The sequence below is a fragment of the Lucilia sericata genome, unplaced genomic scaffold (assembly GCF_015586225.1).
Source record: "Lucilia sericata isolate MDLA Ls3-8-SP2 unplaced genomic scaffold, ASM1558622v1 Contig000583F_arrow, whole genome shotgun sequence".
Lineage (NCBI taxonomy): Eukaryota > Metazoa > Arthropoda > Insecta > Diptera > Calliphoridae > Lucilia > Lucilia sericata.
This window is the reverse complement of record NW_023994590.1, coordinates 68,561-129,508: the sequence shown is the minus strand read 5'-3', so window position 1 is coordinate 129,508 and position 60,948 is coordinate 68,561. Positions and strand designations below refer to the sequence as shown.

The 60,948-nt window shown below is 31.3% G+C and overlaps 3 protein-coding genes across 3 annotated transcripts; 1 reads left to right on the top strand and 2 right to left on the bottom strand.

Moving 5' to 3' along the window:
* Positions 1-10,033: 10,033 nt before the first annotated feature.
* On the bottom strand, positions 10,034-19,910 carry LOC119606423. The gene is given in 14 exon segments (XM_037959936.1): positions 10,034-10,235; positions 10,296-10,422; positions 10,425-10,515; positions 10,587-10,730; positions 13,858-14,127; positions 14,184-14,537; positions 14,598-14,813; positions 14,880-15,016; positions 18,201-18,375; positions 18,435-18,615; positions 18,677-19,033; positions 19,108-19,219; positions 19,278-19,716; positions 19,771-19,910. Coding segments are annotated over 14 exon segments (2,745 nt in total). The 5' UTR covers positions 19,813-19,910; the 3' UTR covers positions 10,034-10,135.
* A 285-nt stretch (positions 19,911-20,195) lies between these two features.
* Positions 20,196-20,836, top strand: LOC119606425. The gene is made up of 2 exons (XM_037959938.1): positions 20,196-20,343; positions 20,406-20,836. Exons 1-2 carry the CDS (start codon positions 20,299-20,301, stop codon positions 20,691-20,693), a joined length of 333 nt encoding a protein of 110 aa, XP_037815866.1. The 5' UTR covers positions 20,196-20,298; the 3' UTR covers positions 20,694-20,836.
* A 557-nt stretch (positions 20,837-21,393) lies between these two features.
* Positions 21,394-28,449, bottom strand: LOC119606422 (leucine-zipper-like transcriptional regulator 1 homolog). The gene is made up of 9 exons (XM_037959935.1): positions 27,514-28,449; positions 27,139-27,447; positions 26,957-27,071; positions 26,303-26,466; positions 25,410-26,234; positions 25,174-25,349; positions 24,929-25,107; positions 21,764-22,127; positions 21,394-21,704 (listed from the first exon to the last, which is right to left on the bottom strand). Exons 1-9 carry the CDS (start codon positions 28,125-28,127, stop codon positions 21,628-21,630), a joined length of 2,823 nt encoding a protein of 940 aa, XP_037815863.1. The 5' UTR covers positions 28,128-28,449; the 3' UTR covers positions 21,394-21,627.
* Positions 28,450-60,948: the final 32,499 nt, after the last annotated feature.

Here is a 60,948-nt window from a genome sequence, read left to right as displayed (position 1 = left end):
TTCTATAGAAGTTTGAGGAACCTCAAACTGTTCTATAGAAGTTTGAGGAACCTCAAACTGTTCTATAGAAGTTTGAGGAACCTCAAACTGTTCTATAGAAGTTTGAGGAACCTCAAACTGCTCTATAGAAGTTTGAGGAACCTCAAACTGTTCTATAGAAGTTTGAGGAACCTCAAACTGTTCTATAGAAGTTTGAGGAACCTCAAACTGTTCTATAGAAGTTTGAGGAACCTCAAACTGTTCTATAGAAGTTTGAGGAACCTTAAACTGTTCTATAGAAGTTTGAGGAACCTCAAACTGTTCTATAGAAGTTTGAGGAACCTCAAACTGTTCTATAGAAGTTTGAGGAACCTCAAACTGTTCTATAGAAGTTTGAGGAACCTCAAACTGTTCTATAGAAGTTTGAGGTACCTCAAACTGTTTTATAGAAGTTTGAGGAACCTCAAACTGTTCTATAGAAGTTTGAGGAACCTCAAACTGTTCTATAGAAGTTTGAGGAACCTCAAACTGTTTTATAGAAGTTTGAGGAACCTCAAACTGTTCTATAGAAGTTTGAGGAACCTCAAACTGTTCTATAGAAGTTTGAGGAACCTCAAACTGTTCTATAGAAGTTTGAGGAACCTCAAACTGTTCTATAGAAGTTTGAGGAACCTCAAACTGTTCTATAGAAGTTTGAGGAACCTCAAACTGGTCTATAGAAGTTTGAGGAACCTCAAACTGGTCTATAGAAGTTTGAGGAACCTCAAACTGTTCTATAGAAGTTTGAGGAACCTCAAACTGTTCTATAGAAGTTTGAGGAACCTCAAACTGTTCTATAGAAGTTTGAGGAACCTCAAACTGTTCTATAGAAGTTTGAGGAACCTCAAACTGTTCTATAGAAGTTTGAGGAACCTCAAACTGTTCTATAGAAGTTTGAGGAACCTCAAACTGTTCTATAGAAGTTTGAGGAACCTCAAACTGCTCTATAGAAGTTTGAGGAACCTCAAACTGTTCTATAGAAGTTTGAGGAACCTCAAACTGTTCTATAGAAGTTTGAGGGACCTCAAACTGTTCTATAGAAGTTTGAGGAACCTCAAACTGTTCTATAGAAGTTTGAGGAACCTCAAACTGTTCTATAGAAGTTTGAGGAACCTCAAACTGTTCTATAGAAGTTTGAGGAACCTCAAACTGTTCTATAGAAGTTTGAGGAACCTCAAACTGTTCTATAGAAGTTTGAGGAACCTCAAACTGTTCTATAGAAGTTTGAGGAACCTCAAACTGTTCTATAGAAGTTTGAGGAACCTCAAACTGTTCTATAGAAGTTTGAGGAACCTCAAACTCTTCTATAGAAGTTTGAGGAACCTCAAACTGTTCTATAGAAGTTTGAGGAACCTCAAACTGTTCTATAGAAGTTTGAGGAACCTCAAACTGTTCTATAGAAGTTTGAGAAACCTCAAACTGTTCTATAGAAGTTTGAGGAACCTCAAACTGTTCTATAGAAGTTTGAGGAACCTCAAACTGTTCTATAGAAGTTTGAGGAACCTCAAACTGTTCTATAGAAGTTTGAGGAACCTCAAACTGTTCTATAGAAGTTTGAGGAACCTCAAACTGTTCTATAGAAGTTTGAGGAACCTCAAACTGTTCTATAGAAGTTTGAGGAACCTCAAACTGTTCTATAGAAGTTTGAGGAACCTCATACTGTTCTATAGAAGTTTGTGGAACCTCAAACTGTTCTATAGAAGTTTGAGGAACCTCAAACTGTTCCATAGAAGTTTGAGGAACCTCAAACTGTTCTATAGAAGTTTGAGGAACCTCAAACTGTTCTATAGAAGTTTGAAGAAACTCAAAATGTTCTATAGAAGTTTGAGGAACCTCAAACTGTTCTATAGAAGTTTGAGCGACCTCAAACTGTACTATAGAAGTTTGAGGTAGCTCAAACTGTTCTATAGAAGTTTGAGGAACCTCAAACTGTTCTATAGAAGTTTGAGGAACCTCAAACTGTTCTATAGAAGTTTGAGGAACCTCAGACTGTTCTATAGAGGTTTGAGGAACCTCAAACTGTTCTATAGAAGTTTGAGGAACCTCAAACTGTTCTATAGAAGTTTGAGGAACCTCAAACTGTTCTATAGAAGTTTGGGGAACCTCAATCTGTTCTTTAGAAGTTTGAAGAGGTTCAAACTGTTCTTTAGAAGTTTGAAGAGGTTCAAACTGTTCTGTAGAAGTTTGAGGAACCTCATACTGTTCTATAGAAGTTTCAGAAACCTTAAACTCTTCTATACAATAGTCGATCGTCTAAAGAATCTCTAATGTTTCGAAGATATGTAGTCCAATGGTCACCCTATTTTTACAATGCAACATTATTTATTCAGTTTTCTTCGTAATTTACACCTACAACTAATAAAAGTTTTTTTTTTTATAATAATAACATTACAATAGATATAATCACATCAGCTTTATCTAAATTGTAGTAAACTATTAAACGTTTTTAAGTATTTAAATATATAATTCAATTTCTTTGCAAATACTCAAGTAGTATTTTTACAATTGACAACAAAAAACACACGTAAATTTAATAGATTAAATTAGAAGATTACAACGTAAGAAAGAAACTCTTTCTGTATATTTCTAAAGGCGCTACAAAAGCAGGAAATAAACTTTTAATTTGGATGAAAGATTTGTAGAAAAAAAAACTGCTCGAAAGAAGTTTGATGGAACTCTAAATGTTCTTTGGATAAAAGATTTGTAGAAAAAAACTGCTCGAAAGAAGTTTGATGGAACTCTAAATGTTCTATATAAGTTTGAGGACACTCTAACTCTTCTATAGAAGTTTAGGGAACCTTAAACTGTTCTATAGAAGTTTAAGGAACTTAAAACTGTTCTATAGAAGTTTGAGAAAGCACAAACTGTTCTATAGAAGTTTGAGGAACCTCAAACTGTTCTATAGAAGTATGAGGAACCTCAAACTGTTCTATAGAAGATCCATTAAAGTTTGTCGATATTGCTATAAAAGGTTAAGAAACCTCAAACAGTTCTATATAAGTTTAAGAAATCTCAAACTGTTCTACAGAAGTTTAAGGAACCTCAAACTGTTCTATAGAAATTTATGGAACTTCAAACTGTTCTATAGAAGTTTGAAGAACATCAAACTGTTCTATAGAAGTTCAGGAAACCTCAAACTGTTCTATATAAGTTCGACGGACCCTGAATGTTCTATAGAAGTTTGACGAGTCTTAAAACAGCTCCAATAATGTTCGTCGATTTTGCAAAAACCTCAAGAAAAGTTCAATTTCTAAAAACCATGACTACTTTAGCTTTTCCCTCGATAATTTCTTAAAAAAATAACTAAACTCTTTGTTTTACACAAAACATTTTGTAACTTGATAATTACGTTTGTTTAATTTTAATATTATTACTCATATTATGTATCCTACATTTGTTTAAAATACTGAGATTGGAATTGGCTGATCTATGTTTGATTTGCCCTATCTCTTGCGCCGTACTCTTTTAAAGTGTTTATTGACATTTAAGCTAAAATTTGTGTACATACGTCAGTGGCAGATTGTAGTTAAATACAAATATTATTTGAGATTTAAAATAACTATAGTGTAAATAGCTTTTGGGATTCAAATATATGGAGCATAAAGTATTTGTGTCTACAAGAGTAAAATATTTAGTTTAAATTGATAATTGTGGGAAGACTTTAAGTAAAGGGGGAGAGTTAAAGAGAGATTTTTGATGGCGTGTAGGATTTAAAGAATGTGCTGCCAAAAACAAGGTGATAATTGGAGACAAAAATAAAACATAAACAAAGTTGGAGGAAAATTTTTGTACAAAAAATAACCGCAATTTAAATAAATGGGAGTTAAATTAAGAAATTTGTTTAGAAATTAGAACTTAAATAGTCTATAGTCCAGACTATATAAAGTCCATAATAAAGTCTAGAGTTAAGTCTGTAGTTTAGTCTATAGTCTAGTATACAGTCTAGTCTATAGTCTAGCCTATAGTCTAGTCTATAGTCTAGTCTATAGTCTAGTCTATAGTCTAGTCTATAGTCTAGTCTATAGTCTAGTCTATAGTCTAGTCTATAGTCTAGTCTATAGTCTAGTCTATAGTCTAGTCTATAGTCTAGTCTATAGTCTAGTCTATAGTCTAGACTATAGTCTAGTCTATAGTCTAGTTATACTCTAGCCTATAGTCTAGTCTAGTCTAGTCTATAGTCTAGTCTATAGTCTAGTCTATAGTCTAGTCTATAGTCTAGTCTATAGTCTCGTCTATAGTCTAGTCTAGTCTATAGTCTAGTCTAGTCTATAGTCTAGTCTAGTCTAGTCTAGTCTAGTCTAGTCTAGTCTAGTCTAGTCTAGTCTAGTCTAGTCTAGTCTAGTCTAGTCTAGTCTAGTCTAGTCTATAGTCTAGTCTAGTCTAGTCTATAGTATAGTCTAGACTATAGTCTAGTCTATAGTCTAGTCTATAGGCTAGTCTATAGTCTAGTCTAGAGTCTAGTCTATAGTCTAGTCTATAGTCTAGTCTATAGTCTAGTCTATAGTCTAGTCTACAATCTAGTCTATAGTGTAGTCTATAGTCTAGTCTATAGTCTAGTCTATAGTCTAGTCTATAGTCTAGTCTATAGTCTAGTCTATAGTCTAGTCTATAGTCTAGTCTATAGCCTAGTCTGTAGTCTAGTCTAGTAGTCTATAGTCTAGTCTATAGTCTAGTCTATAGTCTAGTCTATAGTCTAGTCTATAGTCTAGTCTATAGTCTAGTCTATAGTCTAGTCTATAGTCTAGTCTAGTCTATAGTCTAGTCTAGTCTAGTCTATAGTCTAGTCTATAGTCTAGTCTATAGTCTAGTCTATAGTCTAGTCTATAGTCTAGTCTATAGTCTAGTCTATAGTCTAGTCTATAGTCTAGTCTATGGTCTAGTCTATAGTCTAGTCTATAGTCTAGTCTATAGTCTAGTCTATAGTCTAGTCTATGGTCTAGTCTATAGTCTAGTCTATAGTCTAGTCTATAGTCTAGTCTATAGTCTAGTCTATAGTCTAGTCTAGTCTATAGTCTAGTCTATAGTCTAGTCTATAGTCTAGTCTATAGTCTAGTCTATAGTCTAGTCTATAGTCTAGTCTATAGTCTAGTCTATAGTCTAGTCTATAGTCTAGTCTATAGTCTAGTCTATAGTCTAGTCTATAGTCTAGTCTATAGTCTAGTCTATAGTCTAGTCTATAGTCTAGTCTAGTCTAGTCTATAGTCTAGTCTAATCTAGTCTATAGTCTAGTCTATAGTCCAGTCTATAGTCTAGTCTATGGTCTAGTCTATGGTCTAGTCTATAGTCTAGTCTATAGTCTAGTCTATGGTCTAGTCTACAGTCTAGTCTATAGTCTAGTCTATAGTCTAGTCTATAGTCTAGTCTATGGTCTAGTCTATAGTCTAGTCTATAGTCTAGTCTATAGTCTAGTCTATAGTCTAGTCTATGGTCTAGTCTATAGTCTAGTCTATAGTGTAGTCTATAGTCTAGTATATAGTCTTGTCTACAGTCTAGTCTATAGTCTAGTCTATAGTCTAGTCTATAGTCTAGTCTATAGTCTAGTCTATAGTCTAGTCTATAGTCTAGTCTATAGTCTAGTCCATAGTTGAATCTATAGTGTAGTCTGTAGTCTTGTCTATAGTTGAGTCTATAGTCTAGTCTATAGTCTTGTCTATAGTCTAGTCTATAGTTGAGTCTATAGTCTAGTCTATAGTCTAGTCTATAGTCTAGTCTAGTCTAGTCTATAGTCTAGTCTATAGTCTAGTCTATAGTCTAGTCTATAGTCTAGTCTATAGTCTAGTCTATAGTCTAGTCTATAGTCTAGTCTATAGTCTAGTCTATAGTCTAGTCTATAGTCTAGTCTATAGTCTAGTCTATAGTCTAGTCTATAGTCTAGTCTATAGTCTAGTCGATGGTCTAGTCTATAGTCTAGTCTATAGCCTAGTTCATTCTATAGCTGCTCTAACTGTTCCGAAGTAGTGTGATCAAGTTCTCACTTGTTCTTTTGACGTTTTTCTTTAAATTCAAATCAATTTTCCTTAAAGAAAAAACACCGTAAAATTTATTAATTGATAACCCCTTGTCAAGTTTGTGTCAATAAAGGCCAATTTTATGATTTTTAATATTTTATCTAACTGCTTATTTAATGATAATTTATAATTAATTACAAATTAATGATTAATAAGCTTTAAACAAAATATTCAATAAATATTATAAATATTTATTTAAATGATTAAACAAAATGAATAATTATGACGTTACTACAGGGCAACAAAGAATTTTATTATGTTCTGGAAAAAAGTTATAGAAAATAGGGAAAATATTTTATATTTTCAAATAAAAGGTGTTTAGGGCACGTAATTGAACGTGATAAGAAAAACATTAAAGTAAGCGTGAAAAATTACTTGTTTTCCTTTCATATTTTAAGCAAAATAGTTGTTATTGTGTTAATAATTTAAAAGTTTCAATATCAGAAGTAATTCTTTTGATAGGAGCGGAATTTTAAAAGCCGAATCAATTTAACCTTTTATTTCCTAAAAATATCCCCTAAAGTTGTCGCTTACGATTTGATTGGTTTTTATTATTATTAAATGATAAATTATTACATTATTATGCATTTAACAATATTATGTTAATTAGCTTGTAAATGTTGTTTAAATTAAATCATTCTAAATAAAATCGACAATAAAACAAATAACAAAAACACAAAATGAAACAGTTTAAGGGCGTTTAAACCAAAATTACCGAAAATTGTTTTGATTTAATACGATTTCTTAAATAAGATAAACCATTAAGGTGGCCATGTAAAAATAAACATTCGAACAAAAGAAACTGTTATAAAGAAGTATAAATCACATCAAACTGTTCTATAGAAGTTTGAGGAACCTCAAACTGTTCTATAGAAGTTTGAGAAACCTCAAACTGTTGTATAGAAGTTTGAGGAAGCTCAAACTGTTCTATAGAAGTTTGAGGAAGCTCAAACTGTTCTATAGAAGTTTGAGGAAGCTCAAACTGTTCTATAGAAGTTTGAGAAAGCTCAAACTGTTCTATAGAAGTTTGAGGAAGCTCAAACTGTTCTATAGAAGTTTGAGAAAGCTCAAACCGTTCTACAGAAGTTTGAGGAAGCTCAAACTGTTCTATAGAAGTTTGAGGAAGCTCAAACTGTTCTATAGAAGTTTGAGGAAGCTCAAACTGTTGTATAGAAGTTTGAGGAAGCTCAAACTGTTCTATAGAAGTTTGAGGAAGCTCAAACTGTTCTATAGAAGTTTGAGAAAGCTCAAACTGTTCTATAGAAGTTTGAGGAAGCTCAAACTGTTCTATAGAAGTTTGAGAAAGCTCAAACCGTTCTATAGAAGTTTGAGAAACCTCAAACTATTCTATAGAAGTTTGAGGAACCTCAAACTGTTCTATAGAAGTTTGAGGAACCTCAAACTGTTCTATAGAAGTTTGAGGAACCTCAAACTGTTCTATAGAAGTTCGAGGAAGCTCAAACTGTTCTATAGAATTTTGAGGAAGCTCAAACTGTTCTATAGAAGTTTGAGGAAGCTCAAACTGTTCTATAGAAGCTTGAGGAAGCTCAAACTGTTCTATAGAAGTTTGAGGAACAGCTAAAACTGTTCTATAGAATTTTGAGGAACATCAAACTGTTCTTATCTATAGTTCAGTCTATACACACATATACTAGTCTATAGTCTAGTCTATAGCCTAGTCTATAGTCTAGTACATAGTCTACTACATAGTCTAGTCTATAGTCTAATCTGTCTAGTCTAGTCTAGTCTATAGTCTAATCTATAAGCTAGTATAAAGTCTAGTCTAGTCCAGTCTATAGTCTAGTCTATAATCTAGTCTATAATCTAGTCTATAATCTAGTCTATAGTCTAGTCTATAGTCTAGTCGATAGTCTAGTCTATAGTCTAGTCTATAGTCTAGTCTATAGTCTAGTCTATAGTCTAGTCTATAGTCCAGTCTATAGTCTAGTCTATAGTCTAGTCTATAGTCTAGTCTATAGTCTAGTCTATAGTCTAGTCTATAGTCTAGTCTATAGTCTAGTCTATAGTCTAGTCTATAGTCTAGTCTATAGTCTAGTCTATAGTCTAGTCTATAGTCTAGTCTATAGTCTAGTCTATAGTCTAGTCTATAGTCTAGTCTATAGCTCTAGTCTATAGTCTAGTCTATAGTCTAGTCTATAGTCTAGTCTATAGTCTAGTCTAAGTCTAGTCTATAGTCTAGTCTATAGTCTAGTCTATAGTCTAGTCTATAGTCTAGTCTATAGTCTAGTCTAGTCTAGTCTATAGTCTAGTCTAGTCTAGTCTATAGTCTAGTCTATAGTCTAGTCTATAGTCTAGTCTATAGTCTAGTCTATAGTCTAGTCTATAGTCTAGTCTATAGTCTAGTCTATAGTCTAGTCTAGTCTAGTCTATAGTCTAGTCTAGTCTAGTCTATAGTCTAGTCTATAGTCTAGTCTATAGTCTAGTCTATAGTCTAGTCTATAGTCTAGTCTATAGTCTAGTCTATAGTCTAGTCTATAATCTAGCCTATAATCTAGCCTATAGTCTAGTCTATAGTCTAGTCTCTAGTCTATAGTCCAGTCTATAGTCCAGTCTATAGTCTAGTCTATAGTCTAGTCTATAGTCTAGTCTATAGTCTAGTCTATAGTCTAGTCTATAGTCTAGTCTATAGTCTAGTCTATAGTCTAGTCTATAGTCTAGTGTATACTTTAGTCTATAGTCTAGTCTATAGTCTAGTCTATAGTCTAGTCTATAGTCTAGTCTATAGTCTAGTCTATAGTCTAGTCTACAGTCTAGTCTATAGTCTAGTCTATAGTCTAGTCTATAGTCTAGTCTATAGTCTAGTCTATAGTCTAGTCTATAGTCTAGTCTATAGTCTAGTCTATAGTCTAGTCTATAGTCTAGTCTATAGTCTAGTCTATAGTCTGGTCTATAGTTTAGTCTATAGTCTAGTCTATAGTCTAGTCTATAGTCTAGTCTATAGTCTAGTCTATAGTCTAGTCTATAGTCTAGTCTATAGTCTAGTCTATAGTCTAGTCTATAGTCTAGTCTACAGTCTAGTCTATAGTCTAGTCTATAGTCTATTCTATAGTCTAGTCTATAGTCTAGTCTATAGTCTAGTCTATAGTCTAGTCTACAGTCTAGTCTGTAGTATAGTCTATAGTTTAGTCTATAGTCTAGTCTATAGTCTAGTCTATAATCTAGTCAATAGTCTAGTCTATAGTCTTGTCTATAGTCTAGTCTATAGTCTAGTCTATAGTCTTGTCTATAGTCTAGTCTATAGTCTAGTCTATAGTCTAGTCTATAGTCTAGTCTATAGTCTAGTCTATAGTCTAGTCTTTGGTCTAGTCTATAGTCTAGTCTATAGTCTTAGTCTATTCTACTATACAGTCTATCGTATTGTCTAGGGTGTAGTCTAGTCCATAGTCTAGTATATAGCCTATAGTCTACTATATATAGTCTCTAGACTAGGTCATTGTCTAGTCTTTATCTTACTCTAGCATTAAGCCTATTCTTAAGTCTAATCTGTACTTATTTGGTCACCTTAGCAAACCCATAAATCTTATTTAAAACGAAGACATTTACATGTGACTCAAATTTGAAAAAAAGCACAACAAATATAATTGACAAATTTTCCACATGTTTAACAGAAATTTGAGGTGTGTTGTGGCAACAACAAACCGAAATTGTCGTAATAAAAATTATAACAACACAAAACGATTGAAGAACGATGTAGAGTGCAAAAAATAGGCAAGAACAGAAACTGAATTTGAATTATCTTATTATCTAGTTTAGATAAATAAGATAATTGTCATAAATAATTAATGTTTTGTTAAAAGGCTAGTTTAGTTTAGGTGTTTTGAAAAAAAAAACAACAGAAATTTATTCATCAAAGACGTAAAGTGAAAAAACACTGACGTTTATAATTAAAATTCAAATTAAATAATGATAATAATGTAATAAATATAAAAATGAAAAGAAATTAAATAAAATAAAATAATAATAATAATAAAATTTAAAAGGCACTGCAATGTCTGGCGGGAAATTAAATAAAATAAATAAACAAAAACAAAACATAATAACAAAAATAGTTCATATGTACTTTAAAAAAGGTAAAGAAACTTAGCTCTCTAGGGTACTTGTTCCATCATTTCAACTTTAAATTGTTCCAAAAATTTACGTTCTTCAGCAGTAATTAAATGTTGAGACATTTGTTGCAATTGTTCTGCCCTGAAAATGTAAAAACAAAAATCAAACACTTATCATTAATAACTTTACTTTTCAACTTACATTAATTGTTTTGCTTGCAATTCATTTAAATCTAAGTCCTCCATGAATATGTTTAAATGCTTTAAAGCCTCCAAACGATTGTGGCCTGTCTTTAGACGCTGAACACTTAAGGCCTTTGTTAATATTGTAATACCAATAACACTACGTGGACTTTAAGTAAAGGCGATGAATCGACATTTATGTCGTTATCAATTAAATGTTTGTGCTGTTTTAGTATAAACTATAACAAATGGTAAAAAATACGCTATTGTTAAATACTTTTAAAGTTGATGATCAACGTAAAGAACTTACCACTATGGTCAGGTGCTTGAGAGCAGGGTTTTGTTTATAAAGATTGTATATTAGTACGGAGATTATATGTTTAAAGATATTTAATCTATAATTGGCCAAAGTAACGAGTAAATTCTTTAATTCTTCCTGAAAGGAGCGTTTGAACTGAAATGGAAATAAAAGAAAGAATAGTTAGAGATTCCAACAACTTAGAAATAATAGAAAAATTTAGTATAGTCTATAGTCTAGTCTATAGTCTAGTCTATAGTCTAGTCTATAGTCTAGTCTATAGTCTAGTCTATAGTCTAGTCTATAGTCTAGTCTATAGTCTAGTCTATAGTCTAGTCTATAGTCTAGTCTATAGTCTAGTCTATAGTCTAGTCTATAGTCTAGTCTATAGTCTAGTCTATAGTCTAGTCTATAGTCTAGTCTATAGTCTAGTCTATAGTCTAGTCTATAGTCTAGTCTATAGTCTAGTCTATAGTCTAGTCTATAGTCTAGTCTATAGTCTAGTCTATAGTCTAGTCTATAGTCTAGTCTATAGTCTAGTCTATAGTCTAGTCTATAGTCTAGTCTATAGTCTAGTCTATAGTCTAGTCTATAGTCTAGTCTATAGTCTAGTCTATAGTCTAGTCTATAGTCTAGTCTATAGTCTAGTCTATAGTCTAGTCTATAGTCTAGTATATAGTCTAGTCTATAGTATAGCCTATAGTCTAGTCTATAGTCTAGTCTATAGTCTAGCCTATAGTCTAGTCTATAGTCTAGTCTATAGTCTAGTCTATAGTCTAGTCTATAGTCTAGTCTATAGTCTAGTCTATAGTCTAGTCTATAGTCTAGTCTATAGTCTAGTCTATAGTCTAGTCTATAGTCTAGTCTATAGTCTAGTCTATAGTCTAGTCTATAGTCTAGTCTATAGTCTAGTCTATAGTCTAGTCTATAGTCTAGTCTATAGTCTAGTCTATAGTCTAGTCTATAGTCTAGTCTATAGTCTAGTCTATAGTCTAGTCTATAGTCTAGTCTATAGTCTAGTCTATAGTCTAGTCTATAGGAAGCTCAAACTGTTCTATAGAAGTTTTAGGAAGTTCAAACTGTTCTATAGAAGTTTGAGGAAGCTCAAACTGTTCTATAGAAGTTTGAGGAAGCTCAAACTGTTCTATAGAAGTTTGAGGAAGCTCAAACTGTTCTATAGAAGCATGAGGAACTTCAAACTGTTCTATAGCAGTTTGAGGAACCTCAAACTGTTCTATAGAAGTTTGAGGAAGCTCAAACTGTTTTATAGAAGTTTGAGGAACCTATAGTCTGGTCTATAGTCTAGTCTATAGTCTAGTCTATAGTCTAGTCTATAGTCTAGTCTATAGTCTAGTCTATAGTCTAGTCTATAGTCTAGTCTATAGTCTAGTCTATAGTCTAGTCTATAGTCTAGTCTATAGTCTAGTCTATAGTCTAGTCTATAGTCTAGACTATAGTCTAGTCTATAGTCTAGTCTATAGTCTAGTCTATAGTCTAGTCTATAGTCTAGTCTATAGTCTAGTCTATAGTCTAGTCTATAGTCTAGTCTATAGTCTAGTCTATAGTCTAGTCTATAGTCTAGTCTATAGTCTAGTCTATAGTCTAGTCTATAGTCTAGTCTATAGTCTAGTCTATAGTCTAGTCTATAGTCTAGTCTATAGTCTAGTCTATAGTCTAGTCTATAGTCTAGTCTATAGTCTAGTCTATAGTCTAGTCTATAGTCTAGTCTATAGTCTAGTCTATAGTCTAGTCTATAGTCTAGGCTATAGTCTAGTCTATAGTCTAGTCTATAGTCTAGTCTATAGTCTAGTCTATAGACTAGTCTATAGTCTAGTCTATAGTCTAGTCTATAGTCTAGTATATAGTCTAGTCTATAGTCTAGTCTATAGTCTAGTCTATATTCTAGTCTATAGTCCAGTCTATAGTCTAGCCTATAGTCTAGTCTATAGTCTAGTCCATAGTCTAGTCTATAGTCTAGTCTATAGTCTAGTCTATAGTCTAGTCTATAGTCTAGTCTATAGTCTAGTCTATAGTCTAGTCTATAGTCTAGTCTATAGTCTAGTCTATAGTCTAGTCTATAGTCTAGTCTATAGTCTAGTCTATAGTCTAGTCTATAGTCTAGTCTATAGTCTAGTCTATAGTCTAGTCTATAGTCTAGTCTATAGTCTAGTCTATAGTCTAGTCTATAGTCTAGTCTATAGTCTAGTCTATAGTCTAGTCTATAGTCTAGTCTATAGTCTAGTCTATAGTCTAGTCTATAGTCTAGTCTATAGTCTAGTCTATAGTCTAGTCTATAGTCTAGTCTATAGTCTAGTCTATAGTCTAGTCTATAGTCTAGTCTATAGTCTAGTCTATAGTCTAGTCTATAGTCTAGTCTATAGTCTAGTCTATAGTCTAGTCTATAGTCTAGTCTATAGTCTAGTCTATAGTCTAGTCTATAGTCTAGTCTATAGTCTAGTCTATAGTCTAGTCTATAGTCTAGTCTATAGTCTAGTCTATAGTCTAGCTATAGTCTAGTCTATAGTCTAGTCTATAGTCTAGTCTATAGTCTAGTCTATAGTCTAGTCTATAGTCTAGTCTATAGTCTAGTCTATAGTCTAGTCTCTATAGTCTAGTCTATAGTCTAGTCTATAGTCTAGTCTATAGTCTAGTCTATAGCCTAGTCTATAGTCTAGTTCTAGTCTATAGTCTAGTCTATAGTCTAGTCTATAGTCTAGTCTATAGTCTAGTCTATAGTCTAGTCTATAGTCTAGTCTATAGTCTAGTCTATAGTCTAGTCTATAGTCTAGTCTATAGTCTAGTCTATAGTCTAGTCTATAGTCTAGTCTATAGTCTAGTCTATAGTCTAGTCTATAGTCTAGTCTATAGTCTATTCTACAGTCTAGTCTATAGTCTAGTTATAGTCTAGTCTATAATCTAGTCCAGTATGTAGTCTAGTCTATAGTCTAGTCTATATTCTAGTCTATAGTCTTGTCTATAGTCTTTTCTATAGTATAGTCTATTGTCCATTATGTAGTCTAGGTTATGGTCTAGTCTCTAGTCTAGTCTATAGTCTAGCCTATAGTCTAGTCTATTGTCTAGTCTAATATATAATGTGGTCGATAGTCTAGTCTATAGTCTAGTTAATAGTCTAGTCTATAGTGTGGGCTACAGTCTGGTCTATAGTCTAGCCGATAGTCTAGTCTATAGTTTAGTCTATAGTCTAGTCTATAGTCTAATCTAAAGTCTAGGTTTTAGTCTAGTCTATACATATAATGGAGATGTATATGAACTGTTAACTCACCATGCCATAATAAATACACAATTTCCAAACGGAATTTGTTTGAATTTGTACCCTTTGCTGTTTATGCATTTCCGTAAATTGTCGCAACATCAAACGTTGATATTCCAAAGATTGTAATGGATGCAATTGCTGAGACTCATTACCTTCTGTACGATTAAGAGGCCTGCTTTTAAAATTTAACTCTATGAGGATTTGCACCAATTGATGATAAACATTAGACTCCAGTTTTAAGGGTAGATAAGTCAATAAAACCAATAAAGAACAGTAATACTAAAAAATATTAAAAACATGTAGAAATTATCTTCGGAAGTTGGACAATTCATTACCGTTTTTATGTTTACTACCGGTAGCTTTAACAATTCTTCCATATCTTTAAGTAACAACCACAAATATTTAAATAATTCCTGAGCCTCCATGAAAAATGTATAATTTTGATTATTGGCATTTTCCACCTTAAATAATTTCAATATACAAGAGATGATTATTTCCAAAACATATAAATCTATAAAGGATTTTTGTTTTGTAATTATTGCCTTAATGTCAGGATGATAAAGAAAGTAATAAGACAAATCTCGAATAATTTGTAAATAGTTATTATCTAATAATTCATATTTGGTTTTTAATATAATATTAAAACGTTTTAGTAAATTATTATAATCAGCCAAAGGAAGTTTTGAAATCTGCAATAAAAAGGTGAGAAAAATTAAGGTTAGGTCTCACATCTTTAGGTTAAGTTATACCTTTTCAGAATTTTCCTCTATTTTACGTAAATTTCTTAACATTTCATGATATTTATGTAATAAATGATCACTTAATTGTTCTAAATGTTGCCATTCTCTGTTAAAATTTAAAAATTTATGAAAAATCTGGAAAATATTCATAAGCAAAGGATATTGCAGATTGTTATCGAAGTGTGTAAATATGCCCACAGCATAATGGATAAAATTGTTCAGGATCTAAAGGAATGTATGGCATATTACGAGGAATTGTTTAGGATTAAAGTTTTTCTTCAAAAAACTTACCGTTTTTTGTAAATTTTCTGTAGGTATAAAAGAGTAGACTTTTAGCAGGATGCCCTCGGTCTTTTGACAAAGTAAATTTTCAAATATTTCGGGCAATATTTGTAACAAGTGTTGTAGTTCTTGTTGCGAAGAGGAATCTGGTTAAGAAGAGAAAAAGACTATAGACTAGACTATAGACAAGACTATAGACTAAACTATAGACTAGACCAAAGACTAGACCATAGGCTATACTATAGACTAGACTATAGACTATACTATAGACTAGACTATAGACTAGACTATAGACTAGACTATAGACTAGACTATAGACTAGACTATAGACTAGACTATAGACTAGACTATAGACTAGACTATAGACTAGACTATAGACTAGACTATAGACTAGACTATAGACTAGACTATAGACTAGACTATAGACTAGACTATAGACTACTAGACTAGACTATAGACTAGACTATAGACTAGACTACAGATTAGACTATAGACAAGACTATAGACTAGACTATAGACTAGACTATAGATTAAACTATAGACTGGACTATATACTAGATTATAGACAAGATTATAGACTATAGACTAGACTATAGACTAGATTATAGACTAGACTATAGACTAGATTATAGACTAGACTATAGACTAGACTATAGACTAGACTAAAGACTAGACTATAGACTAGACTATAGATTAAACTATAGACTAGACTAGACTATAGACTAGAGTATAGACTAGACTATAGACTAGACTATAGACTAGACTATAGACTAGACCATAGACTAGACTATAGACTAGACTATAGACTAGACTATAGACTAGACTATAGACTAGACTATAGACTAGACTATAGACTAGACTATAGACTAGACTATAGACTAGACTATAGACTAGACTATAGATTAAACTATAGACTAGACTATATACTAGATTATAGACAAGATTATAGACTATAGACTAGACTATAGACTAGATTATAGACTAGACTATAGACTAGATTATAGACTAGACTATAGACTAGACTATAGACTAGACTATAGACTAGACTAAAGACTAGACTATAGACTAGACTATAGATTAAACTAAAGACTATAGACTAGAGTATAGACTAGACTATAGACTAGACTATAGACTAGACTATAGACTAAATTATAGACTAGACTATAGACTAGACCAAAGACTAGACAATAGACCAGACTATAGACCAGACTATAGACTAGACTATAGACTAGACTATAGACTAGACTATAGACTAGACTATAGACTAGGACTATAGACTAGACTATAGACTAGACTATAGACTAGACTATAGACTAGACTATAGACTAGACTATAGACTAGACTATAGACTAGACTATAGACTAGACTATAGACTAGACTATAGACTAGACTATAGACTAGACTATAGACTAGACTATAGACTAGACTATAGACTAGACTATAGACTAGACTATAGACTAGACTATAGACTAGACTATAGACTAGACTATAGACTAGACTATAGACTAGACTATAGACTAGACTATAGACTAGACTATAGACTAGACTATAGACTAGGCTATAGACTAGACTATAGACTAGACTAGACTATAGACTAGACTAGACTAGACTATAGACCAGACTATAGACTAGACTATAGACTAGACTATAGACTAGACTATAGACTAGACTATAGACTAGACTATAGACTAGACTATAGACTAGACTATAGACTAGACTATAGACTAGACTATAGACTAGACTATAGACTAGGCTATAGACTAGGCTATAGACTAGACTATAGACTAGACTATAGACTAGACTATAGACTAGACTATAGACTAGACTATAGACTAGACTATAGACTAGACTATAGACTAGACTATAGACTAGACTATAGACTAGACTATAGACTAGACTATAGACTAGACTATAGACTAGACTATAGACTAGACTATAGACTAGACTATAGACTAGACTAGACTAGACTATAGACTAGACTATAGACTAGACTATAGACTAGACTATAGACTAGACTATAGACTAGACTATAGACTAGACTATAGACTAGACTATAGACTAGACTATAGACTAGACTATAGACTAGACTATAGACTAGACTATAGACTAGACTATAGACTAGACTATAGACTAGACTATAGACTAGACTATAGACTAGACTATAGACTAGACTATAGACTAGACTATAGACTAGACTATAGACTAGACTATAGACTAGACTATAGACTAGACTATAGACTAGACTATAGACTAGACTATAGACTAGGCTATAGACTAGACTATAGACTAGACTATAGACTAGACTATAGACTAGACTATAGACTAGACTATAGACTAGACTATAGACTAGACTATAGACTAGACTATAGACTAGACTATAGACTAGACTATAGACTAGACTATAGACTACTAAGACTAGACTATAGACTAGACTATAGACTAGACTATAGACTAGACTAGAGACTAGACTAGACTAGACTAGACTATAGACTAGACTATAGACTATACTATAGACTAGACTATAGACTAGACTATAGACAAGACTATAGACTAGACTATAGACTAGACCATAAACTAGACTATAGACTAGACTATAGACTAGACTATAGACTAGACTATAGACTAGACTATAGACTAGACTATAGCCTAGACTATAGACTAGACTATAGACTAGACTATAGACTAGACTATAGACTAGACTATAGACTAGACTATAGACTAGACTATAGACTAGACTATAGACTAGACTATAGACTAGACTATAGACTAGACTATAGACTAGACTATAGACTAGACTATAGACTAGACTATAGACTAGACTATAGACTATAGACTATAGACTAGACTATAGACTAGACTATAGACTAGACTATAGACTAGACTATAGACTAGACTATAGACTAGACTATAGACTAGACTATAGACTAGACTATAGACTAGACTATAGACTAGACTATAGACTAGACTATAGACTAGACTATAGACTAGACTATAGACTAGACTATAGACTAGACTATAGACTAGACTATAGACTAGACTATAGACTGGACTATAGACTAGACTATAGACTAGACTATAGACTAGACTATAGACTAGACTATAGACTAGACTATAGACTAGACTATAGACTGGACTATAGACTAGACTATAGACTAGACTATAGACTAGACTATAGACTAGACTATAGACTAGACTATAGACTAGACTATAGACTAGACTATAGACTAGACTATACACTAGACTATATACAAAACGGTTTTATAAAAGTTTGAGGGACCTATAACCGTTCTACAGCAGTTCGTTCAAAAACTATTTAAAATCATTACTTACCTTTCTCCTGGACTTTCAGCTCAAAGACTATAAACAATAAATGAGCACTTAATAATCTAATAAGTTCTGTTGTATTAATATCCGTGATAATTTCTAATAAATTATTGAAATTCAATAAAAATTCTAAAGAATCATACATAGTTTTAGTGTAAGACTTTAAATTAACAATGGAACCCTATGGGAGTAACATAATAAACATTATTTTCCTTTAAGCTTCTTATTAACTTAACTTACCATATGTCCCACATAAAAATCCATTATATGTTTTAAAATCAATATTTCCGAAAATTTACGCTTCATCATGGTTATATACAATTGACAGGCTAAATTTGAGGTTATGTGATCAGTTTTGAAGATAACATTTAAAATAGATTCCATAAATTCACGCGAAAAACAATCCAAAGTTACAAGTTTGCTAGAAAACGTTAAAAACAACTATAAACAATCATACATAATATAGAAAATTCCCTTAATACCTTTGTAATATATTTAAAAACTTTAAGGCTTCCTGCTGGATTTTCTCCAAATTTTTGGTGGTTATTTTATTATACCATTTATGTCTTTTAGCGAGAAATGTGGTGAAATATATTTGCAACATAAAGGGTTCGATGAGAAAATTTATTAAAATATTCGATTTATAAGAGCTGTCCAGTTCCATGAGCATATTTTTTAAAGTTTCATAGAGTTTTAAGGGGGTTAAAGTGTTGATATCTACGGAAAAGGCTTCATAAAAGAAATTGATAGTTTGTGTAGAACTCGTATAAAACAAATCAAAATCTTTGGCAAAAATATCCAATAAACCAGAAAATATCATATCGTGTGTTTGTTTATAACTAAAATAAAAAAATAAAAGAAAAGAAACAGTCTATAGTAAAGTCTATCTGGAATTCTTCCTTTAAATACTTACAAAAGTCCCTGCAAGGCACTCCAATACAAACGATTACATATGGCATCCAATAGATGCAAATCTAAGCGATACATTTTACGTAAATTATGCATACCCATTAGCATATGGAAATCTACAAAAGCTAAACAGTTCATATCTTCCTTAAATATCTACCTTTAAGCTTTTCTCACTTATTCTCGCTAAGGGCTCCTCAAATCTTTTATTCGTCTGCAGCTCCTCCAACTTTTGCAATTGTTTATAAACATTACACCATACAGCCGTTAATTGCATTAAATATTCCACCGGACTTTCAATATCCTCATCTTCATGCAGCTCCCGTACATCATTTAGAAATATTTCATGTTGCAATTGCACCAAGGAGCACACCTCTTCAAGAAATTCTTCCAAGTTTCGAAAATCCATTTCAACATAATGAAAATTATAAATTTGTATTTGTTCCAAAGGCCAGTCATAAGGTCCGCCGGAGTTGATTTCCTCAGCTGTTATGTGGCACTCTAGTCCCAGACCTTGTAGAAGATCATTAACAAAGTTACAGGTGAATTCTAGGCTTAATTCTTTTTCCTGCCAGGATTTTTTGAGCAAAGTTTGTACAAATTCTAGGCCCACTTGCTGGAAGGGAATATGTTAAAGGAATTTAAGGAAGAACTTTAGAATTTATTATACCTTGACCGAGACACCAGTTTTTAAAAGTTTTAGGAAATGCATTTGCTTAATAGAAGTTGGTTACAAACAAGGAAAAGGCTTTTACTTCGATTCCTGTAAAGAAAATTTAAATGTTTTAAAAAAATTAAACCGCCTTTTTTGGGTTAAACAGCTGTTTGTAATGAGTTACCAAACTTTAATAGATGAACAAACAACAATTAAAGAATATATGTTGTTACAATAATAACAACAGATTATTTTTAAATATTTTATATTTGCATTATTATTTTAAATAAAATATTCCATTAATGTTGAATAAAACAATATTATTATCACAAACTGCAAACAAAACAAATCAAAATAACCGTTAATAATGACATGAGTTGCCAACCATTTGCCTAATAAAAATACAACCTTGTTTAACAAAACAAGAACAACAAAACAGCTGTCACTGGCAATTGCAGCCGCAGAGAAAAAACATAAACAATACACCGCAAATTTTAATTTTTTTTATAAAAATCATTGAATTCCCCAAAAAACTTGTATAAAATGAGCGAATTACAGGATACACTAACACAAGATCATATAAAATTGGTAATTACTTTAATCACGTATAAACTACCAGGGAAAACTTTAAGATTTCTTTACCCTAACAGGTGGAAAGTATCAATCACCGTGTCGACAGTATTTACAAACATTTGTGTGAATATGAGGAATCCATTGATCCACGTACCCTAGAGGATTATGGTGATTCACAAACAAAAATTATGGACTTATTAGAGACATTAGAAACAATACAAGAGGCGGCTCAACGTATACGTCCTTTTAATTTGGAATTGCGTTCGCGTCAGCAGGCATTGGAAGAACAAATGAAATGTTTGGAACAATCGGTGGTTTTAATGAAACTAGAAACGGGCAGTGGTGATAGTCAAATGCAGGAATAGTACGGGCAAAAAGGGCAACAGATATTTTAAGTATTAATGAAAAAAAAATTAACAATTTTTTATATAATTTTATAAATTTTTTTACATTATTTTTTTGATAATGCAATAAAGTATTCAGTATAATATGGAATTTTAGGAGAAAATATTGGTATAAACTTATTGGATTATTTCAGTTCTAAAGAGTTGTTGTTTTTGCAGCAAATCGATTCCTAAGGAGGCTATAGATTAGACTTTAGTCTGAAGTATAGACTAGTCTTGAGTATGAATTATAGACTAGTCTGATCTATAAACAAGTGTATAGTGTGATCTATAGTCTGATCTATAGACTAGTCTATACTTTGATCTATAGACTAGTCTAAAGTGTGATCTATAAACCAGTATATAGTGTGATCTATAGTTCCTCTGGTCTTTCTTCTATACTCGGGTTTATGTACCTGCAAATCTTTCAGTAATTGCGTATCAAATCCCTCTTTAAATGAAGAAAATTGCTGTTAATTAGTTTATTTTAGCTTTATTTTTATTTATTAATCTTTTTGCAATTTATATTTAATATAAAACAAAAAGATTTTATAAAATAATTAAAAAATCAAGAAAATATATAATTACACCACTTAAAAACAAATAAACATGCTTGAAGCTTAAAAAATACATCAAATCTTAACATTTACATAACTAATATAAAGAAAAATTACGCCAAAAGTTTAATTATAAAAAAATCAAAATATTTTATTAAAATAAAACTTAAATTAGCTAAACAGAAAAAGAGTATTATGAAAAAAAGTTTTCGAGAATTCACACACATAAAAAAGATTATCTAAAAGACATTTAAATTTCTTGATATTTTTTAAAGAATTTCACTTTTAACTAATATATTTTAGCACAATATAGAAGAAAGTTTGGAAAAAACATAAAACCCATAAGAAAAACAATTACTTTAAGGTGTCAGGCAGCATTGTTGCTGCTGCTGCTGCTGCCCTTTTGCAGCCAGGCCAATAGGAATTGTAAAGCAGGCTGTAATAACACCAATTTTCAGATATCTGTATTAATACTAATACGTGTTAAAAATTCACCATGTGAATCGGCTACGGCTCGTATAATCTCCAGTAATAGCTCCCGCGAGAGACCGGATATTTTAGGCAAACGTGCGACACGAGCAAAATCCTTAACTATTAATTTTAAGGCATGTTCTTTAATATCGAAAATTTTCGTATAATCTGAAGCCTCTAGGGTTTGTAGAACATTTTCGTAGGTTATATTATGTTCGAGGGAGTATTTGCAAAACGAATGTAAACGATTATTGGAGAGGCCGTAGAAGTGAGGGGCCTGAAATAGATAGAGAGCATCTTGGGGCGGTAATTTCGTTTCGCCGTAATAGATGTAACGTAGTAGGGATTGGAAGGCTTCGACGGAGGGTAAAATATCACCAATGGAAATCTGTAAAAGCGAAAAAATCCGAATGAAATAGAAGTAAATTTCAATTTGTTTTACAAAATTATAATTTTTGGGTTTTAAATACATTTTTTTTTAAATAGTAGTAGAAATACTACTATTTCAAAAAGGTATTATTTTATAAAAAACTAAGGCTAAATAGTTTATATTATATTAAAAGTGCATTTTTGGGTTTTAAATCAATTTTTTAAAAAGGTAGTAAAAATGCTACTTTTTCAAAAATGGTATTTCTTATAATAAATGCAAATTAAAAATTGTAATTTAAATATATTTTTGGTATTAAATCAGTTTTTTACTTTTTCAAAATGATATTTTTTATAAAAATTACGGTTTTAATTGCATAAATTTTAATTTAAATACACTTTTTGATATTACATCAGTTTTTTAAAAAGGTAGTAGAAATACTACTTTTTTGAAAATGGTACTTTTTAAAAGAAATAAGATTCAAATATCTTAAAATATAATTCAAGCCTACTTTTCGGTTTTATATAAACTTTTTAAAAAGGTAGTAGAAATACTACTTTTTTAAAATAGTATTTTTTATAAAAAATAAAGTTTAAATAGCTGAAATTATAAAACAAAAAAAAAAATTGGTATTAAAAACATTTCCCTAAAAAAGTAGTAGAAATTGTAGTATTTTTAATACTTTTTCTTAAAACGTCAGAATTTTGTAAAAACTTATTTTAAGCATTAATTAAAGTTTTTTGAACATACTGACATAGTTTTTGCCTAAAAATTAGGACGTTTTAAAATGGTAGTATTTCTACTACTCTTCTTAAATATTTTATAAAACGGGAAATTTTTAACAAAAACAGTTTTAAGCGTTAATAAATATTTAATATTGTTAATATATGATATTTTTTCAATAAAAATGGATTTTTTTAAAAAGTAGTATTTTCAATACTTTTTTAAAAACAGCTGCAAAAATTAGTTTTTATTCAACAGTAATCAAGATTTATTAAAAATTAATAAGTTTCTGTTATAAAAACTAGATTTTTTAAAATTAATAAGATTCTGTTATAAAAACTAGATTTTTTAAATAGTAGTATTTCTACTATTGTTTCTGTGATTAAACTCTAAATTAGAAAATTCTTACAGAAATATGTTTTAAAGCAATATTAAAATATTATTATTGATAATAAATGTTATTTTTTCAATAATAACGAATTTTTGAAAAAAGTAGTATTTTAACTACTTTCCTTTTTAAAAACTAAAAGGTGCCAAAAATTTCTTAAAAGTTAGTTTTTAACCAAAAATACGACAATCTTGTTAGTTTTCAACATGTTTTTATCATAAAAATCTGAACTTTCAAATAGTAGTATTTCTACTACTTTTTCTAATTTTACTTTAAAACTAATATTTGTCACAAAAATCAGTTTTTAAGCAGATGTTATCTAGTTTTATTGTTATTTAACAAGTTTTTGGCATAAAAATCAGATTTTTCAAATAGTAGTATTTTTACTACTTTTTCTAATTTTACTCTAAATCGAATATTTTTCAAAAAAACTATTAAGCAAAAATAAACTAGTTTTATAGTTACTTAACAAGTTTTTGCTATAAAAAACTGATTTTGACAATAGTAGTATTTCTACTACTTTTTTAATTATCTTCCAATATATATTTTTTTTTTGCAAATTTCTGTTTTTAAGAAAAAAAAGTATTTTTTTTTTAATTTTTAATATGTTTTTGTCATAATAATCTGATTTTTTCAAATAGTAGTAGTTCTACTACTTTTTATAATTTTACTTCTAAACGAATATTTGTCACAGAAATCAGTTTTTAAGCAGATATTGACTAGTTTTATTGTAACTTAACAAGTTTTTGGTATAAAAAACTGATTTTGAAAATATGTAGTATTTCTACTACTTTTTCAAATTATCTTCCAATATATTTTTTTTTGCAAAATTCTGTTTTTAAGAAAAAAATAAGTATTTTTTTTTTTTAATTTTTAATATGTTTTTGTCATAATAATCTGATTTTTTTCAAATAGTAGTAGTTCTACTACTTTTTATAATTTTACTCCTAAACGTATATTTGTCACAGAAATCAGTTTTTAAGCAGAAATTGACTAGTTTTATTGTAACTTAACAAAAACTGATTTTGAAAATATGTAGTATTATTTTTACTACTTTTTCTAATTATTTTCGAAAATGTAAATTTTTTGCAAAAATTTGTTTTAGAGGAAAAATAAAATATTATTGTCAGTTTTTAACAAATTTTTTATAAAAAATTTGATTTTTCAAATAGTAGTATTTCTGCTACTTTTTTTAATTTACTCCTAAACGAATATTTTTCACAAAAAATAACAACTTTTATTGGTACTTAACAAGTTTTTTCTATAAAAATGTGATATGTCAAATAGTAGTATTTCTACTACTTTTTTAAATTTTCGAAAAAATTTGTTTTTAAGAACAAATAAGTAAATATTGTTAGTTCTTAACAAGTTTTTGTTATTAATAGAGATTTTTAAAATAGTAGTATATCTACTACTTTTTAAAATTATCTTCTAAAACGAAAATCTTTTCCAAAAATCCTATTTTAAACTCAAATAAATAATAGTTTCTGTTAAAATACAGTTTTTGGAAATAGTAGTATTTCTACTACTTTTTCCAATTTCATTCTAAAACCAAAAGTTTTCAGAAAAATCACATCTAAAGCAATAAAAAACTAGACTATAGTCTGATCTAAAGAACTTTCAATAATTGAGTCCATATTTTGAACTATAGTAGAGTTTATAGATCAAACTATAGCTTGGCTTATAGTTAAGCTTTACTTTTTAAACTTACATTAACCGTATTATCCGGTGGCATAAATGAACGAAACATGGCCTGGAAATATTGTGTGCGAGCCGATAATATAGATTTATGAGCCATGATAACCTGACCCTCCAAAACTAAGTTTATATCGCAAAAATCTTTGCCGGTGGACTCCAAAAATACCGCCATATCACTTTCCAAAGTGGTGCCTGTAAATCATAGAACATGTATTAAAAACGTATTGCATTTTGAAATCTTCCATTCCTTCTACTTACCCACATTCTTATCCATATTAGGATCAGCCACTATTTTACTGGGATTTAATTTTTTGCGTATAATTTCCACCAATAAAGGTTTATCTAAATCGCTAAATTCATTGGACATTACAACATCGGTAAAGTTTTCCTCTTTGATTAGGAAATGCATGCAATGATCCTTGACAATTTGTATCCTGTTTAAAGAAAACAAATATAATGAAAAATTTCAAAACGGTTTTGTGGCTAAAACATACTTCTTCTTATCCGCATTGTACAAAGCTTCCAAAACATTCTGTTTATTAATTTTAAAATCCAAATACTGTATACAACCATGAGCCAAACGGGGCATTAGAAATAAACCCGCCAATTGATAAATATCCGTTATAAGTATTATAATATTCTTATTATACGATTCCTTTAAATCTATACGATCTGTATAGATATAATTGAGTATAATCTCAAATGCCTCGGGATTGGCATTGGGTAAACGCACTTCCAATAAAGGTTCTTGATTTGCTCCCTGCGTACAAGTGCGCACTTCTATGCAACCCGAACCAAACACTTTTTCCATTTGCTGTTGCCTGGCATCTCTAGCAGCCAAGATTTTAGTTCTTAAATATTTTGAACGCGCCGCCACAAAGGCTATATGGGCCATTATTTTCGTTTCTTCGGGACCCACTATGAATTGTATATCGCAGAATTGTTTTTCATTGAAAAATTTACCATAATCTTCTCGTAGAGTACATTTGGGATAGCTAGAGAATTGAAAGCGATAGGTGTCACCACGCCTAACACTATTGTCCACCGTGCCACCAAAAATATACATGGCATCACTTATTACCGCACTGGCATGGAATACTCTACCCGAGGGTACATCTGAATTAGGTTCTGGCTGTATAATCGACCAGACTTGTGAATCCAGATCATAACAATGTAAATCATTGGGTAAAGTGGAATCGGCCGAACCACCAAAAACATATAAGAAACGATCATGATGGACCATAGTGTGACCATAGCGTCTTGAGGGAGGTTGAGAGGCTACACCTCTTAAAACATGTTCGTTGCCAATACGACGCCAGCTATTAATGGAAATATTTAGTTTATTTTTGAGCAAATCTATCAAGTTGTTCGTTTTCCTTTTACTTACGTTTTAGTTTTGAAATTAAACTCAAATAAAGAATTCGTTATTTGCATACCACTTTGTCCCGAAAACACATACATACAGTCGCGGGCCACAGCCACTGGAAAATTGCAGCATGTAGGCGGTCTTTCGCCTTTTTGTTCGATTTCCTCCCATTGATGATTTTCACCCTAAAAAGTGATAAACAAAAAATTAAAGAAAAACCTTCTAGAATGGAACATACACTGGACTATATTCTGGAACAAACTATAGGCTGGCCTATACACCTAACTTTAGACTAGACTATAGAGCAGACCACAGACTAGAATATAGACTAGACTATAGACTAGGCTAGACTATAGAATTGACTATAGACTAGACTATAGAATAGACTAGACTATAGGCAAGACTATAGACTAGACTATAGACAAGACTATAGACTAAACTATAGACTAGACTATAGACTAGACTATAGACTAGACTAGAGACTAGACTATTCTATAGAGCAGACTATACTATAGACTAGACTACAGCTTAGACCATAGACTAAACTGTCTAGTCTATAGACTAGTCTATTGTCTGCAGTAAAGACATTCTATTGTCTGGAACATTAACCAATTTATATTCTGAACTAGAGACCTGGATTTTAATCTGAATAAAATAACATTTTTTAAAACTCACCGTTAAATTCAAAGTCCACATATCATTCAGGCGAGCATTACCATCATAACCCGCATAGATCCACATTTTATTATCATAAACTGCGGCGCCATGAGCAGAACGAGCCACAGGCATTCTAATTGAACAATAAATATATTAAAAAGCTTTCCTTTTTACCATCAAAACCTTAAATTTTTACATACTTTCCCGAAAATTTCCACTCCACCCACATGGCTCGTTGAAATTCATATTCAAATAGATCATTTTTATTTGTGAGATTCGAATTGCTGTGTATGTCACCCGTATAGCCACCAAATATAAACATGGAATTACCAAAAACTACTGCAGAGTGGTGATATCTGGGAGCGGGAGGGGTACCCGTAGCACAAGCCCTACCCCAGGATTTATCTTTAACACCAAAACGTATTAAATCGTTAAGCATGGTCTTGCCATTATCACCACCAAAGACATACATGGCATCTTTATAGGCCACCACTGTGTGTTTGGAACGTCTGGGAAAAGGAAAAAAAAGGAAATATATTTGTGTTTTTAAGGGTTTGTTTAATTATATATCTTACTTGGCTCCCACAAATTCAGCACACTCCAACATTTTCGTCCATTGATGGGTGGCTGTGTAGGTGGTGAAGTCTACATTTAAGGCGTTACAACTATAGCTGCCCGGCGAAACGGATTTTGAATTATTGGACAAGCAACTGCGTGAGCTGCCACGCATAGAACTAGAACTGGAATGTGACATTTTGCTGCAACTACTGCGTGTGGCAAAACTGCGGCGACTTTTACGCTCTGCCGTTTCTGAGTGATGATGTTGTTGCTGCTGCTGTTGATAGTGTTTATCAGCTTCGCATGCTATACAGCCGCTGCCCGAATGTGTGGAAGTTGAGGGAGCTACTGTGGCCGGAGTGCCGTAATCGTAATTGTTTAAAACTGCACTGGAGGAAATCGAGCGACTGCATCCACCACGACAAAAAGAACTGGCCAATCTGCCTGAGCCAACACCGCTTACTTTACCACTGCCACTGCCTTGAGAGCTACCAGCCGGACTATTGGAATTTTTGCCACTACCACTTACACCTGCACTGCTACTAGCCGTACTTCCTCCACCACCACCTGCTGCAGCTGCTGCGTCCTCCTGAGAATCGGTCGAATCCGACCCTAAAATCGCCCTTAGCATGAACGTATCATAAACCTTAAAACGTTGTTTCGGTTTAATTTTCTCACTATGCGACACTTTGTTAAATTTTTTATACTAACTAATGGAATTTTAATTAAAAATTTTCTTTGTTTAAAAAAATTTGCTGGCAAATTTTCTTTTCTTTTCGTTTTTTTTTGCAAAAGTTTTTCTTTTTTCACTTTTTAAATAATGCGTGTGTGTATAATAAAACTGAACTGAAGAGTTTCTTTTTCCACGCCTCCTTTACAAAAACACTTTATTGTTTTTTTTTTTTTTTCGTTTTAATTCAACAACTATTTATTCTAACGAAGCAGGGTGTTAAGGAATTTGTAAAGAAAATTATCAATGAAATGTCAGTTTTTGTTTTGTTCTAGTCATTTGCAAAAACAAACACACAGCTGTTAAAGCAGAAGTTGCCACTGTTTAGTAAAAAGAGTGTGATTAATCAAGAGTGTTGCCAACTACATGATTGGTAAAATACCGTTATAATATTTTTTCTATAAAAAAAGTGAGGTTAGCTTGACAATTGTTTTTGCTTGCAAAGTTTGTTTTGTAAAGTCGTGTTAAATTTGTAAAATTTAGTTAACAAAAACAAAGATTTACTTGAAAATAATGTTAAATAAATGAAATTAATAAAAAATATGATCATCTGTGCATGAAAATAAGCTCATAAACAAAATGTGAATAAAGAAAAAAAAAGAAAACAAAAACAAGCGTCAACAAGTTTGTGAACAAAAATGTGCATGTCATTTGCAGCAAATGCAATTTGTGGAAAAAGAAGCTTTTATTGTAAAAATGCGTTAAAAAGTAAGATATTTTGTTAAAATTAATAGTGTTTAAATAAATTCTACTAAAAAACGTTTATTTGAAAAACAAACTATGGAGCACCTCAGCCAAGTGTCTCAAATTTGCCAATTCGGCTGCTGGCAGAAATTCTTTCGCACCGAATGCAATTTGTGTGAAAAAAGTGGCTTCTATTATAACAATGTATTAAGAAGTAAGATATTCTGCTAAAATTAATAGTGTTAAAGTGAATTCCAGTGAAAAAAGTAAAGTTTAACATCATATTATAAAAACAAACAATGGAGCACCCCTGCAAATTGTCTCAAATTTGCAAATTCGGCAGCAGGCTGAAATTCCTTGGCCGGAGAAGGACTTTTCGCTACAACAGGCACAAAATTTAAGGTAATTATCAATTATTATCAAAACACTTAATAAAAATCTTCCTGTAACCACAGTATTGGATTTAGTTCAATTCAAACTTGTGGTCTTGCCGTACCCATAAATCCCTTAATAACATGTTTCATAGATCAATTGATCAATTTAGAGTATAGAAAAGTGTAAATTTCATCATTATCTCAAGCTGTGTGTGCCTTCGATAGGTTAGTAGTTAGTGTGAACGTCTGGTAAAGAAACGCACATCACGAACAAGGTCTAAGTGTTTTTATTAATACATTTTAGATGCAATATGTATCATCACTGTAGACTAGGCTATAGAATAAACTATAGACTAGAATATATACTAGATTATATAAAAGACAATAGAGTAGATTATGCAGAAGATTGTAGACTAGAATTATACACTATACTATATACTAGGCTGAATATTCGGCAGGACTTCAGGCTAGACTATAGACTAAATTATGGACTATACTACTGACATGATTATAGACTAGAATATAGGCCAAACAATAGATTAGATTGTAGACAAAAATATAGACTAGATTATATACTAGAATATAGTCTTGACTTGACAAGATTATAGAATAGACTATAGACTACACTATCGATTAGACTATAGACTAGAATATAGACCAAACAATAGATTAGATTGTAGACAAAAATATAGACTAGATTATATACTAGAATATAGTCTTGACTTGACAAGATTGTAAAATACACTATAGCCTACACTATCGACTAGACTATAGACTAGACTATATGCTAGACTATAAACTCGACTATATACTATTTTATAGAGTATATTATAGTATTCTATAGCCTGGACTATATATTAGACTATAGACTGGACTATAGACTAGACTAAAGACTAGACTATATATTAGAAATAGACTAGACTATTAACTAGACCATATAACAGACTAGATTATAAACTAGAATATAGACTAGACTATAAGCAAGGCTATAAACCCAATAATGGATTACTTTGTAGACTTAAATATAGGCTAGACAATAGACTAGACTATAGACTAGAATAGACTATAGACTAGACTATAGACTGGACTATAGACTAGACTATAGACTGGACTTAGGCTAGACTATAGACTAGACTTTAGACTAGACTATAGACTAGACTTTAGACTAAACTATAGACTAGACTATAGACTAGACAATAGACTAGACTATAGACTAGACTATAGACTAGACTATAGACTAGACTATAGACTAGACTATAGACTAGACTATAGAATAGACTACAAAATAGACTATGGACTAGACTATAGACTAGACTATAGACTAGACTATAGACTAGACTATAGACTAGACTATAGACTAGACTATAGACTAGACTATAGACTAGACTATAGACTAGACCATAGACTAGACTATAGACTAGACTATAGACTAGACCATAGACTAGACTATAGACTAGACTATAGACTAGACCATAGACTGGAATATAGACTAGACTATAGACTAGACTATAGACTAGATTATAGAATCGACTATAGAATAGACTATAGACTAGACTAGACTAGACTATAGACTAGACTATAGACTAGACTATAGACTAGACTATAGACTAGACTATAGACTAGACTAGACTATAGACTAGACTATAGACTAGACTAGACTATAGACTAGACTATAGACTAGACTATAGACTAGACTATAGACTAGACTAGACTAGACTATAGACTAGACTATAGACTAGACTATAGACTAGACTATAGGCTAGACAATAGACTAGACTATAGGCTAGACTATAGACTAGACTATAGACTAGACTATAGACTAGACTATAGACTAGACTATAGACTAGACTATAGACTAGACTATAGACTAGACTATAGACTAGACTATAGACTAGACTATAGACTAGACTATAGACTAGACTATAGACTAGACTATAGACTGGACTATAGACTAGACTATGGACTAGACTATAGACTAGACTATAGACTAGACTGTAGACTAGACTATAGACTAGACTATAGACTAGACTATAGACTAGACTATAGACTAGACTATAGACTAGACTATAGACTAGACTATAGACTAGACTATAGACTAGACTATAGACTAGACTATAGACTAGACTATAGACTAGACTATAGACTAGACTATAGACTAGACTATAGACTAGACTATAGACTAAGACTATAGACTAGACTATGACTAGACTATAGACTAGACTATAGACTAGACTATAGACTAGACTATAGACTAGACTATAGACTAGACTATAGACTAGACTATAGACTAGACTATAGACTAGACTATAGACTAGACTATAGACTAGACTATAGACTATACTATAGACTAGACTATAGACTAGACTATAGACTAGACTATAGACTAGACTATAGACTATAGACTAGATATAGACTAGACGATAGACTAGACTAATAGACTAGACTATAGACTGACTTAGACTGACTATAACTAGACTATAGACTAGACATAAGACTAGCGATAGACTAGACTATAGACTGAACTATAGACTAACTATAGACTAGACTAAGACTAGACTATAGACTAGACTATAGACTGACTATAGACTAGACTATAGACCCTAGACTATAGACTAGGACTATAGACTGACTATAGACTAGACTATAGACCAACTATAGACTAGACTATAGACTAGACTATAGACTAGACTATAGACTATACTAAGACTAGACTATAGACTAGACTAATACTAGACTATAGACTAGACTTGCTAGACTATAGACTAGACTATAGACTAGACTATAGACTAGACTATAGACTAGACTATGACTAGACTATAGACTAGACTATAGACTAGACTATAGACTAGACTATAGACTAGACTATAGACTAGACTATAGACTAGACTATAGACTAGACTATAGACTAGCTATAGACTAGACTAAGACTAGACTATAGACTAGACTATACTAGACTATGACTACTATAGACTAGACTATAGACTAGACTATAGACTAGACTATAGACTAGACTAGACTATAGACTAGACTATAGACTAGACTATAGACTAGACTATAGCCTAGACTAGACTATAGACTAGACTATAGACTAGACTATAGACTAGACTATAGACTAGACTATAGACTAGACTATATACTAGACTATAGCCTATACTATAGACTAGACTATAGACTAGACTATAGTACTAGACTATAGACTAGACTATAGCGACTAGACTATAGACTAGACTATAGACTAGACTATAGACTAGACTATAGGACTAGACTATAGACTAGACTATAGACTAGACTATAGACTAGGACTATAGACTAGACTATATACTAGGGGGAAACATAGACTAGACTATAGACAGACTATAGACTAGACTATAGACTAGACTATAGACTAGACTATAGACTAGACTATAGACTAGACTATAGACTAGACTATAGACTAGACTATAGACTAGACTAGACTAGACTAGACTATAGACTAGACTATAGACTAGACTATAGACTAGACTATAGACTAGACTATAGACTAGACTATAGACCTAGACTATAGACTAGACTATAGACTAAGACTATAGACTAGACTATAGACTAAGACTATAGACTAGACTATAGACTAGTATAGACTACTATAGGACTAGACTATAGACTAGACTATAGACTAGACTATAGACTAGACTATAGACTAGACTAGTAGACTAGACTATAGACTAGACTATAGACTAGACTATAGACTAGACTATTGACTAGACTATGCCGAGACTAGACTGCTATAGACTAGACTATAGACTAGACTATAGACTAGACTAGAGACTAGACTATAGACTAGACTATAGACTAGACTATAGACTAGACTATAGACTAGACTATAGACTAGACTATAGGCTAGACTATAGACTAGACTATAGACTAGCTATAGACCTAGCCTACGACTAGACTATAGACTAGACATAGACTAGACTATAGACTAGACTAGACTAGACGATAGACTAGACTATAGACTAGACTATAGACTAGACTATAGACTAGACTATAGACTAGACTATAGACTAGACTATAGACTAGACTATAGACTAGACTATAGACTAGACTATAGACTAGACTATAGACCTAGACTATAGACTAGACTATAGACCTAGACTATAGACTAGACTATAGACTAGACATAGGACTAGACTATAGACTAGACTATAGACTATAGACTAGACTATAGACTAGACTATAGACTAGACTATAGACTAGACTATAGACTAGACTATAGACTAGACTATAGACTAGACTATTAGACTAGACTATAGACTAGACTATAGACTAGACTATAGACTAGACTATAGACTAGACTATAGACTAGACTTATAGACTAGACTATAGACTAGACTATAGACTAGACTAGACTAGACTATAGACTAGACTATAGACGAGACTATAGACTGACTTAGACTAGACTATAGACTAGACTATAGACTAGGACTATAGACTAGACTATAGACTAGACTATAGACTGACTATAGACTAGACTATACTAGACTATAGACTAGGACTATAAGACTAGACTATAGACTAGACTATAGACTAGACTAAGACTAGACTTAGACTAGACTATAGACTAGACTATAGACTAGACTATAGACTATAGACTAGACTATAGACTAGACTATAGACTAGACTATAGACTAGACTATAGACTAGACTATAGACTAGACTATAGACTAGACTATAGACTAGACTATAGACTAGACTATAGACTAGACTATAGACTAGACTATAGACTAGACTATAGACTAGACTATAGACTAGACTATAGACTAGACTATAGACTAGACTATAGACTAGACTATAGACTAGACTATAGACTAGACTATAGACTAGACTATAGACTAGACTATAGACTAGACTATAGACTAGACTATAGACTAGACTATAGACTAGACTAGCTATAGACTAGACTATAGACTAGACTATAGACTAGACTATAGACTAGACTATAGACTAGACTATAGACTAGACTATAGACTAGACTATAGACTAGACTATAGACTAGACTATAGACTAGACTATAGACTAGACTATAGACTAGACTATAGACTAGACTATAGACTAGACTATAGACTAGACTATAGACTAGACTATAGACAGACTATAGACTAACTACAGACTAGACAATAGACTAGACTATAGACTAGACTATAGATTATACTATAGACTAGACTATAGACTAGACTATAGACTAGATATAGACTAGACTATAGACTAGACTATAGACTAGACTATAGACTACCCTACTAGACTATAGACTAGACTATAGACTAGACTAGACTAGCTATAGACTAGACTATAGGCTATATAGAACTAGACTATAGACTAGACTATAGACTAGACTATAGACAGACTATAGACTAGACTATAGACTAGACTATAGACTAGACTATAGACTAGACTATAGACTAGACTATAGACTAGACTATAGACTAGACTATAGACTAGACTATAGACTAGACTTTAGACTAAACTATAGACTATAGACTAACTATAGACTAGACTATAGACTAGACTATAGACTAGACTATAGACTAGACTATAGACTAGACTATAGACTAGACTATAGACAGACTATAGACTAGACTATAGACTAGACTATAGACTAGACTATAGACTAGACTATAGACTAGACTATAGACTAGACTATAGACTAGACTATAGACTAGACTATAGACTAGACTATAGACTAGACTATAGACTAGACTATAGACTAGACTATAGACTAGACTATAGACTAGACTATAGACTAGACTATAGACTCTACTATAGGACTAGACTATAGACTAGACTATAGACTAGACTATAGACTAGACTATAGACTAGACTATAGACTAGACTATAGACTAGACTATAGACTAGACTATAGACCAGACTTAGACTAGACTATAGACCAGACTATAGACTAGACTATAGACTAGACTATAGACTAGGCTATAGACTAGACTATAGACTAAACTAACTATAGACTAGACTATAGACTAGACTATAGACTAGACTATAGACTAGACTATAGACTAGACTATACTAGACTATAGACTAGACTAGACTAGACTATAGACTAGACTATAGACTAGACTATAGACTAGACTATAGACTAGACTATAGACTAGACTATAGACTAGACTATAGACTAGACTATAGACTAGACTATAGACTAGACTATAGACTAGACTATAACTAGACTATAGACTAGACTATAGACTAGACTATAGACTAGACTATAGACTAGACTATAGACTAGACTATAGACTAGACTATAGACTAGACTATAGACTAGACTATAGACTAGACTATAGACTAGACTATAGACTAGACTTAGACTAGACTATAGACTATACTATAGACTAGACTAGACTATGACTATAGACTAGACTATACTATAGACTAGACTATAGACTAGACTATAGACTAGACATATAGACTAGACTATAGACTAGACTATAGACTAGACTATAGACTAGACTATAGACTAGACTATAGACTAGACTAGATATAGACTAGACTATAGACTAGACTAGAGACTAGACTATAGACTAGACTATAGACTAGACTATAGACTAGTATAGACTAGACTATAGACTAGACTATAGACTAGACTATAGACTAGACTATAGACTAGACTATACTAGACTATAGACTAGATAGACTAGACTATAGACTAGACTATAGACTAGACTATAGACTAGACTATAGACTAGACTATAGGCTAGACTATAGACTAGACTATAGACTAGACTATAGACTAGCTGTAGACTAGACTATAGACTAGACTATAGACTAGACTATAGGCTAGACTATAGACTGACTATAGACTAGACTATAGACTAGACATAGACTAGACTATAGACTAGACTATAGACTAGACTACAGACTAGACTATAGACAGACTATAGACTAGACTATAGACTAGACTATAGACTAGACTATAGACTAGACTATAGACTAGACTATAGACTAGACTATACTAGACTATGACTAGACTATAGACTAGACTATAGACTAGACTATAGACTAGACTATAGACTAGACTATAGTCTATAGTGTAGACTATAGACTAGACTATAGACTAGACTATAGACTAGACTATAGACTAGACTATAGACTAGGACTATAGACTAGACTATAGACTAGACTATAGACTAGACTATAGACTATAGACTAGACTATAGACTAGACTATAGGACTAGACTATAGACTAGACTATAGACTAGACTATAGACTAGGACTAGACTAGATTAGACTATAGACTAAGACTAACTAGACTAGGACTATAGACTAGACTATAGACTAGACTATAGACTAGACTATAGACTAGACTATAGACTAGACTATAGACTAGACTATAGACTAGACTATAGACTAGACTATAGATTAGACTATAGACTAGACTATAGACTAGACTATAGACTAGACTATAGACTAGACTATAGTAACAACTTTTAGTATTGAACAGACAGTTAGATGGTGCCAGTTTATAGTTGGTACAATAGCTTAGTCGAAACTATAGGCCACTATATGTATAATTGAGTATATTATTATAATTATGTTTCATTTCGTACATTTTTCTTTTTACTTCATTTCACCTAACGCCATAAATTAACAAAACAATGGTTTCTGTACAAATGAGTTGTATTGCCTTCACATAATGCTGCCACTTAATTGATATTGAAAAAAACGGCTTAATACCGTAACTTATGTTTTAAGTCTTTTAAACTTTTTTTCTCAAAGGGGTCAATAGATTTCTTTTTCTACGTTATTTTTATAAAGAAAAAAGTTAAAAAGAAAATTAAGGTCTATAGTCTAGACTATAGACTAGACTATAGACTAGACTATAGACTAGACTATAGACTAGACTATAGACTAGACTATAGGCTAGACTATAGACTAGACTATAGGCTAGACTATAGACTAGACTATAGACTAGGCTGTAGACTAGACTATAGACTAGACTATAGACTAGACTATAGGCTAGACTATAGACTAGACTATAGACTAGACTATAGACTAGACTATAGACTAGACTATAGACTAGACTATAGACTAGACTATAGACTAGACTACAGACTAGACTATAGACTAGACTATAGACTAGACTATAGACTAGACTATAAACTAGACTATAGACTAGACTATAGACTAGACTATAGTCTATAGTCTAGACTATAGACTAGACTATAGACTAGACTATAGACTAGACTATAGACTAGACTATAGACTATAGACTAGACTATAGACTAGACTATAGACTAGACTATAGACTAGACTATAGACTAGACTATAGACTAGACTATAGACTAGACTATAGACTAGACTATAGATTAGACTATAGACTAGACTATAGACTAGACTATAGACTAGACTATAGACTAGACTATAGACTAGACTATAGACTAGACTATAGACTAGACTATAGACTAGACTATAGATTAGACTATAGACTAGACTATAGACTAGACTATAGACTAGACTATAGACTAGACTATAGTAACAACTTTTAGTATTGAACAGACAGTTAGATGGTGCCAGTTTATAGTTGGTACAATAGCTTAGTCGAAACTATAGGCCACTATATGTATAATTGAGTATATTATTATAATTATGTTTCATTTCGTACATTTTCTTTTTACTTCATTTCACCTAACGCCATAATTAACAAAACAATGGTTTTCTGTACAAATGAGTTGTATTGCCTTCACATAATGCTGCCACTTAATTGATATTGAAAAAAACGGCTTAATACCGTAACTTATGTTTTTAAGTCTTTTAAACTTTTTTTCTCAAAGGGGTCAATAGATTTCTTTTTCTACGTTATTTTTATAAAGAAAAAAGTTAAAAAGAAAATTAAGGATTTTTTACCATTTAAGGAATTGGTGTTGGTATTTATATACTGTCAATTTTAACTCTTGTTTATCTAAATCTTGCTGTTTCTTTAAATATGGTAGCGAGATAAAAGGGGTTTAAGTTATTTTGCCAACAGGCTTTAGCATAGAAATAAATATAATATAACTGATAAGAAAAAAAGGGTTAAAGAAACATAAATTTATGTAGTGCCTGTCTAAGCAGAAAATTAGGGTCCAGTAATGTATATCTTGTGCATGCTTACATGCTTTTAGCAATGGTCAGTTGTTGGTGGATAGTTGGCAGTTGCCATAAATCCCTTGTAAGTAGATTGAAGATTTTAAAAAGGAAATTATTGAAAATCAAACCATATTTGATACATTAGTTTATTTATCCGACATTTTGACAAGGGGGTATTTTTATGGTCAATGTTATTGACATTTGCAAAATGACATGTCGTTTTGTTAAATGTCTACATTTCACACAAAAAATCTATACTACAAGAAAGAAAACAGATCATAATCTTCTCAAGCATAAACTCAATTTATGTTTCATTAAAAGGAGTACACAACAACAATAACAATTTTCATATTGTTAGAACTATCTAAAACTAAATCCCCCAATGCATTTGTTACAATTATGATGTAGATGATTTGAATTTGCCTGTCCCTTAGTCTGGTCATTGGCATAAACTTGAAAGTTATAGAGACTAATTGTAAACATTTGTTTTTTTTTTTAATTTAAATACATATTTTAACAGAAATTTATGCCAGTTTCAGTTTTTCATTTATAAATTGTCTTTTATGTCAATCTTTATTCAAATCCTGGGAGAGTAACAACTGCTACATAGAAATAATTTCCAAAAATTAAAAAAAAAAACTACACTTCAAAATAAACTATGATAATACTAAACTCAGTTTAAATTAGGATAAAACAAAAACAAAATTAAATTTGTTTTCAATTAAGTTTTGCTAAAAATGAGCTAAACCTCACCAATTTAAAGTTCAACTTTCCTTTTTAAAATATTATTCAAATCCAAATTCCTTGTTTTCTCTTCCATGGCAAAACATTTTTCTCCGTGTGCCTCAGTCCCATCTCTCTGCTACAACTCTATTGTTTTGATTTTGTAAAACTTCATGTTTATTTTTGTTATTTGTCAATAAATTCAATTGTTATCCTTAATTTGTTAGTAATTTGTAATTTTGTTAAAACAATAGAATATGCCATGCATTTACATTACGTTTAAATAAATACTCGTAAACTTATGTTTGCCTTCTGGCCAATCTAAATTTGTTTTTAAATGTAAACTAAAAGGATTTGTTTTTTTTTTTCGTTACAAGTTTATGTTAATAATTTTCTTTATTTCCTAAGGCAAATAGGGAAATAAGGATAATGATGGTTAGAGGCAAATGAAAAAAAAAAAAAACATTTATTAGAAAATATTATATATTAAAAGTGAAAATTCAGTTATAGTGAACAAATAAATACTCGACTGAATAACCTTTAGTGTAGTATATAGTCCAGACTATAATATCTACTACAGACTGTGGTCTAGTCTAAAATCCAGACTGGGTAAAATGAAATAAAAAGAAAAAAATGTGTAAATTTATTGCAATAATAATCATGTGGCATATAGTTTACTCTATAGGCCGGAATATAGTATATTTCATGGTTCAGTCATACATACTATAGTCTAGTCAATAGTCCATACTTTAGTCTAGTCTACCCTCCAGATTATATTTCAATCTATAACAATCGAGTTTTATCTGTAGTCCAGTCAATACTATATTCCGTGTTATAGTTTAGTCCATAGTCCACACTGAATTTTAGTCCATATTCCAGACTATTATTAAATATGTAGTCAGAAGTATGGTATAATCAATAGTATATGTAGGATGTAGTCTAGTCTGTAAATCAAATTTTCTAATTTTAATTTATATTAAATTTGATTAGTTTTCAAAGTAAATTTACAACAACAAATATTTCCTTTCCCTTGGACAAACCCTTACAGCCCACAGCAAAATTTTAACAAAGAAATCCTTAAAATATGCTTCATATTTCAAAAACTTAATGTCAATGTATTGATAATGGCTGCTCTTTGCAAATATTTGTCGAATTCAATTAAACTTTGATTAAAATGTTATTATTATTAAACAAACAATAAACAAAAAATGACTTTTGTTCGTGTGTTTACAAGGGTATCAGCACCCGCTCTTCTACTCTTTCTTCCCCTGGATTGTCATTCATAAATATTTGTGACATTGTGTTTGTATTTAGAAATATATTTGGAAGAGAATATATATGGAGACAGTATTGTGGACAATTGTATGTGAAAGTAAACATTGAATGCCAGAAAGCAAACAAATAAATTAAACAGACTCCCTAACGTATGCAATAAAAATTCTTCAACTAGTAACAGAAAGGAAGAAAAGCATAAAGCAAAAACTATAATATGAAAGTTAAAATAATATTTTCGTTATAAGTGTATATGTTTATAAATGGGTTTTTTGTTTTTTTTTTCGTTCCTTTATTTGAGAAAGAGACAGAGAGTAAGTGTGTAAAATCTATGATGACATTTAAGTAGGTACTTAAAAGAAACATACAAACACACATGTGTTAGTGTAAATGTTTCAAATTGTTGGCATGTATGTATGTGTTTAAATGGCCAAGTAGCATGAGTAATAAATATTAAAAAACTACTAAGCATACTTTTAGGGAGTTAAGAAGTGCACACATGTAAACGAAGGAAGGACCAAAGTAAATCCTTATAAAGACTTTGAGAAAACAAGACCAACTTAAAGTTAAATACTAGAACTATTAGTAGACATTTTATACAAAATTTGTATGTGGCTCCGTTAGCTATTTGATTTCCAAACTCTCTACTTTAACTTTATTGTTTGTCAATATTATTTAGTAAAGAGGGATATGTGTAGAGTGTGTGTATAGTGTGCAGAGTAAATGGAATACATTTTAGTTTACAGTCAGTATTTTGATAATGAATTGCTTGGACATTCATAATTTATTACATCAAATCACACACACACGTTGCAAATGTTCCAAGTATTGTCTTACACTATAGCTCTTAGTACTCGTACTTACGTATCCCCTACCTCTCTAAACATTAGCTAGAGTGTTTAACTAAAGATATAATAAAACATATAAACGCACGGATATTCAGACTCTGTGGAGATTGAAGAACAATTGTGTCCATTGTTAGTTCTGGTAATGGAGTACACACATATCAAGTTGTTGTACAGTATCAATCACTTTAAAAGGATGGCAAATATTTGTTGTACTCTTGCAGAGAAATTAAAGTTATGTCAAAGAGGGAAGAAAAAAAATCGAGATATTTCTTACACTAATTAAGTGTATAAAGTAAAGGAATCTACACACTTTAAAGCATACTTTAAGGGTAACACCAAAAATTGCATACTTTTAGGTCTTAGCAATAAATAGAATAGAAAGCTATTTTTTATAAAAAAGGCTTACAAAAATATAAACCTTTTCTTAAGAAATTCTTTTAAAAGTTGTTATCAGGAATTTTCCTTAAAAAAAACATTTAAAAAGTATGGTCTTCTTTTAGGCTTCTAAAAAAGAATACTTATTAACACTTAAAAGTATACTTTGATTATTTTCAAAAGCATATCTTAAGCAATTATTACTTATTTTCAATTTCCCGGAAATAAATACTTTGTTTGCTTTACACTTTTCTCTCATTTTCTGCACCTTGCCCTTTAACCTTTTTTCTCGCTTCCTTTTCAACCGTGTAGCTAAAATTTTATAGCAAATAAATGCTGTTGTTCATCAGAAAATTCAATTTTGAACGCATATTACAGGGCTCAAAAACAGGAATGATGTTATACAGGAAAAGCAACAACGTTTGAAAAAAAAGGTCACAACAGGATACAGCAGGATACCTTATCATTTTAATTTTGTTCCTTTATTTTTTCTACATTTTACCTTATCTATTTCCTGTAATCAGTATTATGATGATGAAGCTATTTTAAGTTTTTACTTCTTTTTACTCTCTCGCATTTTTTGTAAAGAAAATACATTTTGTTTTTGTATTTAATAGCTGGTAATTAAAGTTAATGAATTTCGGGATGTTAAAAAGGATGTTTTTTGGCTGGTATAATGTATTCCATTTTAAAGAGTTTTAAATGGTGTGTTTAATGCTTAATTAAAGGGAAAAAACGATAATTTTTCTTAACTGAAGGTAAATTCAAACGAATCCACCTTTATCCTTGATTAGTTTGAAACTAAACAAATTGAAATAATGGCAAAATTATTATTATAATTCAGGTTAAAGAATGGACTATAACTAGACCATAGTCTCGAATATATTCTAGACTATAGTCTCCTCTAAAGTCTGATGTACATTCTAGTTATAGCTTAAGTATGTTTTAGTCTAATCTATAGTCTAGTCTATAGTCTAGTCTATAGTCAAGTCTATAGTCTAGTCTATAGTCTAGTCTATAGTCTAGTCTATAGTCTAGTCTATAGTCTAGTCTATAGTCTAGTCTATAGTCTAGTCTATAGTCTAGTCTATAGTCTAGTCTATAGTCTAGTTCTATAGTCTATAGTCTATAGTCTAGTCTATAGTCTAGTCTATAGTCTAGTCTATAGTCTAGTCTATAGTCTAGTCTATAGTCTAGTCTGTAGTCTAGTCTAGTCTAGTCTATAGTTAGTCTATAGTCTAGTCTATAGTCTAGTCTATAGTCTAGTCTATAGTCTAGTCTATAGTCTAGTCTATAGTCTAGTCTATAGTCTAGTCTATAGTCTAGTCTATAGTCTAGTCTAGTCTAGTCTATAGTCTAGTCTATAGTCTAGTCTATAGTCTAGTCTATAGTCTAGTCTATAGTCTAGTCTATAGTCTAGTCTATAGTCTAGTCTATAGTCTAGTCTATAGTCTAGTCTATAGTCTAGTCTATAGTCTAGTCTATAGTCTAGTCTATAGTCTAGTCTATAGTCTAGTCTATAGTCTAGTCTATAGTATAGTCTATAGTCTATTCTATAGTCTAGTCTATAGTCTAGTCTATAGTCTAGTCTATAGTATAGTCTATAGTCTAGTCTATAGTCTAGTCTATAGTCTAGTCTATAGTCTAGTCTATAGTATAGTCTATAGTCTATTCTATAGTCTAGTCTGTAGTCTAGTCTATAGTATAGTCTATAGTCTAGTCTATAATCTAGTCTATAGTCTAGTCTATAGTCTAGTCTATAGTATAGTCTATAGTCTAGTCTATAGTCTAGTCTATAGTCTAGTCTATAGTCTAGTCTATAATCTAGTCTATAGTCTAGTCTATAGTCTAGTCTATAGTCTAGTCTATTAGTCTATAGTCTAGTCTATAGTCTATTCTATAGTCTAGTCTATAGTCTAGTCTATAGTCTAGTCTATAGTCTAGTCTATAGTCTAGTCTATAGTCTAGTCTATAGTCTAGTCTATAGTCTAGTCTATAGTCTAGTCTATAGTCTAGTCTATAGTCTAGTCTATAGTCTAGTCTATAGTCAGTCTATAGTTAGTCTATAGTCTAGTCTATAGTCTAGTCTATAGTCTAGTCTATAGTCTAGTCTATAGTCTAGCCTATAGTCTATTTTATAGTCTAGTCTGTAGTCTAGTCTATAGTCTAGTCTATAGTCTAGTCTATAGTCTAGTCTATAGTCTAGTCTATAGTCTAGTCTATAGTCTAGTCTATAGTCTAGTCTATAGTCTAGTCTATAGTCTAGTCTATAGTCTAGTCTATAGTCTAGTCTATAGTCTAGTCTATAGTCTAGTCTATAGTCTAGTCTATAGTCTAGTCTATAGTCTAGTCTATAGTCTAGTCTATAGTCTATAGTCTAGTCTATAGTCTAGTCTATAGTCTAGTCTATAGTCTAGTCTATAGTCTAGTCTATAGTCTAGTCTATAGTCTAGTCTATAGTTCTAGTCTATAGTCTAGTCTATAGTCTAGTCTATAGTCTAGTCTATAGTCTAGTCTATAGTCTAGTCTATAGTCTAGTCTATAGTCTAGTCTATAGTCTTTAAGACAAGACTATAGATTGTCTTAAAGACCATCTTGTAATTTCCATACTTTAGGGAAATTAAAATTTTTTGATTTGCTCTTTTGCATTAAATTTGTTCACTTTATTTTACTCCTGCTGTTTGCAAAGCATTTGCAACACTTGAGTAGATTTGCTGAAAAATATGAAAATATAGTTAAAGAAACCGCTGAGCTTTTCACTCAACTTCTTTACTGCACAAAATAACTACTTGAACAATGACTAAAGTGGGAACAATAAGCGAAACAACAAAATATTAATGATGTTGATAGTTTTTGGAAAGGGAGGGTATGATAAAAACTACAAACAAGCAGCTAAAAATACTGCTTAAGTGCTGAATGCTAAAGCGAATCATGTGGCATGAATCATATTGGTTAAGAAATATTTGAACTGTATGATGTTGTACTATACGTATTGTTGTTGTTGTTTGCTGCTGTTTAATGCCGCTGCTTCAGACATGGAGGACTTTGATAATGGTGGCAATGGTAATATTTCAAGTGTCACTAGATGTATGTGTGAATGGTGTGTTTGTTTGCACTTGAATGTTACTTATTTACTACTAGATACAAACAACATACTTTCTTTATAATGATAGTTTCTTTCCCTTGCAACACTCTGGTTATAAAATTAACCAGAGAAATGGTTTCTTGATAGACTTTGTCATAACTTTTGAAGAGGGCAATCACAAACATACATAAACTTTATTTTTTTTTTTTGCAACATAAAAGCCGCAGTTTCCTTTTAAGCTGCTTGTGTGGAAAGAGTTTGGGGTGGTTGGTTGATTGTTAGTGGAAAGAGATATGAAATTGTATTTATCTTGTGTTGAAGATTTTTTTTTGGTTTATAGATTTAAGATGAAGTTGTTATAGCTTTATGAGGACTAAATAAAGGATTATTTTTCTTTTATGTTACAAAAGGTGGTGTTTGTGTCAAAGAACTTGAAAGGAGACATTAGAAATCATTAATTAGAATTAAGGAAAATATTAGGAATAATTTTTACAACATACGAAACTAAGACATACGATTGTACTTGATATAACAATAGACTGAACTGTAGTCTAAACTATTGACTATAGGCCAGACTATAGACTAGACTAAAAACTAGAATATAGAATAGACTATAGACTAGACTATAGACTAGACTATAGACTAGACTATAGACTAGACTATAGACTAGGCTATAGACTAGACTATAGACTAGACTATAGACTAGACTATAGACTAGACTATAGACTAGACTATAGACTAGACTATAGACTAGACTATAGACTAGACTATAGACTAGACTATAGACTAGACTATAGACTAGACTATAGACTAGACTATAGACTAGACTATAGACTAGACTATAGACTAGACTATAACTAGACTATAGACTAGACTATAGACTAGACTATAGACTACACTATAGACTAGACTATAGACTAGACTATAGACTAGACTATAGACTAGACTATAGACTAGACTATAGACTAGACTATAGACTAGACTATAGACTAGACTATAGAGTAGACTATAGACTAGACTATAGACTAGACTATAGCCTAGACTATAGACTAGACTATAGACTAGACTATAGACTAGACTATAGACTAGACTATAGACTAGACTATAGACTAACTATAGACTAGACTATAGACTAGACTATAGACTAGACTATAGACTAGACTATAGACTAGACTATAGACTAGACTATAGACTAGACTATAGACTAGACTATAGACTAGACTATAGACTAGACTATAGACTAGACTATAGACTAGACTATAGACTAGACTATAGACTAGACTATAGACTAGACTATAGACTAGACTATAGACTAGACTATAGACTAGACTATAGACTAGACTATAGACTAGACTAGACTAGACTATAGACTAGACTATAGACTAGACTATAGACTAGACTATAGACTAGACTATAGACTAGACTATAGACTAGACTATAGACTAGACTATAGACTAGACTCTAGACTAGACTATAGACTAGACTATAGACTAGACTATAGACTAGACTATAGACTAGACTATAGACTAGACTATAGACTAGACTAGACTAGACTATAGACTAGACTATAGACTAGACTATAGACTAGACTATAGACTAGACTATAGACTAGACTATAGACTAGACTAGACTAGACTATAGACTAGACTATAGACTAGACTATAGACTAGACTATAGACTAGACTATAGACTAGACTATAGACTAGACTATAGACTAGACTATAGACTAGACTATAGACTAGACTATAGACTAGACTATAGACTAGACTATAGACTAGACTATAGACTAGACTATAGACTAGACTATAGACTAGACTATAAGACTAGACTAGACTATAGACTAGACTAGACTATAGACTAGACTAGACTAGACTATAGACTAGACTATAGACTAGACTATAGACTAGACTATAGACTAGACTATAGACTAGACTATAGACTAGACTATAGACTAGACTATAGACTAGACTATAGACTAGACTATAGACTAGACTATAGACTAGACTATAGACTAGACTATAGACTAGACTATAGACTAGACTATAGACTAGACTATAGACTAGACTATAGACTAGACTATAGACTAGACTATAGACTAGACTATAGACTAGACTATAGACTAGACTATAGACTAGACTATAGACTAGACTATAGACTAGACTATAGACTAGACTATAGACTAGACTATAGACTAGACTATAGACTAGACTATAGACTAGACTATAGACTAGACTATAGACTAGACTATAGACTAGACTATAGACTAGACTATAGACTAGACTATAGACTAGACTATAGACTAGACTAAGACTAGACTATAGACTAGACTATAGACTAATAAGACTAGACTATAGACTAGACTATAGACTAGACCTATAGACTAGACTATAGACTAGACTATAGACTAGACTATAGACTAGACTATAGACTAGACTATAGGACTAGACTATAGACTAGACTATAGACTAGACTATAGCCTAGGACTATAGACTAGACTATAGACTAGACTATAACTAGACTATAGACTAGACTATGACTAGACTATAGACTAGACTATAGACTAGACTATAGACTAGACTATAGACTAGACTATAGACTAGACTATAGACTAGACTATAGACTAGACTATAGACTAGACTATAGACTAGACTTAGACTAGACTATAGACTAGACTATAGACTAGACTATAGACTAGACTATAGACTAGACTATAGACTAACTCTAGACTAGACTCTAGACTAGACTATAGACTAGACTATAGACTAGGACTATAGACTAGACTATAGACTAGACTATAGACTAGACCTAGAATAGACTTAGACTAGACTATAGACTAGACTATAGACCTAGACTATAGGACTAGACTGATAGACTATAGATCTAGAGCTAGACTATAGACTAGACTATAGAACTAGACTATACGGACTAGACTATAGACTAGGACTATAGGACTAGACTATAGACTAGACTATAGGACTAGACTATAGATAGACTATAGACTAGACCTATAAACCTAGACTATAGACTAGACTATAGACTAGGGACTATAGACTAGACTATAGACTAGGACATAGGACTAGACTATAGACTAGACTATAGACTAGCTATAAGGACTAGATAGACTAGACTATAGACTAGACTATAGACTGCCTAGACTAGCCTATAGACTGACTATAGACTAGACTATCGACTAGAACTATAGACTAGACTATAGACTAGACTAGACTAGACTATAGACTAGAACTATAGACTAGATATAGACTAGACTATAGACTAGACTAATAGACTAGACTAGACTAGACTATAGACTAGACTATAGACTATACTAAGGGCTAGACTATAGACTAGACTATAGAATAGACTATAGACTATATTAAGGGCTAGACTATAGACTAGACTATAGAGTAGACTTTATACTAGACTACAGACCAGACTAAAGACTAGTCTACAGACTACACTAAAGACTAATCTATAGACTGTACTAAAGACTAGACTATACACTAGATTAGACTATATGTTAGTTTATAGTTTAGACGTCAATCAAGTCTTGGCTTAAAATTTTGTGTTTATATCAGTTTATAATTTAACTTTTATAGACATATTTTCTTGCTTACATTTTTCTCAATTATATTAAAATTCTTTTAAAGAAAAAATGTGTAAAAATTATTTATGAAAATGGAATTTTTACAAATTAAAATAGTTGCCATTAAATGGAGTACAATAATAATACTTTTATAATAAACTATATTACACACAAAAAACATGTCTGGCAGCCAAAAAATAGGCAACAATAATGATAACTAGCAATACAACAGGAAAAAGTATGCAATTGAAAGCAAAGCAGCAGGATTGAAAAAAAACTTTTCATTGTATGAGAAAAAGAAAGGAAAATTTTGTTGGCAAAATAGTGATTTTTTTTTCTTGCGGTAGATTTTAAATAATAATAAAATATTGGGAAAATAAATGGTTTTGACAAGAAGGAAAAAAATATTTTTTTTAGGCTTTTTTAATAGGCTAGGGGAAAGTTTTTTAACGAACAGCCTAAAAGTAGTCTAACATTTTGTTAAGTACTTTTAATTTAACAGCTGCACTACAAATGTAATAATAAGCTAATAATTTTATGTTTTACAAATGTTTTTTAAATGTTAATAAGCCGCCTAAAAACAAACTCTAACAATTTATATAAATTGTCAAAAAGTTATAAAAACTGTAGCAGCAGCACTGGGAGCAGCTTAGAATAAATATATTTTATATTAAGAATTATTCACATAAATTTATTTTACTAGAGAGATTTATAGCGCTTTGCAAAATGAAAATTGAAAATTTATAGACAGTCTGTCTGTGTTCCTTTATGCTCCTTCAAATTTAGCTGAAGTTATTAAACCATTAAACCATATGCTGCATGTTTTCTAGAAATTCATTTAATTCCATGATTTCATAAAAATAAAACACAAACACTTTCGCTCTGTCTTTCTCTCGTTGCTGCTTGAAATAGGAAAACTTAATGAAATTCAAAATGCGTATTATAAAAACGAAAATTTTATGACTTTTTCTTACGTTTTTGTTCTCCAAACTAGAGAATGCAAGATTTATGAAAATTTTACTCTAGGCAAATGAAAACCGGTAGAAAATTTAATACTTTTTAAAACATATTTTCATTGGTAACATCTTCTTTTCCTATTGGCTTCCTCTTCTTCTAAGACATTGGCATTTATATGTATGTCTCTGCCACATTCCCCAAACAAATTGAAATGTGTTAATGTCTAACGCATTTCAAGATTTTGCCTAGTCTATACACTACATTTTCTTCAATACTACAGCTCCCTAAGTTATGCTATAAAATATTAAATAATTATGATTACTTAAACAAAACTGTCAAAGACACAGCTCTTAACAGCATGAACTATTTTAAACTACATACCAACAAACATACATATCTTCTTATATTATAATTATTTTTTATAGCCTAATGTTACGCTGTGTGCAAATTTACTTTTTTTTATTGCCTTTCACAACATACCTGTGGTTTGTTTGTTTGCTGTTGTTGCTGCTGCCTAAAAGTTTCTTAAATAATTCTTACCTTTTTGCCTTTGACTTTAACCATAATTAGTTAAAATAACAAATTTCTTAAGATTTCATTATGTTTTGTATGCCTGAGAGAGTTTGCACAAGTCACTAAAATATGCCTGCATAATCATGCATGTTTTTGTGTGTCATAGAATAAAATGTGTTTATATTTACGTTAAGCTTTTGGGTTTATCTAGTAAAATGTAGTTTGTTTCATACCTAATATAATAACAATATTAGTATAATTCAGACCTGGGATAAATGCATTAAATGTGTTAATGCATTAACAATTTTTTCTACATTAAAAAAAATTAATGTTAATGCAAGTTTATTGCATTAACATTAACATGGGTACATTTAATGCATTAAATTTGCATTAACATTAAATATTTTTAAATTTAATGCATTAATTTTACATTAACATTAAATATTTGTGAAATTAATGCATTAATTTTGCATTAACATTAATTATTTTTGAATTTAATGCATTAATTTTCCATTAACATTAATGTATAAAATAATTTATAAAAATAAGAATACAGCGCTAAAGACCTCGGTCTAACAAAATTCAAGTAAAATTGAATGTGTTAAAGTCCTTTCTAATAAGTCCTATACTCGATAATACATATTAGAAGAATAGTATCACTTCCCAGATATTCCATTTTTAGTTTATTTTGTTAAAGTTCTTTCTAATAAGTCCTATACTCGATAATACATATTAGAAGAATAATATCACTTCCCAGATATTCCTTTTTTAGTTTATTTTGTCTGTGGAATCTTATATAAATATCATATTTAAAACACACAAGTTTGAATGGAATATAGGAGTTATTAGAAAGGACTTTAACCTATTTAATTTTAGTTGTTTAGTTAGATCGAGGTCTTTTGAGCTGTATTTTTATTTATGTTTATCAATTTTTATATATATTAATGTTAATGGAATATTAATGCATTAATTTTATTGCTTATTTAATGTTAATGTAAAATTAATGCACTAAATTCAGATATATTTAATGTTAATGCAAAATTAATGCATTAATTTGAAAAATATTTAATGTTAATGTAAAATTAATGCATTAAATTCAAAAATATTTAATGTTAATGGAAATTTAATGCATTAAATTTTAAAAATTTAATGTTAATGCAATATTTTTTACATTAAATTAATTTTTTTTTAATTTAATGTTAATGCAAAATTAATGGAAATCGCCCAGGTCTGGTATAATTAAGTCTATTATATAATTATGTGGTTAGGAAATTGCAGTATATTTTTAAGCATTAGATAAAGTTAGTGAAAAGGAAGTATAATTTTAGGCAAAACAAAACATTAGTTAGTATATGAATTTAAAATATGAAAAAGTAAAATATTTTAAATAAAAAATATAACCTCATAGAGAAAATAGTTATGTTATAGACTATATTTTTGTCTAGAGTCTTGACTATACTGTAGTCTATAGTCTAATCTATAGTTTAGTCTACAGTCTAGACTGTAGTTTAGTCTACAGTCTAGACTATAGTTCAGTCAACAATCTTTGTCTTTAGATAATAGACTATAGATATTCCAGACTACAGTTTAGTCTACAGTCTGGTCTTTAGTATAGCTTATATTTTAGTCTATGGTTTAGACCATAGTTTAGTCTAATATTTGGACTAAGTCTAGTCTAAAATATATATTATATAGTTTAGTCTATAGTCCTGACTATAGTTTAATCTAGCGTCTAGACTATACTTTAGTGTAGCTTCTAGACTATTGTTTACTCTATAGTCTTGACTATAGTTTAATCTATAGTCTAAGTCTACAGTCTAAAGTCTGCATTCTAGTCTATAGTCTAGTTTATAGTCTAGTTAATAGTCTAGTCTATACTTTAATATACAGTGTACTAGTCTGCTAGTACTAGTCTACTCTATATTCTAGTCTGTAGTCTAGTTTATTGTCTATAGTTAGGTCGAAAGTCTCGCATATAGTCTACTTGATAGTCTAGTCTATAGTCTAGTCTATAGTCTAGTCTATAGTCTAGTCTATAGTCTAGTCTATAGTCTAGTCTATAGTCTAGTCTATAGTCTAGTCTATAGTCTAGTCTATAGTCTAGTCTATAGTCTAGTCTATAGTCTAGTCTATAGTCTAGTCTATAGTCTAGTCTATAGTCTAGTCTATAGTCTAGTCTATAGTCTAGTCTATAGTCTAGTCTATAGTCTTGTCTATAGTCTAGTCTATAGTCTAGTCTATAGTCTAGTCTATAGTCTAGTCTATAGTCTAGTCTATAGTCTAGTCTATAGTCTAGTCTATAGTCTAGTCTATAGTCTAGTCTATAGTCTAGTCTATAGTCTAGTCTATAGTCTAGTCTATAGTCTAGTCTATAGTCTAGTCTATAGTCTAGTCTATAGTCTAGTCTATAGTCTAGTCTATAGTCTAGTCTATAGTCTAGTCTATAGTCTAGTCTATAGTCTAGTCTATAGTCTAGTCTATAGTCTAGTCTATAGTCTAGTCTATAGTCTAGTCTATAGTCTAGTCTATAGTCTAGTCTATAGTCTAGTCTATAGTCTAGTCTATAGTCTAGTCTATAGTCTAGTCTATAGTCTAGTCTATAGTCTAGTCTATAGTCTAGTCTATAGTCTAGTCTATAGTCTAGTCTATAGTCTAGTCTATAGTCTAGTCTATAGTCTAGTCTATAGTCTAGTCTATAGTCTAGTCTATAGTCTAGTCTATAGTCTAGTCTATAGTCTAGTAGTCTAGTCTATAGTCATAGTCTAATAGTTTCCTAGTCTATAGTCTAGTCTATGTCTTCTATAGTCTAGTCTTAGTCTATAGTCTAGTCTATAGTCCAGTCTATAGTCTAGTCTATAGTCTAGTCTATAGTCCAGTCTATAGTCTAGTCTATAGTCTGTCTATAGTCTAGTCTATAGTCTAGTCTATAGTCTAGTCTTAGTCTAGTCTAGTTGTCTATAGTCTAGTCTATAGTCTAGTCTATAGTCTAGTCTATAGTCTAGTCTATAGTCTAGTCTATAGTCTAGTCTATAGTCTAGTCTATAGTCCTAGTCTATAGTCTAGTCTATAGTCTAGTCTATAGTCTTGTCTATAGTCTAGTCTATAGTCTAGTCTATAGTCTAGTCCAACGGTTCCCAAATGGGGGTCGCGGACCCCTAGTGGTCCGTAGTTAAAATCCTAGGGGGTCCGCGAAGACGAACGAAAAAAAACCATGAATAAACAATATTCTGCTTTTATATGTATGTACAAATATCTCCAATTTTTGTGCAATAATCCCAAATTTTTTGGTGACTTTTTGAATTTTATTTTTTCGGTTGTTTATCAGGTAGAAGCTAGGCCCTACAAATTTATTGTATAACTTTTATAAAGTAAAGTACTGCGTGATTTGTAATTTTTATTTCCTGTATATGTACTGAAATAATGGTTTTTATAATACTCTGCCTTACAATTAAATTAGGGATACTGGTATTCCGGAGTATGAAGTTCAATTCAAAGACAAGCTTATTACAGATTTAAGTTTATCAAATTGTAAGCAAAAGTGTTCTCGTTTGAAAGGACTAAAATTATATATTTCCAAAACAGAGGTGACTCTTTATGCATCTCTTTATGAATATTCCAATCCGACGTGATACCCAGATTTTAACTTGATTTTGTCGACCAATACATATTATTAAATTAACATCAGAAAATCCATAGCGTTTCGCGTAAATATGTAGCCAAAAACCATGAAGTAAAATAATTCGTTGGTATTTTAAAATTCAAATTTAAGTTCCAAATTCACAGTACTTTAACAAAGAGTTCAAATCATATATTATGCGGATAACGCATTCCGCAACAACATAGAAGAAGTCCAACTTTCTTATATTATTTTCCCGAAAACTAAGCTCACTTACTCAGTTCACCCTTTGCAATCGCAACAAATTTTTGAAACGTGACTCCTTAAGCACATGTGACAATATTTGATAAAGAAACCTTTTCGCTACCTTGAAGAAAAATGAACATGAAAGATCTCACGATCATAAAATTAAACATCATGTTAACATATCAACAAAGAAGTCATTCTATCTTCAAAACATGCAATTGAAAACCTATCTGAAATATTATATATTCTCTATGTACGGGAATATTTTATAGATATGACATCTCTACATTTATTAGACCTAGGGATTAATGAACTAGGTCAATTTTCGGATGGACAATTATTTAGAACAATAAGATATCAAAATATGTATGGGGGTCCGCGAAATTAAATAAGTTCTTCAAGGGGTCCGCGAAGTAAAAATCTGTGGGAACCGCTGGTCTAGTCTATAGTCTAGTCTATAGTCTAGTCTATAGTCTAGTCTATAGTCTAGTCTATAGTCTAGTCTATAGTCTAGTCTATAGTCTAGTCTATAGTCTAGTCTATAGTCTAGTCTATAGTCTAGTCTATAGTCTAGTCTATAGTCTAGTCTATAGTCTAGTCTATAGTCTAGTCTATAGTCTAGTCTATAGTCTAGTCTATAGTCTAGTCTATAGTCTAGTCTATAGTCTAGTCTATAGTCTAGTCTATAGTCTAGTCTATAGTCTAGTCTATTGTTTAGTCTATAGTCTAGTCTATAGTCTAGTCTATAGTCTAGTCTATAGACTATAGACTAGACTATAGACTAGACTATAGACTAGACTATAGACTAGACTATAGACTAGTCTATTGTTTAGTCTATAGTCTAGTCTATAGTCTAGTCTATAGTCTAGTCTATAGTCTAGTCTATAGTCTAGTCTATAGTCTAGCCTATAGTCTAGTCTATAGTCTAGTCTATAGTCTAGTCTATAGTCTAGTCTATAGTCTAGTCTATAGTCTAGTCTATAGTCTAGTCTATAGTCTAGTCTATAGTCTAGTCTATAGTCTAGTCTATAGTCTAGTCTATAGTCTAGTCTATAGTCTAGTCTATAGTCTAGTCTATAGTCTAGTCTATAGTCTAGTCTATAGTTTAGTCTATAGTCTAGTCTATAGTCTAGTCTGTAGTCTAGTCTATAGTCTCGCATATAGTCTAGTCTATAGTCTAGTCTATAGTCTAGTCTATAGTTTAGTCTATAGTCTAGTCTATAGTCTAGTCTGTAGTCTAGTCTATAGTCTCGCATATAGTCTAGTCTATAGTCTAGTCTATAGTCTAGTCTATAGTCTAGTCTATAGTCTAGTCTATAGTCTAGTCTATAGTCTGGTCTATAGTCTAGTCTATAGTCTAGTCTATAGTCTAGTCTATAGTCTAGTCTATAGTCTAGTCTATAGTCGTGTCTATAGTCTAGTCTATAGTCTAGTCTATAGTCTAGTCTATAGTCTAGTCTATAGTCTAGTCTATTCTCTTTAAAATACTGCTATTTGTCCTTACATCAAAAAAAGAATAGCCTACTTTTAAGTGTTATAATTTATTGCTTATTTCAAGCATACTTTAAGTGATTTATTTCTAAATTCTCTTCTTATGTTTTATTACTTTGTTAAACCGTTTCTTTATTTCTTTCATTTAAACGATAATTTTTCTTAAAACGAATTAATTTCCCTTGTAAGGAAATATATTTTCTTTGAGTAACTAAAAAGAAACGATTTAACGCTTCAAACACATGCAGTAAAATCCCCTAATAAAGGGTTAAAACGAGAAAAAGCTAAGCAAAAAAAAGTAATACATTTTTGGAAAATATAAAATCGTACTTATAAATGAATATACACACGTCTTTTTTACCAGCAAAATAAAAAGGTTTTAAAAGTTAAGAAATATTAATGTTCAGGAATATGTGTGAAAAATAATAAACAGTAGGTACAAGAAAAAAGGGGTTGTTTGAAAAAAAAAATAACCGAAATATACATATCTAAAATTTAAATGAAGAGATTTTATTTTGCAGTTATTTAAGAGGTTGTTTGAAAGGGTGTGGAATTACAAATAAAGTGTTTGAGTTAAAAAGTACCCATATGTAAATCGTGATAAATTTTAAAACATTATTTACTCCTTTTTTAAATCATTTTTTCCCCTTTTACAAGGTGAATTTTTGCAACATGTTGCATTACTTTAGTGAAAAATTTTCGTACAATAAATTAGTTTTGTTACAGGAAATAAAGTTAAAAGCTTTATTGAATATATTGTATTTTTGCATAACGAAATACTTATACAAAGACAAATTACTAACACACTTTGGCTATTACAAGAGAAAAATCGATTTAGAATAACAAAAACTCTATAGAAAATAAAGATTTTCTAAGAATTTGAAAATCTTAACATAAAAGACAAATTATTTGTTTAATCCAATACTTAAGCATACAGTCGATAAACAATAGACTAGTTTATAGTAAATATTGTAGAATAGACTATACAATAGGCTAGACACTAGAACAAAATTAGAACCGAACTAGAACTAGAACAGAACTAGAACAGATCTAGAACAGAACTAGAAAGAACTGGAACAGAACTAGAACTGAACTAGAACTGAACTAGAACTGAACTAGAACTGAACTAGAACTGAACTAGAACTGAACTAGAACTGAACTAGAACAGAACTAGAACTGAACTAGAACTGAACTAGAACTGAACTAGAACTGAACTAGAACTGAACTAGAACTGAACTAGAACTGAACTAGAACTGAACTAGAACTGAACTAAAACTGAACTAGAACTGAACTAGAACTGAACTAGAACTGAACTAGAACTGAACTAGAACTAGAAACAGAACTAGAACAGAACTAGAACAGAACTAGAACAGAACTAGAACAGAACTAGAACAGAACTAGAACAGAACTAGAACAGAACTAGAACAGAACTAGAACAGAACTAGAACAGAACTAGAACAGAACTAGAACAGAACTAGAACAGAACTAGAACAGAACTAGAACAGAACTAGAACAGAACTAGAACAGAACTAGAACAGAACTAGAACAGAACTAGAACAGAACTAGAACTAGAACAGAACTAGAAACTAGAACAGAACTAGAACAGAACTAGAACAGAACTAGAACAGAACTAGAACAGAACTAGAACAGAACTAGAACAGAACTAGAACAGAACTAGAACAGAACTAGAACAGAACTAGAACAGAACTAGAACAGAACTAGAACAGAACAGAACTAGAACAGAACTAGAACAGAACTAGAACAGAACTAGAACAGAACTAGAACAGAACTAGAACAGAACTAGAACAGAACTAGAACAGACTAGAACAGAAAACAGAACTAGAACAGAACTAGAACAGAACTAGAACAGAACTAGAACAGAACTAGAACAGAACAAGAACTGAAACGAGAACAGAACTAGAACAGAACTAGGAACGGAACGAGAACAAGAACTATAACTGAACTAGAACAGAACTAGACAGAACTAGAACAGAACTAGAACAGAACTAGAACAGAACTAGAACAGAACTAGAACAGAACTAGAACAGAACTAGAAACAGAACTACCTAGAACAGAACTAGAACAGAACTAGAACAGAACTAGAACAGAACTAGAACAGAACTAGAACAGAACTAGAACAGAACTAGAACAGAACTAGAACAGAAAACTAGAACAGAACTAGAACAGAACTAGAACAGAACTAGAACAGAACTAGAACAGAACTAGAACAGAACTAGAACAGAACTAGAACAGAACTAGAACAACTAGAAAGAACTAGAACAGAACTAGAACAGAACTAGAACAGAACTAGAACAGAACTAGAACAGAACTAGAACGAACTAGAACAGAACTAGAACTAGAACTAGAACATAACTAGAACAAAACTCGAACAGAACTAGAACAGAACTAGAACAGAACTAGAACAGAACTAGAACAGAACTAGAACAGAACTAGAACAGAACTAGAACAGAAACTAGAACAGAACTAGAACAGAACTAGAACAGAACTAGAACAGAACTAGAACAGAACTAGAACAGAACTAGAACAGAACTAGAACAGAACTAGAACAGAACTAGAACAGAACTAGAACAGAACTAGAACAGAACTAGAACAGAACTAGAACAGAACTAGAACAGAACTAGAACAGAACTAGAACAGAACTAGAACAGAACTAGAACAGAACTAGAACAGAACTAGAACAGAACTAGAACAGAACTAGAACAGAACTAGAACAGAACTAGAACAGAACTAGAACAGAACTAGAACAGAACTAGAACAGAACTAGAACAGAACTAGAACAGAACTAGAACAGAACTAGAACAGAACTAGAACAGAACTAGAACAGAACTAGAACAGAACTAGAACAGAACTAGAACAGAACTAGAACAGAACTAGAACAGAACTAGAACAGAACTAGAACTAGAACTAGAACAGAACTAGAACAGAACTAGAACAATATACAGTAGGCTATTATTTTTCCAAAATTTTATTGAAAGCACACCCTTTTTACTTTCAAATATGTTTAACCATTAACACTTTTCCTTTCTATTAAAATGTCCTGCATTGTTTTAGTTCTAATTTTATTATTACGCCATTAAAATCATCTTGAACACATCATCATCGCTGTCATAAATTTTTGTTGGACACAAAAAAGCAACAACAAAATAAATGGAAAGATTAAATTAAAACTGACAACTTCGTGGTGAATATATAGAAACACTTTATAGTACTTTCGCCTTCACCTTCACAAGAACCTAAACTAAAGCATGCTTTTAGGAGCTAGCACCACAGTCTATATTTCTTCATCTATATATATAAAATTCTAACGTTACTGACTGACTGACTGACTGACTGACTGATTCACTGACTGATTCATCATCGCACAGCCTAAACGGTTGAAGCTAAAGAGCTGAAATTTGGACAGGAGGTTGGTCTCCCGCCAAATAGATCCACTAAGACGGGATTTTTGGAAATTCGAATGTTTAGGGGGTAAAAAAGGGTAAAAACGGGTAAATTCGGTAACCTTATATCTCCTAAACTAGAAAAGATACAAAAACAGTTTAAAGCTTTTCGCCGTTCATTTAAAAAATAAACGGACAGGTGTCTGGTACTTTTTTAAAATTCGGCCCCTTTAGGGAATAAACGGTTAAAAACTGTATTTTGGTACTTTTTTCGCACCCCATGTATCTTTTAAACCAGTGCACATTCAAAAAATATTTTTGACTCCTTTATAACTTAACGAAAAAACAAAAATATGAATTTAGTACTTTTTGGATATTCGGACGTTTAAGGGGTTAAAATTGTACCTATTTTTGGTACTTTTTTCATAAAACATTGTTTTTGGTTTATTAACTTATACATATGAATACATAATAACGGGCTCCCACTACGATGTTGCAACTTTTTGGAATAGAATTTTTATTTCGTTAATGGGGAGGAAAAAAGTACCAAAAGGGGTAAAAACGGGAAATTTGATTTTATTCAACCAGAATGATCCAATTTAAATAAAATTTTTAAATTTAGAAACACTAAATATCCTAATGGGGTGTTATTTGGAACCCCGGTACCAAGTGATATTTTTTGGTACCTTTCATTCTCCAACTGGTCCTTTTTGAGTTTTCTATGATATTGAAATAGAAACATGAAATTAATAATAAAGGGACTTTTCGCTACTTTTTCGTTCTACACAGGTACTTTTTTGAGTTTTCTTTAAAATTAAAGCTAGAAACATGAAATTAAGCATGTAGAGCTGGAGTAAATGAGAATCTATAAAATGGGACTTTTTGGTACTTTTTCGTTCTTCAAAAGGTACTTTTTGAATTTTCTATAATATTGAACCTAGAAACATGAAATTAAACATGTAGAGACCGGAGTAAATGAGAATCTATAAAAGGGGACTTTTTGGTACTTTTTCGTCCTTCGACTGGTACTTTTTGAGTTTTCTATAAAATTTAACCTAGAAACATGAAATTAAGCATGTAGAGCCCGGAGTAAATGAGAATCTATAAAAGGGGACTTTTTGGAACTTTTTCGTCTTTCGACTGGTACTTTTTGAGTTTTCTATAAAATTTAACCTAGAAACATGAAATTAAGCATGCGGAGGCCTTAGTTAATGAGAATCTATAAAAGGGGACTTTTTGGTACTTTTTCGTCCTTCGACTGGTACTTTTTGAGTTTTCTATAAAATTTAACCTAGAAACATAAAATTAAGCATGTAGAGCCCTTATTAAATGAGAATCTATAAAAGGGGACTATTTGGTACTTTTTCGTCTTTCGACTGGTACTTTTTGAGTTTTCTATAAAATTTAACCTAGAAACATGAAATTAAGCATGTAGAGCCCTTAGTAAATGAGAATCTATAAAAGGGGACTTTTTGGTACTTTTTCGTCCTTCGACTGGTACTTTTTGAGTTTTCTATAAAATTTAACCTAGAAACATGAAATTAAGCATGTAGAGCCCGGAGTAAATGAGAATCTATAAAAGGGGACTTTTTGGAACTTTTTCGTCTTTCGACTGGTACTTTTTGAGTTTTCTATAAAATTTAACCTAGAAACATGAAATTAAGCATGCCTTAGTTAATGAGAATCTATAAAAGGGGACTTTTTGGTACTTTTTCGTCCTTCGACTGGTACTTTTTGAGTTTTCTATAAAATTTAACCTAGAAACATAAAATTAAGCATGTAGAGCCCTTATTAAATGAGAATCTATAAAAGGGGACTATTTGGTACTTTTTCGTTCTTCAAAAGGTACTTTATGAATTTTCTATAATATTGAAAATAGAAACATGAAAGTATGCATGTAGAGCCTGGATTAAGTGAGAAACTGTAAAAGGATTAAGTGAGAAACTGTAAAAGGGGACTTTTTGGTACTTTTTTGTTCTTCAAAAGGTACTTTTTGAATTTTCTATGATGTTGAACCTAGAAACATGAAATTAAACATGTAGAGCCCGAATTAAGTGAGGACCTATAAAAGGGGACTTTTTGGTACTTTTTCGTTCTTCAAAAAGTACTTTTTGAATTTTCTATAATATTGATCCTAGAAGCATGAAATTAAGCATGTAGAGCCTGGAGTAAATGAGAATCTATAAAAGGGGACTTTTTGGTACTTTTTCGTTCTTCAAAAGGTACTTTATGAATTTTCTATAATATTGAAAATAGAAACATGAAAGTATGCATGTAGAGCCTGGATTAAGTGAGAAACTGTAAAAGGATTAAGTGAGAAACTGTAAAAGGGGACTTTTTGGTACTTTTTTGTTCTTCAAAAGGTACTTTTTGAATTTTCTATGATATTGAACCTAGAAACATGAAATTAAACATGTAGAGCCCGAATTAAGTGAGGACCTATAAA

Excerpts from the sequence above, each read along its gene's own strand:
- LOC119606425 (XM_037959938.1), top strand. The coding sequence starts at position 20,299 with ATGAGCGAATTACAGGATACACTAACACAAGATCATATAAAATTG. Across the intron at positions 20,344-20,405 it reads CACAAGATCATATAAAATTG|GTGGAAAGTATCAATCACCG; the intron begins GTAATTACTTTA and ends TTACCCTAACAG.
- LOC119606422 (XM_037959935.1), bottom strand. The coding sequence starts at position 28,127 with ATGCTAAGGGCGATTTTAGGGTCGGATTCGACCGATTCTCAGGAGGAC. Across the intron at positions 25,350-25,409 it reads TACAATGCGGATAAGAAGAA|GATACAAATTGTCAAGGATC; the intron begins GTATGTTTTAGC and ends TTCTTTAAACAG. Across the intron at positions 25,108-25,173 it reads TAATATGGATAAGAATGTGG|GCACCACTTTGGAAAGTGAT; the intron begins GTAAGTAGAAGG and ends TATGATTTACAG.